This window comes from Pinus tabuliformis, chromosome X, assembly GCF_031772625.1.
Source record: "Pinus tabuliformis cultivar Carrire ecotype Pingquan chromosome X, CPIR1, whole genome shotgun sequence".
Classification (NCBI taxonomy): Eukaryota; Viridiplantae; Streptophyta; class Pinopsida; order Pinales; family Pinaceae; genus Pinus; species Pinus tabuliformis.
In genome coordinates, this window is record NC_142308.1 from 1,260,113,721 (window position 1) to 1,260,185,809 (window position 72,089).

The following is a 72,089-nucleotide window of genomic DNA, read 5'->3' on the forward strand; positions in this document are numbered from 1 at the left end:
TGAACCTTCACAAAAAAAGGGCCGAATACATCAAGCAGATGAAAAAGCAATCTGTCCCATAGGCTATCTTTAGCCTCGTGGACGTTAAAATAATTTCTTTCTTATTTCTTTCTTTCTATGTTGAAGATAAGGAACTTGAATAGAATAAGACCCTTGGCCCAGTCGACTGCCATCTTGGAATCGCCCAACACCTGCAGTCGTTTGATATTCAGGGAACGGGCAAAAAAGAGAAGGGCGCAAAGAGCGGAGAGCTCCGCTCTGGTGTTGGTGTTGTGGCCCGGGGCAAACTAGATCTCATAACGATGGGAATCAGACAAATAAAGAACCGCGCTTGTCCCCTAAGAAAGGGTTGCCCTGGCTCGCTCCATCGAAGAACCCCCAAGGATAACTTATATATTATGTGGGCATGATTAGAATTCTGAGTTTCAACGGCATGGGGCCCCTTTTATACTCCTGCGCCCAAGTCAAAATCATAACCACGGATATCTCTACAGGAATAAGCTTTTCATGGAAGATTGTCGCATTCCTTGTCCCCATATACCGTAGTAAATGAAAAGACAAGGAATGGTTGCATATGGAAGGACTATTTGATCTGACCACCAAGCTTTCAGATTCTGCTGAGGGCTTCCCCAATCTTGGCCAAAATGTAAACTATTCACAACTTCCTTCCAAGTTGCTCCTGCATAAAGACAATGGATAAACAAATGAGAGTTGTCTTCCTCTGCAACTTTAGACGGGGCATCTACTTGCGCCATGCCATCCTCTTTTCTTTAATTTTCCCAAGTCAGCTATGTAAAGCGAGCCAAAGAACTAGTTTAGCTTTCAAAGGACTTGTTTAAAATTCCTTTTGGGATATAAGATATCGAGGCCCTATTATACAGGAATACTCTGAATAATTGACTTCAAAAGGACTAGTCGGCCTCCCCTCGACATAAACTGATTTACCCATAAATCTACTCTCTTAAAGCCAATCCTTAAAGTCGTAAATAAATCTACTCTCTTAAAGCCAATCCTTAAAGTCGTAAGCATTTGGCTTGAACGAAAAACCCAGGTACTTCATGCCTTCTTCTATCGGCTGGCTTATGCAAGAAGATGATCGGAAAAAGCATTATAGTAAAAAACTGACCTTTTCTGCATTTATTTGCATACCTGTGGTAGTGTTATAGAGATACAAAATGTCCTTGTAGCCTTGAAAATTTTGCAATGTTCCTTCTCCCAGCAAGAGGACATCATCAACAAACATGGGACGAGAGATAGCCTCCTTTATCAGATACTTTTACTCCTTTAATCTTGCCCTCTTGGACAGCTTTGGCTACCAACCAACGCAGGGCCTCTGCAACCAACACGAAAAGAAAAGGTGACAGGGCAGCCTTGTCTTAGACCTCGGGGGAAGAAGGGAGACGGGGAACCATTTATAAGGACTGAAAAAGAAAAAGAGGTTGACTGGATGCAGCCCATTATCCAATTTACTGAATCTATTGAGTGATTTCCACCCAATATGAATTGGGAAAAGTCTGAGGAAAGTCCAATTTACCCTGTCATAGGCTTTGGATAGATAGGTCCAATTTGCTTTGGATAGATAGGTCCAATTTTAGGGCAAAGGTTTTGGCCCTTGCCCTAACCATAAGGCTTCTTGAGCTAGGGAGACCGCGTCATGGATTTGACGGTTAAACAGAAACCCAAGTTGTTCTTCTGAAATTATGGATTTGACGATGGGATTGAGTCTGTAGGCTAGAACCTTGGAGATCAACTTTTGAGTCTGTGGGCTAGAACCTTGGAGATCAACTTGTATATCACATTACAACAGGAAATGAGCCTGAAATCTTCAAAAACCTCAGGCTTCTGCTTCTTGGGAATAAGAGCCTGAAAGGTGGCATTTAAGGAACCCAAGACTTTACCTGGCCTTTTTGCCACAGGTCCTCCTTTAGTAGGTCGTAGAAGCCCACGAAGAATTCTGCCGAAAAACCATCCAGGCCTACGCTTTTATCTTTTTGAAAGGAAAAGAGAATCGACCTTATTTCCTCCTCCGTCAGTTCTGCCAAAAGGGAGTCATGCATTTCCTCTGTTACCAACCTCGGGAAAAGCGTCAGAACCTCCCACATCTCCGAGATTGGGGACCCTATCGGAGCCGCAAACAACGAGCAGAAAAAGGAAGTGGTTGCCTGAGCTTTCTCTTTGAAGGATTTGACAAAAACTCCCTCCTAGTTCTTAATCTGAGGATTGTAGTTCACGTTTTTGCGGCGAGAGGCAAAATGACGAAAAAACTTGTTGTTGTTGTCCCCTTCCTTCACCCAAATGGCCCTGCTTTTCATCCTCCAGAGTTGTTCCTCATTTTCCATAATGTCCTAACGCTTTTTTTCCAGGATTTCCCTGGTCTCTGCACTGAAAATTCTAGGATTTCCCTGGTCTCTGCACTGAAAATACCTTGAGAGTTTTCCTCGTACAACTTTTTAATGTCCTCTTCTACCTCCCTTAGCGAGATCCTTTCCTTAACTTGTCGGGCTTTCGTCCAGCGCTTAGATACTTCCTTGATTTTGGCCAGCTTCGAGGCAAATTGCTGCATGCAGGAAACTAAAGAGGGATCCCTTAAGGGGGCCAAGTGGAGGTTATTAAGGCCCTGTACTCCTAAGATTTTAGCCACGCGAGGTTGAACCTAAAGGGAGCAGTTGGCTTGTCCTCCTTATCCATCACTTCGAGCACTACAGAGACATGATCTGATCAGCCCCCTTTTTCCACCCAGGATCTGATTGTTCTTTGCCCTCTGACTAAAGCCTTAGCTGCCAGAAAATGGTCCAACCTTTTTGCCACTTCATCTTCTCCCCCTTCTTATTACGCCATGTTGGCGTTAATTTCCTCGGCTGAACATCCACCAATCTATGGCGCTCAAACTTTGAGGAGAATAACTCTGCTAGCTGATCTACCGCAGCCTGTGATCCCCACACTTCTCTGACCGAAAGAGAAAGATTTAAGTCTCCACCTAGGATTATATTATCTGCTTCCATCCAACCAGAGTCAAAAAGGTTTTGCCAAAAGGTCTTTCTATTCTAAAAGGGACCGTAAACATTTATAACTGTGTAGACGGCTCCATCCTTCCTGTGCTCCAGGACCTTCTTGATGGCTGAAGGTTCGAACTCTGGCTAATGCTATGTAGAGAGGACTCCACGCTAATATTTTTTAAGTCTTGATGGCTGAAGCGTTGAACTTTGTGGCTAATATTTCCTAATCTAAACTTAGGGAATATGGTTAAATAATCATAATTATATAATCAGAACTAATTAATTTAATGTTAGAATTTTTTATAAATTTACATGGATCAATCCAGAGATGATATGAGTCATCGATTAAGATTTAATCTTGCTTGTTGGAATCCCAACAAAAAGACATAAGAAGGAATCGATGTGGTGATGGAGAATGCAATAGAGACACTTGAGTAGTTCGATTTCCTTTGCAAATCGATTTCCAGAGTAGCAGTAGTCAGTGGTCAGAGAGAGCCAGAGATCGAAGCAATGAGTGAGGGGCAGAGATAGTGAGGTTGGAGGAAGTTTTCTAGATCCAGTGAGTGCATTTGCAAAGAGGCAGAAGCACCACAGAGAAACTAACGCAAGCACTGCGCAGTAGCTTCTAGAGGCAATGTGATTTGCAAATTCAGGAAGTCGTTTCAGTGTTCCGATGGTAGAAGAATTTTGCAGAGGTTGGGGAAGTGTTTCCAGAGTCAGAGGCAAGCATAAGACGCAGATCGATTTGAGATCCAAGTTGTGCGGATTAGATCTTGCACAGTGCCCATGTAAAGGGTGACGCAATGCAATTCTTAGAGGGTTTCAGAGGAAAGTCTTTAGCACTGGATTTGCTTGTGCGGTGAGGATAATTCCTCACTAAATTTTTGCTAGTATTTTTCTCTATAGGATTGCCAGATTTCAGCATCTAGTTGTACTGAGAATTTCTCACTGCTGCATAATAATAAAAACCCTTAGCATAAACAATTAGAAGAAACAATATCAATCGTTGCCATAGGATTCTAGTGTGGGAATTTTCACATGGTATCATAGCGCAGTTGATCCGCTGGAGATCTCATAAACGAAGTAAAGGAATTCCACTGCTTAGCAAGGGCAACAGGCTTAAATTCCCAGGAGCAGCGCAGTCTATTGCCAGGCAGGCCAAGTTGCTTGAGGAAGTTCGATTTTTCCTAGCAGAGTGACAGAAAAAATCGATTTTCCAAATTGAGTGATTCCAGATGCAAAGGGAATCGTTCAAGCTTTTCGTTGCGTAGATTTCTAGCTGGACGCAGAGGGTTTCTCAGCAAATTGCTAGAGTGAAGCCAACATCGGGTGGAAGAGAGAAAAGCACACGCAGAGGGAAAATTTCTCTCAGGGGATCTAGAGTTTTAGAGATCTAACTTTTCCAGTTACAGATTGGCAGTAGTTGTAAGCAGATCTTCTCACTCCAGAAGGGAGTGTGAGTAGTAGATCCAACAACCAAGCAGCGGGAAAGAGGGTGATTTTCGGGTTTATTTTTCTCCAGTTTTGAATTTCATATATTTTGCAGCTTTACATGGATGATCAGATGAGATTGCCAGAGGAGACCATGTGAGTTAGTCATAATGCAGAGCTGGGTAGAAAATCGACTTCCAGTGATCGAAGACATGTGTTGAAGGAAGTATGAGTTGCCTAGTATGAGTTGCAAAGTGAAGATAGGTCCTAGTAAGGGACAAGGATCAAAATGAGGTAGTGGGGCACCAAACCCAGGCAGAGGAGGAGTATGAGGCTCCAAGTGTGCTAGATGAGCAGGGTCCTTGAGGAGTCCACCTCATGGATCAGTACCTAGCTACAGAGGCCCACAATATTCAATAACAAGATGGATCAGTGGCAGTAGATGCATTTAGATGCCATAGTGAGTTGCAAAGGATAGTAACAGTCATATGCTAGAGAGCACAATGAAGAGTCAGCGATAACGCAGATTCTTTAGTGATAGTGCAGAGGCTAGTAGCAGTCAAAGACTTGGGAGACAGATGCATCATACTATTCATAGATGATTTGGTATTTTGGATGTTTTTCAGTTGCAAATGTTGCAATTGCAGCGTCAATAGAGTTGCAGTGTTGGTAGTAGTACAGCAGGGTCAGCTACAACACAAATGCAACGTATACCAGTGTTGCATAGAAGTTGGTGGGCAACAACAACCAGACATCAATAGCGTGATAGGAGATAATGTAGAGACAGGGTGTTATGGCAGGGTTTGTAGCACTAGAACGCATTCCTCACTAAGAGGGAGTGTTAATTTTTGTAGCACCAGATGTGTTCTAGCAACAAAATTTGGTGGAGAGACTAAAATACATGGGATTTCCAAAACCCAGAAATGGTTTCTGGAAATTTCACCTAGAAATGACTTAATTAGATTATTAACCAATTTTTTAATATTTCCTAAGTCTAAACTTAGGGAATATGGTTAATTAATCAGAATTAATTAAGTGAATGTGAGAATTCTCTAGAAACTCACATGAATCAATCGAGAGATGATCTGGGTCATTAATTAAGATTTAATCTTGGTCGTTGGAGTCCCAACAGAAAGACATAAGAAGGGATCGATGTGGTGATGGAGAATGCACCAGAGACACTTACGCAGTTCAATTTCTTTGGCAGATTGATTTCCAGAGTAGCAGTCGTCAGTGGTCGAAGAGAGCCAGAGATCGAAGCAGTGAGTGAGAGGAAGGGACAATGAGGCTGGAGGAAGTTTTCCATATTTAGCGAGTGCATTTGTAGAGAGGCAGAAGAACCACAGAGAAGCTGACGCCTGTACTGCACAGTAGCTTCTAGAGGTAGTTCGATTTGCAGAATAATTTTTCAAAGGCCAGGAGAAGCATTTCCAGAGTTAGAAGCAAGCAAAATAGGTAGATCAATTTGAGATCCAGGTTGTACATATTAGACCTTGCGTAGTGCCCACATAGAGGGTGATTCAAGGCAATTCGTAGAAGGTTACAGAGGTCAGTGTTCAAAGCCAGATTCCCCTGTTGGGTGAGGAAATCTCCTCACTAGATTTTTGCCAGTTTTTTTCTCTGTACGATTGCCAGATTTCAGCATCCAGTTGTACTCATAATTTCTCACTGGTGCATAATAACAAAAACCCTCAACTACTGCACCAGTTTTTCTAAGTTTGGTTTTTTCAAGGACTTCTGTCCAAAAATAATTGTGTTACTTTTATGTGTGTGTGCTAACATTTCTCAGCTTCCAACGTTTTATTTTTCCTCAAAATTTTATTTGTGAATGCTATAGTGTGTTTATTTTGATATTTGTCATAACAGATAAATTGATAATTAATTTATAATTAAAATAAATAATACCAATTGTTGTAATAGGGTTCCAGTGTAAGAATTTTCACAACATCCACCCTAGAAGCTACAAAACCTTCGTAGTTGGTCAGCTTCTTCAACGTGCTAATTGCATGTTGTTCTTCACCACCTTTCGCCTCTGCCTTACCATTCTTCCAAGTGTGAAGGTCCCTCTACAGGAGTCGCACAAGTTTCCTCAATTGCTTTCTCACCTAGACCTTCTTCGTCCTCCTTTTCTATGTGACTTCTTGATTGGCCAGTGAGCACTCCTGAGCTAGATGGCCCACTTCTGTGCATGTGAAACAATGGAAGGGAAACTTCCAATAATCTAGCTTTTCGAACCATTTACTCTCGTTCATCTCTATCGTGACTTCTTCAAACAATCCTTCTCTTAAATATAACTCCACCAGTGTTTTTGCACATCGTCTGTCCACTTTCTTATCCCAATTTTCCTCCAAGCCAATGAATCGGCCTAGCTTGTTTCATTAGGCTTCGAAGAAAGAGTGGTTCCATAAAAATATTGGAAGGCCTGGTAAAAGAACCCGCACTTGATGCAGATTGAGCGACTCTCTCCTAGCATCAAAATCAATTCTCCAACGCTTCAGGACTAAACCCGTTTTCCCCAGCGCCAATTAGAAGCCAACGGTTTGTCTCTATCCACATCCTGCCTCACTTCGAGGAACAACCAACCCCTCAATAAGATGTGAAAGCTAGGAATGTAGCCTAACACTGGTTCCTAGTTCTCCATGATCGACTTCTGCAACTCTGCTTCACTCACACGTCTATCGCTAAACCTTCCTATCAGACCAGTCTGGAGGAGCTCTGGTAACTCAGATAACTGAATACCTGTCCCGACGACTAACTCTACTTTGTCCTTGTTGTGGATATACTTCCTCGCCGAATCCTTAGAATTTCGAGCCTCTTCCCTTGGGAGAGGGGGGTGTTCCTGTAATGATGGACAATCCTTTGCTTCTGTAGAATGGATGGCAGAGAGTTCTGCGTTGTCCGACTGGGCATCATTACTTGGAGGGGAAGGAAGATTGTGATCATTCCCCAAACAAATCTACGTCATGCGAAAAAGCTCTCCTTTTGTACTCCATCGAGTAATTTACAACATCGTCCTCCATTCTAGCCACCTCCAGAGAATAGCATATATCTAGTTATGATTTCTTAAACAAATCATAACTTTTGTCCTTAATTATTTACAAAACAATGCCACGCCCAATAGTTGTGCGCACAAGTCAAAACAGTCCAACTGAGCCTAACCTTAATGTTGGCACACCACAAAGAAACCCCAAGACAACCTCGCCCAAATAAAAGCCAAGTCTTGGCCCCTTGTTGCAGAAGTTTTGCCCTCAACCCTTCTCTCCAAGCAAACTCTATATATATATATAATTTTCCAAATAAATTGTATATATTATATTTGCTTTTTATTATGCCAAATATATACTTGTGTGAGAACTTAAATTTATATAAAAATATACGTTTTTCTTATCTAATCACCATAAAAGTTTAAATCATAAATAAATAATATTTATCAATGATAGTTTCAATAGGTAAGATACTAGTTTTATTTCAAATTTTATACATTTATATGGTGAAATTGTTTTCCTCTCAACATTCCATAATCAAGTATTGATTAACTATATCTATTTATATAAAAGAAATCAAAAGACATTAATCATTAATGGATGTTGGATATAATTAACAAGAAAAATAAATAAATAAATAAGAACACATCAATCATTGATGATTTAGCAATAAATTAAAAACATCAATCATTGATTATTTCAACAGCATATTGTGATAAGGTTTTTTTTACTAATGTTTATTTTAGTAAAAAAAAAAAAGTTATATGTATACCATCCATCCACACACACACACACACATATATAACTTATAAAATTTTAAAAATAAATATACATATTTTTAATCTAAAAGACTATTAAACAAAATTTAAATCATAAATAAATAATCTGGTGATAATTTAAATTGAAAGATAATACTCTCATCACCGATTTGTTTGTGAAACAAGAAATCAAAATATATACAAATATATAAAAGAAATCAAAACACATAAATCATTGATGGTTTAGTAATGAATTAAAAGATACTAGTCATTGATCATTCCACTACATGCTTTGCTAAGGTTTAAATACAAGTTAATCTTATATGCAATAAACCTTTTTTTAGTGACAAATTTTTAATAAGAATGCAATAGAATTTTTGGTTATGCTAATATTTTGCCCAAATTTTAAACCAACCCATATTGAATTGTCAACTAAAGTTTTAGTCCTTGATCATTCAATTACATGCTATGTTAATGTTTAAATACAAGTTAATCTCATAGGCAATAAATCTTTTTCTAGTGACAATTTTGTAATAAAAATGCAATAGAATTTTTAGTTATGTTAATATTTTGCCCAAATTCTAAACCAACATATTAGAGTTTTGGATTAATGGGAACTTCGACTTCTTATTTCACTGGATTAGGTCAATGGAAGATATGATTGCTACAAAATTAAATGTAAGTGACCCAAACTATCACCAAGTAGGTTGGGACCACGAACCATGTATGGTTTCATCTTGCCTAGTGAATGTCAGGTAATGTGGATGGTGGTTTAGTTAAATCTTATTATGTAATGATTTGGTTTAGTTGAAGAACTGTACCCTCAAAAAAATAAATGACAACCACTTATCCAAAGCATTGAGTGGTCAAGATTTGTTAAACACTATTTATTTATTTTGTAATAGCTTGATCCAAAGAGTGAAGTAAAACAATTTTGTTCTCAAGAAGAAAGATAAAGTATACTTATCCATTTTTTTAGTTGTAACTTTTATTAATATAAATTATTTGATAAAATGTTTATTTCTTTATTGTTTTTTTACTTTAATTTAACTCTATTTAAACTAAGCCTCAAAATTAATTACTACGAGATCAGAGGAAGGTTTCATACCTGTTCAGAGACTCTCAGACCCTCGCAGACTTTTTCAGGTATCCCGATCAGAGATGTTTGGCCCTATATATGCAGGAGGCTCTTAGGTTCCGAGCACATATTCTTTAGCCTCCCATCAGACCAGACCCCACACAAAGGATCACGACATTTTTCAGGGTACTACCTTCAGACAAGGGCACAAAGAGAACAATTGATACCGTTTCATATCCAAACTGTAGACCAATGAGGATTCGTGGGACCTCACTCCGCCACACGAGACCCCAACATCTAAATCATCTCAGATCCGTCCCTGGGAGACAGACTAGGTCCTTCAGACCTCAGCAGTGCACAAACTCCCCCAGACAACGAGTTAGTGGACAATGTGTACCTCCCATTGACCATTCATCAGGCCAACAAACTTTGTGGAAACTTTTTCAGTGCTCTTGAGTTAGTCTCGGATGTTAGGAGAGATGGGTATGATCCTCTTCATCAGGGCATTCCATACATTGTATCTCTTATGTTCCTGCATTGTACCTTCTATATTCATGCATTGTATTTTTTATAGGAGACCGTTTAGTTCTCCTGCATTTTATAGACATCATCATACTCAACAGTGCCTTTGACCTACTTTGCAGTCATTAATTGGACATAAATACAATTATCTTATTTTATTTCTTATAACACTTATATAATAACAACATTTGCTTATTGGCCACACATTGAGGCTGGGATAATTTCTGCATACAGGGAGCTGTCAGATCCCCTGCCTCCTAGAGAGCGTCGACCACATCCACCTCCGTGCATTGATAAAAACTCACCCTGGGCTTTCTTTGACGGGGCCGCAAACCAACATGGATGCGGTGGAGGATTCATTTTGCATATCAATGAACAACATCTCTATAAAGTCAAGATGGGTTTGGGTGTTGGAACAAATAATTATGCTGAGCTCATTACCTTGCGCCACCTACTGCATTTCACTTTGGGACACCAGTGCACCAATATAAACATTTTCAGGGACTCAAAGATTATTGTCAATTGGTTCAATGGCATTTTTGATTGTCACATTCACACACTCAGCAACATTTTAAACGAGGTAAATATTTTCAAGGCAGAATTTAACAATCTCTCTTGCTCTCATATCTACAGGGAGCATAACAGCAATGCTGACAAATTATCCAAGGAGGCCGCGTTAATGCCCAGAGGTGAATGGGTGATTACCGAGCAGCGAGGGACAAATGAATATCAGTATTACCATCGGCCATATATAGATCCAATCTATCAGAGGGACCCTGGTCATTGACCAAGCTATTTTTGGTTTTGTAAAATCTGAACAATATACAAATTTTTGATAATCACTAAACTAAGTAAAGGGCCCTGCGTGGCTCATGTACAGGCATAAATCAAGCATACTACAGTTGATATTTTCCACAGCTGAATATAGCAGATTGCCCGGCGAGGTGTATCTGGTAACAGTTTCCATAGCATTTTCTTATGATCATAGTCCATAGTGACATACAGCGTATGCGATAGCATGTACAATATGTAATTTTTCCTACTTAATGAAAAGTTACGAATTTTTCCAGGGGAAAAAAACAACATTTCCTTTGTAATCATACTATTCCACTAAATAATAAATTAAAACAATATAAAAAAATAATGTTTACAAAACATGAAATGCTTTGAAAAAAAAAATTACTAACAAAATTCTTTATGAAATGACCAGCTTTAATTGAAAAGACCAGCTTAATGGCAATAAAGTATTCCGGAAGAGGTTACATTGCTTTTTTAAATCGGCTTTTCGTCCAGGAGAAACTAACAACCCATGAAAACAATATTGTCAGCCAAAGAATCAAGTGAAATGCAACCCATATAGTTGATAACACCATGCTATCTGATTTGTAATGGACAAAAATTTTCCGAAAGTCCAGACATTCATACTGTAATGCATCCAATGTTACATCAGGAAACAGAGATTGAGCTGCTAACTTATGTAAGAAATATTTTATCGTCAGACATAACTAAATAGAGATGTAGATTACCTAAAAATGTTTTACCGCTCCTTAGCCATGGCAACAAGGAGGTCAACACTTAAAACATAGACTATAGGATGGCAGAGAGCCTTTTGGAGTTTCTGTATGCTGCATATTTTCATTCAAAATTCTGAAAGCTCACACATATTCTTGCTCGAGTTGAAGCACTTCCATTCAGATACAATAGCTTATTCAGAAAGGTATCTGCTTCCTTCTTTACAGAAGAAGTTGTCCCAACAGCCGATTGCCTTTTGGATAAACATGGTAATTCCACTTCCATTATTTCAAGAGCAGAAGCGCTCTTAAGCAACTTATCCAATATGGTTATTTCCCCTTTATCAAATTGGTATATACGTACCTTCACTTTCCGAAGGTTACCCAGTAGAGAGATCTCACAAGGTAGTATTGGATCTCTTACTAACACCTGCATTTACATCCCATGTACAAGTTAAATTTGGTCTTCCCGTTAATAACTATCACATTATCAATATACAGGATTATGGTCAGGATATTATATCCATTATACAATAGCAACACATTAATCCATCACAATACAATAACTCATGGATACATATATTATACGATGGCAACATCGCAATACAATAATTTATGGACATAGGTTATAGGATGGAAATTCAGTCATCTAATCCAACACAATAATTTACTTTTGTTTATTCCTGTTTTTCTTTTGTTTAGATTTGAGTTCTAGCTATTTTTGTGAAAGAATTTGTTAAATCTAGTGAAATTGGTAAAAAAAAAAAATGAAAATTTGGCAGAATTATGAGTAAATTTTGATGAGGGATCTCAAGAAAGATGAGGCCTATGCTGGAATGTTGTGTGGATTTGGTTTCTCGTTGTACTCACAAGATCATTTTGTGCTCTGTTACCATGGTAAATAGTAATTAGGCAAGTTGTTTTTGATACTTTTCAGATTCTTTGTTGTGATGATATAAACGCTGCTCCTGGAATAAATGCTATACTTCCTTTTCCAATTTATCCTCCTGATTTGAAAGGCAATACCCAACTCTTGAATCTGCTTACCCTAATTTTACACTTAGACAAGGCTCTTACCCTAATGAGTAATTAGAGAATAATATTTGTTCCTACCGAATGGGGTGTTAGTTTGACAACGAATTTGGGTAAAATGTAGTTAAACAGTTTTTGTAACGAGTAATTTAGTTATGTAACGGTAGTTATTCACATGAATATATCGAATGCTCATGTAGATGTAAATTCATTCTTGAATAAAGCATATACAAATTCAGTTTCATTTTTCTTGGTCTTCTCCCATTTTCTTGCTATTCCTTCTACAATCTCTGCTGTTATTTCTACAAGTGGTATCAGAGCTCGAGAGCCGAGCGATTGGGCGTAGGCGTGAAGGATTTTTGCTGAGGAGAACGCTGAAAGCGTGAAGACCTTTGCTGAGCGTAGGCGTGAAGGATTTTTGCTGAGGAGAACGCTGAAAGCGTGAAGACCTTTGCTGAGCGTAGGCGTGAAGGATTTTTGCTGAGGAGAACGCTGAAAGCGTGAAGACTTTTGCTGAGCGTAGGTAATGACCTTTGCTGTGTAAAACGCCGGGAAAAAAAAAAAGACCTGCGCTGTTGCTATCTGATGCGTGCTCCTGCTGAGCGTAGTACCTGCGCTGTTGCTATCTGATGCGTGCTCCTGCTGAGCCCTTTGCTGTGTAAAACGCCGGAAAATGACCTGCGTTGTTGCTATCTGATGCTTGCTCCTGCTGAGCGTAGTCCAAAATAAAAAAAACTGAGAGTAAGGCTGTGTATGCATGCTGGCCGGTGGTACTGGGTGTGTGGCTGCGTTTACTTGAGACCAGTGAGACGTGAAGGGCTGTCGTCGTGTCTGCCAGTTGCTGCAAGTAGGATCTGCGTGAAATCCGGGTATTGATCGGAGTTTCCAGATTTTTTTTTCCAGCAGAAATTTTTTTCTGAAGTTTGAAATCAAGTCAAGTTGTGGTTTTTAGAAAAATATTAAAAAAAAGGGAAGGGTTTGCAGAATTTTTTTTTTTAAAGACAGCAGCAGATTGAAAAAGTTGTTCAGAAATTTTTTTTAGACATCAGAGATTGAAAAGGGTGTTGTTTTTTTTTACAAATATTGTAGAAGAACAAGTTTACAAGGGATTTGCACGAATGTTGTGAAACTAGAAAAACAAAAGGGTTTACAAGAAACAAAGGATTTGAAACTTGTCTTTCTGTTTGAATTGGGGAAGTTTTTTTTTTTTGAAAGCCTGAAATCCTAGGAAGGAGGAACAATGGCCAAGATGTCGAATGCAAGATTCGAGGTGGAGAAATTCACCGGAAAGAGCAATTTTGCTCTTTGGAAACTGAAGGTTAAGGATCTGCTTGTGCAACAAGGGTTGCACAAGGCATTGGATGGGGTTACTAAGAAACCTACAACCATGACTACTTCAGACTGGGAGGACTTGGATGCCCGAGCTCTCAGTACCATCCGGTTATGTCTAGCGGATGAAGTTCTCTTCAACATCGTTGAAGAAACTACGGCGTCAGGTTTGTGGGAAAAACTTGAAAACCTTTATATGACAAAATCATTAACCAACAGAATTTATCTGAAACGACAATTATACAGTCTTCGAATGAAAGAAGGTTCAAGCGTTGCAGAACATTTGAATGTTTTTAATACACTAATTTGTCAATTAACAGATATGGAAGTCAAAATACAGGAAGAAGATAAAGCCATAACCTTGTTGTGTTCTCTGCCTGAATCATGGGATCACTTCGTAACCTCAATCAGCTTCAGCTCTGCTGATTCTTTGAAGTTTGAATCAGTCGTGGGAGCTCTTTTGTCTGAAAAAGTACGAAGGAAATCCAGCACTGATACAACTGCATCAGAAGCCATGGTCGCTAGAGGACGCTCAAAGGAAAGAGGAGACAAACCAAGGGGGTCTTCCAGGTCGAAATCGAAGGGCAAAAAGTGTAAGGCAAAATGTTGGAATTGCGGTAAAGTTGGACACTTGAAGAAGGACTGTTGGAAACGGAAGGAATCCGAAAACCTGAAGAACGAAGCGAATCAGGCTGATTCAGGTATTGTAGACGAAGTTTTATCTGCTGAAGAATTGTGTATGATAGATGAAACTTCACCTGAATGTAATGTCTCTCAGAGTTTTGATAGCTGGCTGTTAGACTCTGGTGCTTCGCATCATATGTGCCCACATAGAAACTGGTTTACTTCGTATGAAAATGTAAACGGTAGTTCTGTGTTTATGGGTAACAATATGTCATGTCAGACTGTTGGGATGGGAGATATCAGGATTAAGATGTATGATAACACAGTTAGGACATTAACTAGTGTTAGACATGTACCTGATTTGAAGAAAAATTTAATCTCTTTGGGAGTGTTGGATTCAGATGGTTATAAGTTTACAGGTCAGGATGGCGTCTTGAAGGTCTTCAAAGGTGCTCTTATGGTTATGAAGGCAGAAAAGGTCGGAAATCTTTACAGGTTAAAAGGAAGTACTCAGGTCGGTGAAGCAGCGGTTGCGTCAGAAAAGGAAGAAGCAGGTACTCGTCTGTGGCATCAGCGTTTGGGTCATATGAGCGAGAAAGGTCTTCACATACTGATGAAACGTAAATCTCTTCCCGGTCTGAAATCCTTGAATTTAGATTTCTGTAAACATTGTGTGTATGGAAAACAGTGTAAACAGAGATTTAAAGTTGGCAATCATAATAGTAAAGATGTTTTAGACTACATTCATTCTGATCTGTGGGGGCCTTCCCCTGTTATGTCATATGGAGGTGCATTGTATTTTTTAACATTCATTGATGATTACTCTCGTAGAGTTTGGGTCTATATGCTAAAAAGGAAAGCTGATGTATTCAATGTCTTTAAACAATTTAAAGTAATGGTAGAGAAAAGAACAGGCAAATCTATTAAATGTCTAAGAACTGACAATGGTGGTGAGTTCACTTCTGTTGAGTTTGAACAATACTGTAAGGATGAGGGCATTGTTAGACACAAAACTGCTGTTTATACTCCTCAGCAAAATGGTGTTGCTGAGCGTATGAATCAGACTCTTATGGAAAGAGCCAGAAGCATGATCAGCAATGCTAACTTGCAAAAGGAGTTGTGGGCAGAAGCAGTATCTACTGCTTGTTATTTAGTTAACAGATCACCTTCAGTAGCGATTGATTGTAAAATTCCTGAAGAAGTTTGGACAGGTCAGTCTTGTGACTATTCTCATTTGAGGATATTTGGCTGTGATGCTTATTCTCTTATTCCGAAAAATCAGCGTTCAAAATTAGATCCAAAGTCGAAATGTTATGTCTTTGTTGGGTATGACTATGCAGTGAAAGGATATAGGTTGTGGGATCCTACATTGCGGAAGATAGTCATTAGTAGAGATGTAACATTTGATGAATCCTCTTTGTTAAAATCAAATGTTGAAAGAGTTGAACAGGAACAGGTATCGCCGTGTCAACGAGTTCAGTTGGAGGCTAGATCTTTCGGTGACAGTCGAAAGGAAGGAGAGACTTCTGGAGACAAAGGTGTTGAAGACACAAAGGAAGCCGTTGAAGCTTCTGAACCAGTGCAAGTTTCTGAACCAGTTCAGCAACCAGTCACTCTGAGAAGGTCAACAAGGGAAAGGAAAACTCCCAAAAGGTATGAAGATTCTGCTTCATCTTTTGCTTTGGTCACTGAAGATGGGGAACCGTCTTGTTATCAGGAAGCGATAGATGATACAGATAGCGAGAAATGGAAAAAGGCTATGGAAGAAGAAATGGACTCCTTAGCCAAGAACAATACCTGGGATCTTGTAGAGCTTCCTGAAGGGAGAAGTGTTGTTGGATGTAAATGGGTCTTCAAGCTGAAACGGAAAGTTGATGGTAGTATCGAGAGATATAAGGCGAGACTGGTAGCAAAAGGGTATTCTCAGGTTGAAGGTATAGACTTTCATGAGATTTTTTCTCCAGTTGTAAAACTTGTTTCTATACGTACTGTGTTGGCACTAACTGCGTTGCTTAATCTTGAGTTAGAACAGTTAGATGTTAAAACAACTTTTCTACATGGTGATTTGAACGAAGAGATATATATGGAACAACCAGAAGGTTTTGTACGAGGTCGCAACAGAAGATTAGTTTGCAAGCTCAGGAAATCATTGTATGGTCTGAGGCAGTCTCCCAGACAATGGTACAAGAAGTTTGATTCCTTCATGGTGAGCCAGAACTTTATAAGAAGTGAGTATGATCATTGTGTGTACTTCAAAAGTTTCAATGGCATATTTATTATCTTAGCTTTGTATGTTGACGATATGCTTATTGCAAGCAAAAGCATGGAAGAGATCAACAGGTTAAAGGCTCAACTCTCTAGGGCGTTTGATATGAAGGATCTTGGAGCAGCAAAACATATTTTGGGCATGGAGATACACAGAGACAGGAAAAATGGTAAGCTTTGGTTATCACAGCAGAAGTATGTGGAGAAGGTACTTGAAAAGTTCTCTATGAATAATGTGAAACCTGTTAATGTTCCCCTAGCTTCCCATTTTAAGCTTTCTTCGGTTTTGAGTCCTAGAGCTGATGAAGAAAAGCAGTATATGTCTCATGTACCATATGCAAATGCGGTAGGCAACTTAATGTATGCGATGGTATCTACAAGACCTGACATTTCACATGCAGTTGGAGTTGTCAGCAGGTTCATGGCAAATCCAGGTAAAGAACATTGGCTAGCAGTGAAATGGGTGCTTCGATATCTAAGAAGAACAAGAGATCATTGCATCGTCTTTAATGGTAGTGAAGGATCAGTCTGCGGATATGTAGATGCTGACTATGCAGGTGATTTGGACAAAAGAAGATCTACTACAGGTTACGTCTTTACTCTTGCAGGTGGAGCAATTAGTTGGATGTCAAAGCTTCAAGACACGGTTGCATTGTCCACTACCGAAGTTGAATATATAGCTGCTTCAGATGCCAGTAAAGAAGCACTCTGGTTAAAGGGTTTGCTCGATGAAATTGGAAGAACGCAGGAGAAAGTGAGTGTACTTTGTGACAGTCAAAGTGCTATTCACTTGGCCACAAACCCTGCCTACCACAGCAGAACCAAGCACATTGATGTGAGATATCATTTTCTGAGACATGTGATCGATGGTGGAAAAGTAGCTCTTAAAAAGGTCCATACACGAGAAAATTGTGCAGACATATTCACAAAGCCAGTTACAGTAGAGAAGTTGCGGTGGTGTTTAGCTTCTCTTGGCTTGCAGGAGAGATGATGAATGAGAAAATTGTTGTCAAGGTGGAGTTTGTTAGTTTGACAACGAATTTGGGTAAAATGTAGTTAAACAGTTTTTGTAACGAGTAATTTAGTTATGTAACGGTAGTTATTCACATGAATATATCGAATGCTCATGTAGATGTAAATTCATTCTTGAATAAAGCATATACAAATTCAGTTTCATTTTTCTTGGTCTTCTCCCATTTTCTTGCTATTCCTTCTACAATCTCTGCTGTTATTTCTACATGGGGAATAATGGTTGAAATAGGAGGGCCGAATCTGAGTCCAGCCTTACTAATTTGTCTGGCCACTCAAATAGCTAAACTGAAGTAGTTGAAATAAGAGGGCCGAATCTGAGGCCAGCCTTACTAATCTGTCTGGCCATTCAAATAGCTAGATACGAAGTAGTGATAACATAGATCGGGAAGAACTTTACCTTGAGCTATGTTAAATGCCCTCTTCTCCTTTCTCTGTTCTGGTAAGGAATAGAGTGATGTCGTAATCGAAATTTTCTTCTTTACTGTTTCATTTTCCCACTCGGTTTTGGTTCTTCCTCACCCTCATATTTTGGGAAGCAATCCTTCCAGGATAGAAATTTTCTGATATCAATGGAAATTTCTGTTAAGTTCCAGAATAATGATGGAAGGTAGTTATCAATAGATATTAGTTTCTAGATTAAACCATTTTCAAATTTGTCAAAAATGATGATCAATATGGAACATGAAAGTTTAGTTTAAAAGAATTTATATTTCAAAAATTTTTAACAGTGATGAAAAAAGATTTTGAATCTAATTGTTGCATCAGTTCTATGTAACTGTGACTTTGTGTCAAGACTGCTTGTCGTATAAATTAAACAAGCTATTTTATATTTTGAAGGTTTTGTCTAGTGTTTTATTTTGTACTAAAGTTTAAAGGGTTTGGTGACTGTTATTTTGTACACACCACAAGGGTTCCAGTCCTGTATAAATAGGGTTGGCTTCATGTAATTGGGGCCAATTACAAGTCATCCGGTATATTTGGCCTGAACATTATGCAACATGCAGAATTTTGCCTAGAATCATAAATTGGAATGTATTTGGCCAGAACATTATGCAACATGCAGAATTTTGCCTAGAATTATAAATTGGAGTGTTTTAAACTGGAATGTTTCGGCCATGATTGTGTGAACCGGCCTGAACATTATGCAACATGCAGAATCTTGCCTAGAATCATAAATTGGAATGTTTCACGATCCAGAATTCCATCTATGTTTAAACCATGCAAGAGAACCCACGAGAATATTTGAGAGAACAGTGCATGAAAATGGCGAGAAGGATCAGTTCAAATTAGGTTTCTGTGCTCTACATTTATTAGTTACTATTGCTGTTTTCGTAATCAGTCCATGCAATCTTTTTCGGAGAGTTCTTGTAAATTAACTATATTTGGACAGTGAAAGGATCGTAAATTTAACGATAGCCTAACTAATACACAATAGCCTTTTTCCCTGGTCAATTTATATATACAGAGCTACCCGGAGCCCGCCGTTCCTCCTTGAAATTTCTACCTCAACACCTTGCCTAACCAAAAAGATATCGACAATATTCAGCAGGCATTATTTTTAATTATTATTTTTTAATTTGATGATAACGTGCCAGCATCTCTCATGCTTAGCTACAGGGCGTCTCACTGAATTCATGAGCTTTATGCCAAACACTGAGCCTTCCGTGTTATGTATGGATTTAAGAGAGGTCTGTTATAGCCATAACCATAGTTTACATACATAAATGCATGACTTGTTTGAGAGAGAGAGACAGACCATGATAATGGTGTACAACACAGGATTAAGCTATACTATGTAAATTGAATGTGCTTATGCCATGATCAGATCATGAACTCTTATGGAATTATGTATATGCTATGTCAATTGAATGTGCTTATGTCATGATCAGATCATGGACTCTTATGGAATTAATACATATAGCTCTTGCTCCCAGACAAATAAAAGATATTCATGTCTATTCCTCTCAACAGCTGAAACCAAGTACACAGAATAAAGCAAATTATTAAGGAATGGTAAGCAGCATAATCCTTTGAAACTTTTAATCAATGTTGCTTGAATAATTCCAAGATATCAAAGCTAGAGCCAAATTAAATAGCTCCTGTATACATTCAATCAATGGCATTATGGCATTAGAGATGATAAACCGTTTGTACATAAACATGTATAGATATTCTCCTTAAGCTGTAGCTGAAGGGACTAAATGCAGTATTTCTATCACAAGTAAATCAGGATATTATTTACAAACAAAAAAAGGAGAGGAAGCTACTAACAGTAACGATTTCATGTGCTTGGAGACCTAATGCTACCACAAAATGCATTTCCAGGCAACTTGGCTTGCAGATTTCTCTACAAGTCCTCTTTGTTGTTAATACCCACTAGCTATTAGGCCTGAGAAACTTTAACATTCCAAACCAGGCCTAATGTATTAGCCCTAAAGACAGACCTTAAATTAAATTATAATGCAAATATATATAATTATAACCTGCTCACAGAACTTTAGCCCTGTGAATCACCAAAAACTGAGAAAATTGGGCCATGAGCTACTTTGAGATTAGACCTTGCTTCCATCCCATTGTTATATGCCATATTATCACAGGCAGCTTTGGCAAGACCTGGAGATTGCTACTGCTGTTCCTGCTGGGATAAGTAGTGTAAGTTAATCCTTGCAAACTACTCTGGAGGCATTAGCATGTTTTCCATAAGTCAAGGATTTTGGAGCAGCGGATCCTTCAGAATTTTCACCGAAGATGACTGCACTATAATCAGATCGATTGGCCCCCATTAGACCATTGATGGCTAGAGCATTGGAGATATTGGTGTAAATCCCTGGAGTGGAGCTGCTAGCATTATTACTATTATTATTGACAGCAGATCCCAAGCTGATGAGGTTGTGTAGCTCATGAGTACTACCTCTGCAGATTAACATTGTGCAATTGCATTTGGAGATCCTGATTGTATGATGGCATTTTTTGCAGCTGATGATGTACCTGCGATGGGTTTCATTTCTGCTGGAGTGATATAAGAGGCAGCCACTCAGTTCTAGCTGCATTGCCAATATAATTAGTTGTCTGTGTCTGTGAACTCAATGTACACTCCTCGTCAGCACTGAGACCATTATTCACTGGTCCATCCACAGCTGACTCAGCTTCAGATTTGAGACGCTTTGCAGCTCCTATGGGCAATGTGCAGCTTTCAATAGTTTTCAAATCATATTTACTCATGTCAAAGTTTGTCACAGCCAGAAGATTTTGATCTTGGGCCTCGCTCAGAGTACTCCAATGTGTCACTGATTCACCATGGCTCAGATTACTCCAATGCAGTGTTGTGAACATCACGATTTAATCGTGATGTTTTCAAAGAATCACGATTTTTTTTGGCTTTCCGATAAAATCGGGCGATTTTTAAGGCATTTTTTTTTTCAAAAAAATCGTGAAAACATCGCGATTTTTTCCAAAAAATCTAGATTCGATGGGAAAAATCACCTTGGTCGGAAACAACGTGTTTTAAGTGCGATTTCTTGGTTTTTATTTCTCATTTTTTGCAGACAGCGGCCTTGTTTGAGAGTTGAGGAGGAGAAGAAGGTGACTACTAGGGCAAAGGAGGAGAAAAACGGAAGATTTTGGCATCCCAAGCAAGACAAAATCGTGTTTGGACCAAATTTCTTCGGCAAACTGTGGTTTCCAGATATGGGCACCAAATTTGGCCTTTTTTTTTGTTTTTTCTTGTTTTTTATTGGGTTTCTATAACCCATTGATTATCAATGATTTTTAGTGGATTTGATTATATTTTCTTTTTCATTTTTTTTGCATAGAGTGGAGAGGATTCATTTTGATAAAAAATGCAAAAACTTGATTGTTAGATTTATTAGTTTAATTTCTTCTTGTGCTTTATTTTTTTGCATCATTTTTGTTTGGGTTTGAATGTGCATTTTTTCTATTATTGTTGGATTGAGTTGAAGGTTTTTTTTTGTCAAAAATTCAATGTGTTGTGTGATGTATGTAATTTTTTATTTTTATTTTTATTTTTTTTATTTGCAATTCTTCTTGTGCCATAGGTTCAAGTTTCAACTTCAAACTTCATCTTACATTAAAACTCAAGAATTCAACCAAGTTACAAACATGCCAAGGAAATTGGACACTCTGTGGGAATTTGGTGAACATGATGGAGGGTTTGATAGATCAAACTTGTCTTGCAAGTTGTGTGGGCATCATATGACAGGGGGGGTTTATAGATTGAAGTATCACCTTGCAAAAATCCCTGGACATGAGATAGGGCCTTGCAAAAATACAACTCCAGAAATCATCCAAAAAGCTCTCAGATCATTGGAATAATTAGAGCAAGCCAAACTGTCCAATTCAGATTTAAGAAAGCAACTAGCAGGGAGAGTGTTAAGAGGTGAATATGAAAGTGGCATTGGTTCTACTTCAGCATCAATATCTACAACCAAACCTATAGCTACCTCATCATATTTTGTTCCTAGAACCACCGCTGGTTCACAACCATCTATCTTTTCAATGCTTAAAAAAAAGGAAAAAAAAGAAGCTGACAAGTTGGGCAAGTTTCTCCTTTGGAGTGATATTCCTTTCAGCATTGCAAGGAATAATCCATTTTTCCAGCCTGTTGTTGATGCTATTGCAATTGTTGGCCCAGGGTACAAAGTCCCTTCTTATGATGACTTTAGAGGCCGCATTCTTCAAGATGAAAAGGTTTACTGCACCAAAATATTGGAGGAGTTTAGGGCATCATGGGCATACACAGGATGCACTGTGATGTCAGATGGTTGGACCGATCAAAAAGGGAGAAGCCTTATAAAATTCTTGGTTAATTGTCCCAAGGGAACAATGTTTATGAAATCTGTTGATGCGTCTGCACATATCAAAGATGCAAAATTATTATGTGATTTGTTGGATGTGTTTATTTTGAAGGTGGGTGCAAAACATGTTGTCCAAGTCATAACGGACAATGCTGCAAATTATATTGTTGCTAGAAAGATGCTTATGGAGAGACATCCTATTTTATTTTGGACACCTTGTGCTGCACATTGCATTGATTTGATATTGGAGGACATATGAAAGATTTCTTTTGTCAAAGATCTTGTTGACTCATCTAAAAGCATTACAAAATTTATATATAATCATGCATATGTGCTTTATTTGATGAAAAATTCACCAACAACAAGGAGTTGGTGCGCCCCGCCATTACACGATTTGCCACCAGTTTCATATCTCTTCAATCCCTTTTGAATTCTATGTGGGATGTGAAGAGAATGTTTCTTTCAGATGAGTGTACTGCTTTGACATTTAGCTACAAACCATAGGGAGAGGCCATATGCAGATTAGTTTCATACCAAGAAAACTTCTAGGCGGGAATGCAGGAGGTGTGCAACATCACTGAACCTTTGGTAAAGGTTCTTCAATTAGTTGCCGCAAACCAGAGGGAGAGGCCATATGCATATTAGTTTCATACCAGGAAAACTTTTGGGCAGGAGTGCAGGAGGTGTGCAACATTACTGAACCATTGGTAAAGGTTCTTCGATTAGTTGATGGTGACAAGCCCACAATGGGCTACTTGTATGAGGCCATGGACAGGGCCAAAGAATCCATTTGTGCCTACTATGATGATAAGGGTTATGAGGGGTTTCAGAAACAACTCCTCCTATGGGAAGTGATTGATGAACGATGGAACAACACACTCCATCGTCCCATTCATGCTGCAACGATCTACCTGAACCCCACATTTTCTTACCCCTATGGGTTTTTATTTGATGCTGAGATCATGGATGGATTCTTCACCTATGTTCAGAGGATGGTGCCATCTCCAGCAGAACGTGTAGAAATTTCCAAAGAAACGGAGATATACAAGATGGCAGGTGGCACATTTAACTTTGAGATCACTGTGGTTGATAGGAATACTAAAATGCCAGGTATTTTTTAGTTTGCTTCAAATTTCATTGTTTCTTCAAGTTCATAACTTCATACTTTGCTTCAACTTTCAAATTTAATTTTTTTTCTTATGTTTATCTTATTTGTAATTTTGTTGTAGATGCATGGTGGAGAAGCTATGGTGCCAAAGTACCTCATCTGTGAAACCTTGCCATTCGAATCCTCAGCCAAACATGTAACTCCTCAGGATGTGAGCGCAACTAGAGTGTATTTGAAAAAATACACAACAAGAAGCACAACAAGTTAAACTTAAAAGTTAAAATATTCCAAATTTCCAATTAATTTTTTGAATTCATTAAATAATATTTTTTTTATAATTATTATTTTATGATCTATGTACAGGTTGGAGCCCCAACGACTTAATGATATGGTCTACGTCTACTACAATCTTCGATTGTGGGTGAGGCAACTTGGGAGGACACATGATATGGAGGCCATCTCATTGGATGGGATTGACACCACTGCTACATGAAGGGTTGAGGCCGAGAGGTCTCTCATGGAGTCTACCGATGATTGGTTAGGGCAAGAGGTAGTGGAAGGCGTAGAGGGGGTGAAGGAGGAGGAGAAGGAGGAGGAGGTGACACCACCTACGCAAGCTACCCCTGCCACCAGTAGAGGACGTGGTCTACCTCCTGTAGCTCCTAGTTCTTCAGCTTCTAAAGCACAGCAGAGTCCACTGCCAACTCCACCGAGATCTACATGTAGAGGGAAAGGGAAAGCTATTGCATTTTCTCGCAAGAGGGGCAGAGGAAATCAGTAGTATTAGTTATTTGGTTCATTTCATTGTATATGACATTATGACTCATGATATGAGATACATTATTATATTTTTTGTTGATATTTTGAGGCTGAGTTGGGACTCAGGAGACAGGGCTTACTATTCAAGACATTATTCACTGTTATGTGTGATGTAGCACTAGAAATGATATTACACATCTTATATATTAGTTCTTTTATCATATTTATGTGTCAATGTATTTATTTTATGTTATAGATGCTTTAGATATTAAAAAAAATGAATATTTTTGTATTTTTTGACTTTTTCCCGATTTTTACCGATTTTTTCCCGATTTTTACGATTTTTTCCAATTTTTCCCCTCGCTGATTTAATCCCGATCGCGATGTTCACAACACTGCTCCAGTGTCACTGATTCACCACGACTAAAAAAAAATATTGGTGCACTCCACTGACTTGGTCAGGATGGTGGGTTTCCAATTGCAATTGCTCTATTAGAATTTTCTTGTGCCTTTCCAGCAGCTCACAGACATCCTTCCTCAAAGCTTGTGGAATCAGACTGGTCTGTTGGCTGCTTGTTAAGCTTTCCATTCATGTCACCAAGCTTCTGCTCAATCCCATATTAATCCCATATAAATACTGAATTTTGTGGGGGTAGATGTGGGGTAAATCTTGGTGTATAAATAAAGAGTGCAGGAAACAACTGATGGAATGTTGGGGCCATGTTTTCATTCTCCTATTCTGCTTCTAGTCCAAGTTGGCACAGTCAATGATATAGGTTGGCATAGTCAGTGATACAGGTGGTCTAGTTAATGCTCAATATCCTCATATTTGGGCCAACCCTTGTGCCGCCTTAATTATTGCACTTGTGTTTCATTTAAAAGGTGGTACTCTTTCAAGGGGGACAAGATAATATTTCATAAGCCAAGGTGATGCTAAGGTTATCAAAGCTAGTCAAACCAGAGGCAATTCCTTCTTATCTGATATGTGTTTTATTCGCATATGATTTGATTCAGATTCTCTCCTAAGATCTACAAAATTCCCTCCCAGCTTTGTTCTTTGTTCATCTCTGAATTTTTAAATACTCTCAGATCTCTATCTTCTAGCTTGAGTGCCTGATTTGCCACCCAATCTGTTATTCATATGGTAGTGCTTCTATTAGTTGTTTTAAAAGCTTCCAATTTTAGGGATAGCCTTGCCTTTCTGGTGTTTATGATTATCTTAGAGTCCCCTTCTACTCCAATATCTTGGAAACCAAGCTTTTGCAAACTCTTATCTCTACAATCAAGGAATTGACTTTGGCTTGCTTGTTTGTATAACCCCTAATCCTTTCATTGAGAATGTTTTGAGCTGACCCTCATGATCCAGTAGGAGATCTCTTCCACAACATGCTTTCTGGGGTTCTCTTTTGTTATCCGATTCAAATTGATCTTTATCTTCCCTTCCCTTGGAGGTTTCCAAGACTCCTTGGGAGTAGACAACTCTCCTTCATCAAGAACGTACAAGCATAACATGCCTTTTTTGCATCCAGGTTTGAAGTTTGAACCTTGTCATTGGCTAAGGCAAGGTGTATTTGTTAGTAAGTTGTTTTTTTCTTTTTCTTTTTTAATTTTGGGTGGGTTCCCTCTTCCTTTCACTCTAATTCGTCAACAGGGAAGTGCATTGTATTGCACCTCTGCATTGCATGAAACTGATTGGGTTCTGTTTGCAGTTGCTTGCCATTGTTAAGCAGAGCTCCTCAAAAGGTATGGCAGATGCAAAGGGCAAGTCTCATGTGGATAGGGGAGATGTGAAGATGAAGGGAAAGTCTATTGTAGGGGAACTTCCTGCAAGTTCCTGCAGGAGACAAAATGGACAGTTCTCATCAGAACTGCCTTGCGAGACTAGACATCCTTGCTGGATGTGGAGGTTTGTCACATGGATTGGAACAATCAGGTACCTATGGTTTACCCGTTATTTATGTAGGCTTTGAGCATGCATAATATGCAACAATAAATTCAAATCAGTCTACATAACGACAATAAAGATTGTAGATGATTGTTGTTGCCAATGGTTTAAGATGCTTATGCATGTTTGGCTGTAAAAATTATACAAGTGAAAAGGACATGGTGATATAAGTTATCCTTTGATGTCAAAAAGCATAGTCATGTGTGGCAGTATGTTATGAACTATTTGAATAATTTTACTATATTTCATGATCTGTCTTTTCATCACTATTACAATTCTCAAAAACTGTTCTGGACTTAATAAAATGTATATTGTAGATGGGGTCAGTAGATATCATCTTTTAGAAAAAGTCATTCATAAACAGTTCTAGACGTATTATTGACTTGCTTTTGCTTCAATACTACACAACTGAATTTTTTATGGGATTTTGTATGGGTGAGCTTCACTAAGTGGACCATTGAGTATGAAGAGCCTACTGCGGAGGCTTTCAAGTTAAACCATCCAGAAGCAGAGGTTTTCTGTGATAATTTCAATGTTATCACATTGTTATACTGAGGTAAATTATTATTGGAAGTGTTAGTCTCATGCATAACAATGACTTTAGACTTGCAAACTACATATAAATATAGTTTATAACTTGATTATTCAAACTAAAGAGCATGTTCATGATTCTTTTTTCCTACATTCATCTGACAAGAACTTAAACATGGTCATCGTGTCTCTTTCATATTAAATTCTTTACCTTGTTTGTTCTCATGGCCCAAGCTCTTTTAGTGTTTAATAGTTTGTGGATGATGTATTGGTAGGTCCATCATGGAAAAGAGAGGGAATGAAGAGGATTGCATTTCTACAACAGAGGCCGCTAAACTAGCTGCAAAGCTAACTGATGAGCAAAGGTGAAACCTGCCTATGCCAGCAGCCAAGGAAAGTGGATTTTATCGATGGTGGATGATTTTATCAATTGTGGACCACCTTATCAGGTAATCAGTTTGCCACTTCACTTTTGATTGAATTTTAGTGTGAATTTGAGTGCAGTAATGTTGATGTTTAAATTTCCTATAAGCTTCTTCAATGTCAGAATGGTCCCTCAAATACAATGTTGCACCAGAGCAGTGACATGCTCTATAGCCTAGTATGGAGGAGAAGTTGTCACAAGTAAACGAATGAATGAACATAATGTTATATTAAAAAATTAGATCAAGTTGGTCGCCCTAACGACAATGTATGCACTGGACAAAAGAGGCTTTGGATACTGATGACTGGTAAAACAATCTCTCAGGAAAGAAAACCTGATCTTATCACCAATTTTGGACTGGTAAGGGACATGATGTGCATCATTTGTTTGCTTATGTCTGGTAAAGATGTGTTTGATGTTGATTTGGGGTAGCATCGGATGTGCTCTGAGTCTCAAATTTTGCAGGGAGGTTTGGGCACATGTATTCCAAAGAACCCAGAAAGTGTTTTTGGAAATTCCACCCATAAGTGATTTTATTAAAATAACTAGTATTTTTAATAGGGTTCCTAAGTCTAAACTTAGGAAAATTAAAATATTAATGGGTATTAATCTAATCATGGGTGAAACTTCTAAAAAAAAGACACGGATCAAGCCAAAACGATTTGAGCCTTTGATTAAAATTTAATCTAGGTTGTTGGTTGTCCAACAAAAAGATATAAGAAGGGGTTTGAGATCATTTGGAAAACACACTGAGAGATCAAGGAAATCGATTTTCTAAAGTGAGGAGTTCTCAAGAGGAAAAATCGATTGAGGAGATTTCTTGCAGTAGAGGGGCAGTGAGAATCCAGAAAAAGGAATTTTCAGAGAGTACAAGGCATAGGGAGGACAGAAAGATGTCCAGAAGATGGCTGATGTTGGGCCACGCAGTGTTGATGCAGAGGCAGCGTAGTCCTTGAGGGGAAGTTGAGTTTCCTGCTAAGGGAAGTCGAGTTTCAGTTGTCGAGAGTCGGGGTGTGAGTCTGGGAGGCAAGAGATCGATTTTCTCAACCAACAGAGGATCCAGAAGAGAGGCAACATAATACCCAACAGGGGTGACACAGAAACTACTGAGAGTGACACAATTCTGCGCAGAGGCCACGTAGAGGGTGACCCAAAGCCTCCAGTTCAGCAGGATCAGTCACTGATTCTCCCAGTGACTGGGTGAGATCATTTCACCATTCTTTTTGTCTAGTATTCTCTCTGTATCGGATTGCTAGTTGAGCATCCTAGAATTGTACTCGGATTTTCTCCTGCATAATAATAAAAACCTCAAAGCTGCTGCACTGGTTTTCCCACATTGGGCTTTTCTGGGGACTATTGTCCAATAATAACGGTGTCCTATGTGTTTCTATTTTCCTTGCTCAGTTTCTATGTTTTAGAATCATATTTAATTTGGTGTAGGTTGCTTCAATAATTTACTTCAATGTTTCAAGATGAAATCTGAAATAAGTTTGTAATGTAATTTACAATCTAGGTGAAGTAGATTTAGCTGGTTGCAGTAGGATTCCAGAGATTGTTAGATCTAGGAATTTTCACATTTGACACTATGGTGTTGTTAATTTGAGTCATTATTGTAGATGGGAAAATTTTGAGTATTACTACTCCAGATACTCTTGTTTAGGCATTAACAGGTCGGATTGGAATTGGCCTGATTCTAATCAACCACGACACTTAAATATTAATATTAATGAATTGATGCACAACAGATATATAATACACGGCATAGTCCAACCATTTGATAACTACAATGAGCCTTGTTTGACTAATGGACCATAGATCTCAGGATCCTAGTGCCATAAAAGTCAACAACACTAACCTAACTTGTAGTCATGCTCCAAAATTATGACTTAAGATTTAGTTGAGAGTTCAACATGTAACTATCAAGGTAATGCACTCTGGTTTGGTTCCAAGTTGAGTTGGATCCAGACTATCTAGATCCAAAGATGGATTCGAAAGAGTGTTAGCATGGAGGTGCTTATGCTCTGTTGTTTAATTCAGGTTGCAGAGATTCTCGCACATCTTAGCTTCGGGATTGCCGAAGTGTGGATGTTATTACTACTTTCTCAAATGGAAATGGAGGAACAATTGATCTTTTATATATGCAGGTGAAATGAATTGTAGCTGAGAGTTTTTTAGCCATATAAAATTTGTCAAGTTTTCATGACTGTCTAATTTGAATGCTACTATTAATTGCAGATGTATGCACCAACTAAACTACTTTAGCTTCTGCTCGAGATTTCTGGATGGGACAATCCCATGGATCCATATTGGTAAGAGACAAGTCCATATACATCTCAGTTCTTTGCCAGAATAGAAAAATGGTTGGTAGATGTGTTCTTAGCATAGTGCACTTACTCTACTTATGGAATCATTAAAGGATGATAACATAGGTTTGAATTTCTAGGCACTTCAACTTTCATGAAATGAACAATGGAGATTGACTCCAAATATTAAGAGGCCCTCCATGATGTTTATAATTACCCTGGGCTTTAATCTCCCATTCAAAATGACCACAAATGAACAAGCCCTGCATGATGCTTAGAAGCACCTAGAATCTCCCTTTAAAATGTATTATATTGGGCATCCCAGTTCTTTTCCAGAATAGAAAATTGATTGGTAGACATGTTCTTAGCATAGTGCATTTACTCTACTTATGGAATCATTAAATGATGATAACATAGGTTTGAATTTGTAGGCACTTCAACTTTCATGAAATAAACAATGGAGATTGACTAGAAACATTAAGAGGCCCTCCATGATGTTTAGAAGTACCCTGGGCTTGAATCTCCCATTCAAAATGACCACAAATGAGCAAGCCTTGCATGATGCTTAGAAACACCTTGAATCTCCCTTTCAAAATGTATTATATTGGGTAGTTACAAAATAGATATGTGCAGCCCATGTTTCCTTTTCCATACAAAGCCAAATCCCAGGAACGCTTTCCCTAAAAAAAATTGAAGAGTCAATAACTGCTACAAGTTTGGAATGTTTTTCTAAATGAAAAATTGTAGCCTGTGTCATTTCTCCAATCAAATTATGAATAGTTACTTCATTTTTTTCTTTTTGGGGAAAGCAATGTACAATAAATTACAGCTATTCCTTTGTCTCAAGGTACAATGTTATGATGGGGAGTTTCTTGTAACCTTTTTTGCAAAATAATGTTTACTTTTACAATAGTCTACTGCTTCCTGTGCCTCAATCTTAAACCATTGTTGGATTTGCTAAGAGGATCAATGAAAGCTCTCCCCTCTTTCCTTTAGCTGGCCTCTTGCCTTTTACTAAGAGAACTGAAGCATATTTTGTTGCTTGAAAGAGCTTTACGATGGAGCTCTAACTTACGAAGTTGTCTCCGTCACTTATAACCTTCAGAGTCTTCTTTACTGGTGAGTTTTTTATTCTTCTGACATAAACAGCCTGTGACCTCCAGGAAACGTTTCAGCTTTCTCTTGTTGGAAAAGTAACTACAAAGAAGGGTATTCCATTTCTTGAAGAAAACCCCGCAAAGTCTGTGAGCTTGAAAATTTTCATGTTAGTGAACATATTGGCTTTAAACCTAGCTGTTCTTTTGGCTTGATAAGTCATGTACATGATTTATCCAATTAATGCATGGAATAGTGTCAAATGTTCTTTGTATTTCCACAATCATTACTGTAAGGCCTCCGGGCGATTGTGCAACGGGCGCCGGGCGAAGTCGCCGTGCATGAGGGCGTGGGCGGGCGCACGGGTGCGCGGGCGCACGACGGGCGCGCGACAAACGGGTGTGCGACAATGTGCGGAAGAAATGCGATGATAAGTGCGACGAAACCGTGAGCGACTTACGACACTTGGGAAATGCGTGGAACAAGTGGAGCGTTTATACTACGATTTGGAGAGGACTTGCGTGAGGGCAAGGCCGACACATGGAGGGCGTTTTAGGGGTGCGTTATGATTGTTTTGGGGGTCGGCCAAGGGGCTACCACCCACATGTAACCCACACTAAAATGCATATAAGTATATGAGCGTTGGAGCTCATAAGGCATCAACGCATTCACTCACACATCTTCGCAAGGGACAAGAACAAGTGCGCAGTTTTGGTTGGAGAATGCGCATAGCTTGGAGATTGCGTAGGTTTACTTCTTGGTTGATGGTTGGCAAGGTGTGTCGTATGTTGGGTGATGAACGTGCAGATTTGTGCAGGGCTTGAGGAGGAGTTCTAGGTGTCTCGGGTGAGCACCCTCCTACCGTGCAAGATTGGCACAAGTGTTGTAAAGGCAGTTCTATGCCTCGGTTGTAAATTTGACTAAGTATAGACTTGGAGTTTTGCCAAGTATACTTGATGATTGTATTATTGGAAAACTGATATAATATATTGTCGGGCAGACTCACATTACGGGGAGTTGCCCCTCCCCTTTATACTTGTTGCAATTGTTGATGTTCTTGTTATAATTGCATGATGATAATGAATGAGTATGGGCTTCATTAAGTATAAAGGATAATTGCATGTTTACTTGGTTGCGAAACACAAGCTAAGTAATGTTAATGTGGAAGTAGGCGTAGTCCACGAATGTTAGTATTGGTGAAAAGAAAGCGTTCGGTGGTGCCGCACCTTGCTACAAGCGGTTGGAAGACTACCGCAGGTGTAGGGGCGTGACAAGTGGTATCAGAGCAAGGTTTGCTCGTGAAGGTTTGATGAGATGGTTGGGTGACCGAGTTCACTAGACCGAAGATTGCAGCTTGGATGAGGATGACCGAATGTTGTGATGAGTCTACTTGGTTGGACTACATGGGCAACATAGTCATGGACATCAGGTTGGAGATATGGAGCATTCCTACTACATGGAGAGCTGAGGCATCTTGCAAAGACCTTTGGGCCGAGGCTTGTATGCTTGTTGGATGTTGGTTGGGGATGGTTTATGGAGCTCATGATGACATGAGGTTGTTGTGACTTTTGGGGACTTCATACATGGTGGACTTAGAGGATTTGATGCAAATGGAGGATAAGGAGAAGGTGAACAAGCGGTTGTCTACTATTGAGACAAAGCTTGTGGAGCAGTCATTGGTCATCAAGACACTTTCAGATAGCATCTTGGATTTGACAAGAAGGCTAGAGTTGGTGGATGATGATGATGATGATGATGATGAGGTATATGTGAGGCCAGATGTCCAGAGGGAAGACCGGGTTGCTTATCTACAAAGGATGGAGATTGAGGATCCTGATAAACGGATTGAGTTGATTAGTGAGGGAGAGCCTTCAAGCTCTACTCCCTCTACATCTTCTTAGATGGGTGAAGAAGATGCGGCTCATTGTTAGCTGCTCATGGCAGTGAGTCCTTAAAACATGTTTGAGCAGGTATGATTGATGGTGCAGGGATGGCTTGGCATCAAGCATCATGACATGTTGCAGATGAGATGGATGGAGTTTCCATGGACCTGAACATGGAGTATGGAGGTAGATTCTTGATGAGTCAAGGATGTGGCAGACGTTGAGGAACAGCTGATGATGGCATGAGGATGTTCACTCTCATGGATTGAGCGTGATGGTTGGATTAGCTACCCAACTAGTTCAGACATGGGGTCCGGAAGTGTACAAAGATGTGTTGGCATCGTGCTGGAGTATCATGGCAGAGGTTCACATGGGGACACATGATGAGGTCGACACAAGATGTTGCGGTGGAGATTGTGGCAAAGGGGTCGATGATCATGGATCGAGATGATATTTGATGGAGAGCATACCGTTGAGGTACATACCTTGGTATGATGAGCTTGGTGGCAGTTGGTCACTAAGTCGAGGCATGATGAAGATGAGGTTCTACATATGTTGTAGGGATGTTTGCCTTATGTGGAGGAGTCAACATCATGGATGATGATGATCTTGGTGGATGGCTACCGGGATGGTATGTTGTCGAGGACGACAACGATTTCAGGTGGAGGAGGATGTAAGGCCTCCGGGCGATTGTGCGACGGGCGCCGGGTGAAGTCGCCGTGCACGAGGGCGCGGGCGGGCGCACGGGTGCGCGGGCGCACGACGGGCGTGCGACGAACGGGCGTGCGACAATGTGCGGAAGAAATGCGACGATAAGTGCGACGAAACCGTGAGCGACTTACGACACTTGGGAAATGCGTGGAACAAGTGGAGCGTTTATACTACGATTTGGAGAGGACTTGCGTGAGGGCAAGGCCGACACATGGAGGGCGTTTTAGGGGTGCGTTATGATTGTTTTGGGGGTCGGCCAAGGGGCTACCACCCACATGTAACCCACACTAAAATGCATATAAGTATATGAGCATTGGAGCTCATAAGGCATCAACGCATTCACTCACACATCTTCGCAAGGGACAAGAACAAGTGCGCAGTTTTGGTTGGAGAATGCGCATAGCTCATGCACATAGCTTGGAGATTGCGCAGGTTTACTTCTTGGTTGATGGTTGGCAAGGTGTGCCGTATGTTGGGTGATGAACGTGCAGATTTGTGCAGGGCTTGAGGAGGAGTTCTAGGTGTCTCGGGTGAGCACCCTCCTACCGTGCAAGATTGGCACAAGTGTTGTAAAGGCAGTTCTATGCCTCGGTTGTAAATTTGACTAAGTATAGACTTGGAGTTTTGCCAAGTATACTTGATGATTGTATTATTGGAAAACTGATATAATATATTGTCAGGCAGACTCACATTACGGGGAGTTGCCCCTCCCCTTTATACTTGTTGCAATTGTTGATGTTCTTGTTATAATTGCATGATGATAATGAATGAGTATGGGCTTCATTAAGTATAAACGATAATTGCATGTTTACTTGGTTGCGAAACAAAAGCTAAGTAATGTTAATGTGAAAGTAGGCATAGTCCACGAATGTTAGTATTGGTGAAAAGAAAGCGTTCGGTGGTGCCGCACCTTGCTACAAGCGGTTGGAAGACTACCGCAGGTGTAGGGGCGTGACAATTACTGTTGAAAGCTTGATGGTTCATCTGCGTGTGTGATATGAATTGTGTGCTCTACTACATCATGGCAATGATGACTGTGCTGTAAAATGTTAAAACTTCCAAAAATAGAGAAAGGATAACAAGAAAGACACTTTGGGAGAAATAATAATAAGATTATTATAGAACAATGCCAAAGCAATAAAAGAAGATATGACAAAATGACAGGTATAGGAAGCACTTGCATTCCTAAATCATGAAGACATCCCTTGAAGAAATCCCTTTTGTTGGAGAGACCAAATAATAAATCCCCAAATCACAAGTATACTGAATAAATTAGCCTCACATGTCATCCCTCGAAACCTTCCGACAATTAGAGAAAGCCCTACTATCTATAAGGCATAGCAATAGTAAGCCCCAGAGGATACCCCTGCTTGCCAACTTGCCCCTTATAATAGGTAAATAATAAGGGAAGTGAGAATCAAAAGTGCCAGGCCCTTGCTTTCTGAATGTCACCTCTTCCCTTCCCATCCCATTGGTCCCATTCAAGGCACGCCTAGAGCAGGGAGGTCACACCTAGGAACATAATTCGTCCTGCCAAGCAAGCAGGAACACTCCAAACAAAGTAATGCTAGCATTAATTTGTTAACATTAAATATTTAGTATTTACCAGTTTATCCTGTCCATGTATATTACAATTGTTAAAATTAGCAACTAGGGCTAAACTCCATGTGGGTCATCTTAGTTATGGCAGCTGATATTTTTCTTGGATTCCTCTCATCGAGAGGCGTAGGATTGATCTAAAGATCATCCGATTCCGACATGTATTCATGGAGATATGAATTTATTTGTGTTATGTGACAATTCGTCAAGGTCGGCCAACACCCAAAGTACCCCAACTTATCCTCAACGTTTTATTATAAATAGAGGTGACTTGCAAGTCATTTTACACACAATCTCTTGTGGTCCCTCTCTCTCCACTTGTTTGGGTTTTGGTGGAAGGAGAAGTCTCTAAGAGAGTACACTGTCCTAGAGGAGATCTATCCCTAGCAGCAGTCTGGCCGCAGTCAAGGGAGGATCATCTAAACGCAGTTGAAGGGGATCTTCCATGCCCTAATCCGCAGTCACAATCTGCCCTAATCAACAATTTTGAAAGAGACTAGGACGCAGTCAAAGGAGGACTTGTATGCTCCTTATAGAAGCCCTAAATGCTTCATAAAGAAGCCCTACTTACAGTTAAGAAAGCACAATATCCGCAACATTTCAGGGTGTCCTAGCCGCAGTTAAGGAGGGTTTTATATGTAGCAAGAAGAGGTTCAATTCGTTGTCTTAATGTGCCCTAACCACAGTCAGTGGAAGCCCTAGTCGGAGTCATAGGGTTGGCTCCCATACGCAGTCTAGAAGAGAATCAATTCCGCAGAGAAAGGAGGTGTCAAACGCAGCTATTACACAGTCCTTGAAGGCCCTTAATATGTTTTTCAAAGGGAGCCATAATATGCTATTAAGAGAAGCTACCATATGCTGTAAAGTATAGCCCTTATCCGCAGCAAAAGCAAGGTCACCTAGCTGCAGACAAGAGGATTTTAGACATTGTCCAAAAGTGATCTATCCACAGCCAAGGAGGGTCTGATCCGTAGCTTGAAGGAGGCATGAATTGCTGTAGGTGAAAAAGGTTATGATTAGGCATGAGTTAAGGATTCATTTAGAATCTGAAGCTACAACTAGCTACTTTGCTAGGCTCCAAGCCATAGCAAGCAGCTAAGGTTGTCCCAAGGCAGCATTGCAGTATACATTGATCACAGGAAGCAGCGCGGATTAGGAGAGACTCTCCTAGGTGGATTGTAGCCCTTGAAGGGCTTAGTTGACAGACAACTTGAAAAGTTAAAGGGGTTTCTTCTTCTGCCCTAACCAGACTTGCAAAAGCAGCAAGAAAACAATGGTGGACAGCGGCACTTTATGAAGGAGTGTTGGGTCAATGTGTTGACCAGATTGAATAATAATGCAGCGGTCTGTTGCTGCCATCTTCCAAACAGCAAGGAAAATACATTAAGCTTTTTGTTGAAGGTCTTATCTACTGCTGTCATTAATTTTCAGTCTTGTATATTTGTACTATCTCTCTCTTTGTTGAACTATTGAAAAATATAAGAAGAATTGATCAAGGGTTTCCCCACATTAGGGTTTGTTCCTCGCTGGTGCCACATCTTGTGTCCTCTTGTCTTGGCTTGTCTTCTGTTGTTTATGTTTATGTTCTATCTGCACTTTACTATCATGCTGATGTGATTGCTAATCTGAGTATTGTTATTGAGCTAATATGAAAAATTGAAGTAAATTGCTCTAAGCATAGAACATACCAAAAATTAACATGGTATCAGAGCTGAGGTGAAGACAAAGCCCAAGAAAGAGTGAAAGAGCAATCACCGAAGACAGTTGGACAAGGTCAAAGGCTCAATGGGTTCCTCATCCCAGTTCCCAGCTGAAGATAAGCTCCGTGAAAAGTCTGACTATCACGGATGGAAGATGTCTCTGGATCTAACATTGGAAGAGCAAGAAGTGTTGGATTATGTGAAGGGTAAAATACCTAAGCCTCCATCAAATGCACTAGCTGCTACAAAGAACAAGTACACTAAGGGTGAGGTCAAAGCCAAGAAGATTATCAGAGATTGCATTGACAAGCATCTGGTGGCCTACATCTCTGATCTAAACACCTCCAAGGAGATCTACGACAGATTGGTAAGCATGTTCAAGGTTAGTGACGCAAATCAAATTTTATTTCTCAAAATAAGCTGAAAGGATATTAAGAAGGGCAAGGCCGAGGATATTCAATCCTACTTTTTAAGGATCACTGAGATCAAGAATGATCTCCTATCGATTGGAGAAATCATATCTAATAGGGAACTTACTATCACTATTCTTGGAGAACTCCCACCCCGAGTGGTATATATTTAGAACCACTATTCTCAATGATGATCAAATTCCACGGTTTGAAGAATTGATGTCAAGATGCATTCAAGAAGAAACCAGGATGGTGGAGCAAGAAATGCCTTCTAATAGAGGCAATCCTACTGCTTTCTCCACTCACGCCAAAAGGAGAAATAATGCAGGGCCTAAAGGTCATTTCAATGGAAAGCCTGAATCTAAGGGTGGAAGGAAAGGCAGATGCTTTGCTTGCAATAAGTTTGGCCACTATGCAAGGGAGTGTCCAAATAGAAAGGACACGTCACATGATGATGATCACAATCATTCCAGGGGCAACATCAATAATCGAAGGAATGATAGATACAATGGCAAAGGAAAAAGGAATGCGGGACATCAAGGAAATGGTCAACCCTCCAAGAAAGCAAGGAACTCCAAGTATGAAGAATCAAATGTTGTTTCTGATAAGCAAAAGGAGTATTATCTTATATCGGCTCTCTCCACTACCTCTCCTCCGGACACTTTAGGAAATTGGCTTATTGATAGTGGTGCTTCAAGGCACTTCACAAGTTCACCGGATACAAGGAGGCTCTCTCTAATTTGATAGAGAAGGAGACAAACTTGGAGATTATTCTTGGAGACGATGCCACCTATCCCGTAAAAGGTGTAGGGAATGTTACTCTTCAATTAGATCAGGGTAACTCGATTCATTTTCAAGAAGTTCTATATGTACCTAATATCAAGAAGAACCTGGTGTCCATTTCGGCAATGGAAGTCAAAGGTTACAAGGTGGCATTCATTGATGGAAAGGTAAGTGTTTGGAAAAAGAAATTTAAAGATGATTTTACTCTTGGGTTCAAGATTGGAAATTTGTATCAAGTTGCAGGAAGTCCATTGGGGACCATGTCGTGTGACACATCTCTTCTATGGCACCGGAGGTTTGCCCATCTTCAATATAAGGCCCTACCCGATGTAAGACAAATGGTGATAGGGATGCCTAAATTCAAAGAAGAGCATGAAGGTACATGTCCGAGATGTACCGAAGGAAACTTACAAGGGGACCATTCCCCTCATGTAATAGCAAGACCACGGAGGTGGAACAACCCTAGGGGTTTGAGATTCATGATCGGCAATCTCATGTATGCAGGTGGAAGAAAGCCCTCTATGGCTTGAAGCAAGCACCCCGGGCTTGGTATGAGAGGATTGATAGCTATCTGATGAAGCTGAGATTCACTAGGAGTGAAGCCGATCCATTTGAAGGTTGTGGATGATAGACCTCTCAGACTGGTACTTTATATGGATGACCTCTTTCTGACAGGTACAGGCCTTCTCATTTGCAAAAGTAAGAGGGAGTTGGATTCCAAATTTGGAATGGTGGACTGCAAGCCCGTGACTACTCCGATGGAGCTTAACTTTAAGAAGTTATGCGGTAGTGTTGTCGGACCTGATTTGGGAAATGCCTATGAGTTTCATAAACTCATAATAGCATTGATGTTCTTGGTGAACTCCCATTCGGATATATGCTTTGCAGTTAGCATGTTGAGCCAACATATGGTTGAGCCTCATCACTCGCATTGGATTGGTGCCAAGAATCTTCTGAGATATCTTTGGGGCACAATCACTCATGGATTGAGATACATTGTCGGAGCTGTGAGGCTGCATTGTTATTCTGATACTGATTGGGCAGGAAGAGTGATGGATCACAAGAGCACTTCTGAGTGCTACTTCTCTTTGGGTTCTGCTTCAATGAGCAGGAAGCAAAAGTCGGTTGCTTTGAGCACCACTGAGGCCGAATTCATAGCTGCCAGTATGGTCTCCTGCAAAGTTGTCTAGTTGAGGAAGATCTTCAGTGAGTTGTTTGGACATGTGATCCTCTGTGAAAACCAGAGTGGGATTCGATTGTCAGAGAATCTCGTATTTTATGATCACTCCAAGCACATAGACATCAGGTACCACTTTATCTGGGATATGTTACATCGAGGATCAATAAGACTCCTTTGCATTGGGACTGATGTGCAGGTCACCGATATTCAAATGAAACCCCTGGGAAAGATCAAATTCTTGACTTTTTGAGAACGACTAGGAGTCGTGGAGAGACCGTCTCCTGAGGGTCATGTATGATATCACAAACTCTGGGAGCTCTAGGCGGCATGGGTACTTCTTGGAGCGATGAGCAACCATAGGGTGAGTGGTTCAGCCTTCCCCTAGTGGTTTGCTATGTAGGCAGGATGAGTGGTTCATCCTTCTCCTGCTAAGACACAATCATAGGGTGAGTTGTTCAGCCTTCCCCTAGTGATTTGTTGTGTACATGGTGATTGGTTCAGCCTTCCCTTGGGATACCCCATGGTGACATGTAGGCAAGATGAGTGTCCATCCTTCTCCTGCTGAGACATCCTACCCATGCAGTCTGGGATTCATGGGAAGTACCTCACATCTGGCCAATAAGTAGGGAAATGAGGATAGGGACCATAGCACTACCGATGGACGCATCATGTACTACGATACTCCCTATGGTAGGATGATATTGATCTGGGATCAATTGGAATTGATTTCAGATCAGTAATAGTGGTATGAGATACTCTCTTTATTTGGAATTGATTTTGGATCAGTAAGAGTGGTATGAAACACTCTCTTTATATGGGATTGACTTCAGGTCAGTAGAGAATGGTATGATACATTCTCGATCACTTCTTCTTCTTCATGGTTCAGTAGAGCAGAGCAAAGCAGGGCAGTGCAGGTCACTGCATTGATGACAGAGATAGTACAGACTGGCAAATGGATTAGCAAATGGAGTTCTCCCTAGTTGAGGAGTGTTAAAATTGGCAACTAGGGCCAAACTCCATGTGGGTCATCTTATTTATGGCAGCTGATATTTTTCTTGGATTCCTCTCATCGAGAGGTGTAGGATTGATCTAAAGATCATCCGATTCCGACATGTATTCATAGAGATATGAATTTATTTGTGTTATGTGACAATTCGTCAAGGTCGGCCAGCAACCAAATTACCCCAAATTATCCGCAACGTTTTATTATAATAAAGGTGGCTTGCAAGTCATTTTACACACACATCTCTTGTAGTCTCTCTCTCTCTCTCCACTTGTTTGGGTTTTGGTGGAAGGAGAAGTCTCTAAGAGAGTACGCTGTCCTAGAGATCTATCCCTAGCCGCAGTTCGAAAAGGTAGAAGCCCTAGCAGCAGTCTGGCCGCAGTCAAGGGAGGATCATCTAGACACAGTTGAAGGGGATCTGCCATGCCCTAATCCACAGTCACAATTTGCCCTAATACGTAATTCTGAAAGAGACTAGGATGCAGTCAAAGGAGGACTTATATGCTGCCGACAGAAGCCCTAAACGTTGTCATAAAGAAGCCCTACTTACAGTTAAGAAAGCACCATATCCGCAGCATTTAAGGGTGTCCTAGCTGCAGTTTAAGGAGGGTTTTATATGCAGAAAGAAGAGGTTCAATTTGCTGTCTTAATGTGCCCTAACCGCAGTCAGTGGAAGCCATAGCCACAGTCATAGGGTTCGCTCCCATGTGCAGTCTAGAAGAGACCCAATTCCACAGAGAAGGGAGGTTTCAAACGCAGCTATTACACAGTCCTTGAAGACCCTTAATACGCTGTTCAAAGGGAGCCATAATATGCTGTTAAGAGAAGCTCCCATACACTGTAAAGTATAGCCTTTATCCGCAGCAAAAGCAAGGTCACCTAGCCGCAGACAAGAGGATTTTAGACGCTGTCCAAAAGTGGTCTATCCGCAGCCAAGGAGGGTCTGATCCGTAGCTTGAACGAGACATGAATTGATGTAGGTGACAATGGTTATGACTAGGCATGAGTTAAGGATTCATTTAGAATCTGAAGCTACAGCTAGCTGTTTTGCTAGGCTGCAAGCCATAGCAAGCAGCTAAGGCTGTCCCAAGGCAACATTGCAGTATACATCGATCACAGGAAGCAGCGTGGATTAGGAGAGACTCTCCTAGGTGGACTGCAGCCCTTGAAGGGCTTAGTTGACAGACAGCGTGAAAAGTTAAAGGGGTTTCTTCTTCTGCCCTAACCAGACTTGCAGAAGCAGCAAGCAAACAATGGTGGACAGCAGCACTTTGTGAAGGAGTGTTGGGTCAATGTGTTGACTAGATTGAATCATGATTGCAGCAGTCTGTTGCTGCCATCTTCCAAACAGCAAGGAAAATACATTGAGCTTTCTGTTGAAGGTCTTATCTGCTGCTGGCATTAATTATCAGTTTTGTATATTTGTACTATCTCTCTCTCTGCTGAATTATTGAAGAATATAAGAAGAATTGATCAAGGGTTTCCCCACATTGGGGTTTGTCCCTGGCTGGTGCCACATCTTGTGTCCTCTTGTCTTGGCTTGTCTTCTGCTGTTTATGTTTATGTTCTATCTGCACTTTACTATCATGCTGATGTGATTGCTAATCTGAATATTGTTATTGAGCTAATATGAAAAATTGAAGTAAATTGCTCTAAGCATAGAACATACCAAAAATTAACAACATTGCATAGCATACTTGCTCCTACTTGCTCTGGAACCTACACTATTCTTTTGCATACCTCACCCTGTCAGAGGTTAGTTTGTCATAGGTTACTTTCTCTCTAGGCAAAATAATGTGCAGCCTGCAGGTTAGTTACTCTCCAGGCAAAATACTGTGCAGGACTATATAGAGTTTAACGCATGTGGAGATCATATCAAGGCTAGAGCTAATCCTAGTTTAGATGATAAAACAGGGATAATATAATGATATACAACAACTTTCAGCAAAGGGTAAGCATATATGTAGTGATTCTCAAGCTTTGTGTTTTCCATGCACACTGGCTGGTTTCAAAGGCTTAAAATGAAAAGAATGAGAGATATTCCTAGGAGGATGCCACTAGAAACAGGGTAAATAAACTAAAATCGGGACAAGTCATGGACTCCAATGAGAATATGGTGCAAGAACAAGTCAAATCGACAAAGAATGTCACATTTAGACTAATAGACGGCAGGACTACAGTTTCATGCTTTCCTTCACCAGCATACCATTGAAATCAAAATCTCATCTATTAAGAATGAGAATTTGGAACAGATTCAACCTGCACCTTATGAAAGATATTCATCTCCCAACGTGCAAATCAACCCATCCTTTATGGATTGGGGGCCTCAGTCTTAATTTTCCCCTTCAGTTTCATTCTTGACAGTGATGAATAACTGCATGATACTGTTTTTCATGTCTTCAAGCCATTTAGTGCAAATTCACAATTTTATGCCTACAGTTTTGAAGAGATGGTAGTAGCCCTCAGAAGATGGTTTCAATTACATTTGTTTCCTTACCAAGGATGTCGGATTTGGCTACAGGGCATCTCATTTTGCAAACCAGCATGGGTGGATTTTTGTTTAAAGTCCAAGGTGAAGGTGTAGAGTCTCCTTACAGAGTTCATCCTTTTACAGGTACAAATGCCTTCTCTGGGACTAGACTACGTAAAAATATGACATTGTAAAATCCTTTTGATGGATTACTCTTTGTTGAGGAAATATCTCTGTGGATAGCAAATTCAGAAGATACTTCAACATAATCAACAGGTGATGTCTGTAAGACAGGTTGCATAGCTGAACCTGGAATATTTCACTATTTGAGTAGATTAAGGCTAAATATCTCAAGTATTTTAATATTTGATATGTTTTCATGTAATCTCCAAACACACTTTGTATAACTATGTAAGCTGGAGGAGATTCATCTTATACCTGGGTTTTGCCAGTGCCCATTATGCAGAATGTACTGTTTAGATTCAACATACAATTCTGTACACAGACATGTAAACACTAAAAATTGACGAACCATTCTAGTGCCTACCCTTTCTAAGGTGCAATTGCTCTTTCTTTTTTGTGATCATTAGCTGAGGTAACATGAAAAATGCTGCAGCATTGATAGTGATGATGATATCAGGAGTGTCCCTGAAATGGGAGGAATGCAAGCAGGTCCATCTACTTGTGTGTCTATGATGTCAGACAATCCCCAACCCACCACAGGCTTTGTTGCCCACAGGCATAGAGGGAGAGCCCCTGCACACAAGGAACACAGGTGTCTCAAAAGTTACTACCTCAAAACCTTGGTCTGGTTTATTGACTAAGGATCTATATCTAGGTAAAAGAGGTCTCAAGTTCCATAACCCCTAGGGTATTCTTATGCCACTGAATAAGGTATCAAAGTCACAGAATTAGTAATAGTGGATTCTTTGTTGGATACCCCAGTTTGGTCTTTGGTTAACATGCCTTTAGCCTTGTATACACTAGTAAGACCACATGTTAATCATAGCTCTTCTTCTAGTCATCCAGGTCTCTCTTCTTCTTCTGTTCAGCCTACTCAGCCTTCAGGTACATACACTTTACTACCATCACTTCACCTTACTTGCACAGAAGCGGTTTCTCTCATTTTCATTTTAGGTAGAGACTACAGGATCCTTCTGTTCATGAAGGACAGGAATCTGAATATATGTTAGTTGCAGAGCCTTTTACAAGATCTGTTTCAAAGTGGATAGTGAGCCCAGAGTTCCTTCTCGCATGGAACCATAGATTGTATTTCTTATTCGCATAAACCACATATGCTGGCCCGGTACAAGATTGGATATGGACTAAATTCCCAATTCTAACAAATTCAGGTGGAATGCAGAAAATTCTTCTACTGTTATGCCTGATCATTTGCTCTTTGTGTGTAGACTGTTTATCAATAGCTTGCCACCTTTCTCGATTCAATTTCATACATCAGTGCCAATTCTTCAAGTCTAAGAATTGAAGACCATCACAAATTATCTCTTCATCTAAACAACTTGATGGGCTATCCTTACACACCCTAAATGTAATTCTACATGGGGATTTTCAACAGTTTCAGCTAAAATCTTCTTAAGAAAACAAAAAAAACATCATTAGTGTCATTTTCCATCTCTAAAAGGCTTATCCCACCACTTTTTGGCATTGTAAGTAGAAACTCAAGAGTGTGGGACCCAAAATTCTTATTGGTATGACAGACCTCTTAATGTACTGTCAATATATCCCATTGAATGCCAGTTAGAGAGTTGTGAGAAAGTGAATAGACTACTCAATCTACCATCCATTCCCTCATCAAAGCATGCCATCAGGCCTCATCAAAGGATGTCATCAGATGGCTACTAGCTTCTCTACTTACATCTTGGATGCAAACCTCTCTCTCCCGCAGGGTAGTAATCAGTGAAATGTTACTATTAGTTTTTGCACAGCACTCTTTATGTGAATTTGAAAAAGACTCATATAGGACACCAACATTCATATGTGGCTTTGACTGCATTTGTGATGTGCCAGAGCAGGAAAAAGAATGGCTTTGAGATGCATTACTTGACCAATGCCCCAATGGTAACATTTGGCTAGATAAAGAAGATAAATTTTGGACATAATGAGCCTAAATCAAAGTTGTGTTCTGCCCACTTTCACTTGACAGTTCTGTGTTTGCACAATAGAATAGGGATTTCCATTATATAGGTTCACCAAGTCCTCCATTGAGAACTATGTAAACAGGAAGTTTTTTTTGGAAGGAAACAATTTCTAAGGACTTCAGAGAGCTCTTCCTGAGTATAAAGCTCGCACATTAGTCCACGATCATTAACATACATCCATCCTCTTGAAAGTGTTGGTTGTTCATATTTCTAGAAGTGTTCTTTTGGTTTTGATTATTGGTAGTTGCGCAAATTTTTGAAACCATGCTAGCAGCCATAGAATGGATATTCTGTGTATCCCGCAAAAGGTTTGAACTTATCTTAGCCATCATAAATTTTGTTGCAGGTACATACATCCTTCCTTTTGAATTTCTGACACCATACTACCAGCATTAGCATGTTTTTTGTTTGTATCCTGATAAAAACCTTAATTTTCTGTGGTAGGCATCATATATTCACACAAGTAACTACTAATAGTTGTTGACTACTGCTTGGGAATCTTGCTTTCAGTATAATTTGTTGCACATATAACAGCACCTCCCATGTTAGATGTGTTAGTAAATGCTTGGATGGAAGACCGGGCCTAACCATTTGACATTTTATGCTTCTTTCCTGGCTTTAAAAAAACCCCACAATGTTTCATACCAAAAACTTTGTTGTTTCTTGAAGCATTTGGCTGAACACTACCACGAGGACAAGTTGATTCAATTATTTTTGGTATGCATCTGCTCATATGTTCTTTTGGTTTTATTTTTTGGTAGTTGCCCAAATTTTTGAAACCACGCTAGCAGCCCTAGAATGGATATTCTCTGTATCCTGCAAAAAGTTTGAACTTTCTATCTTAGCCATCATAAATTTAGGGAATAATACTTGTTGAGTACTTCTTGTGAAACTTGTCCTCATCATAATTTGTTGCAGGTACATACATCCTTCCTTTTGAAGCCATTGACTGGTTATATTTTCTAGAACCCTTTTCTTGGTATTCATTATTTCTGGTGCCATGAATTTCTGACACCATACTACCAGCATTGGCATGTTTTTTGTTTGTATCCTGATAAAAACCTTAATTTTCTGTGGTAGGCATCATATATTCACACAAGTAACTACTAATAGTTGTTGACTACTGCTTGGGAATCTTGCTTTCAGTATAATTTGTTGCACATATAACAGCACCTCCCATGTTAGATGTGTTAGTAAATGCTTGGATGGAAGACCGGGCCTAACCATTTGACATTTTATGCTTCTTTCCTGGCTTTAAAAAACCCCACAATGTTTCATACCAAAAACTTTGTTGTTTCTTGAAGCATTTGGCTGAACACTACCACGAGGACAAGTTGATTCAATTATTTTTGGTATGCATCTGCTCATATGTTCTTTTGGTTTTATTTTTTGGTAGTTGCCCAAATTTTTGAAACCACGCTAGCAGCCCTAGAATGGATATTCTCTGTATCCTGCAAAAAGTTTGAACTTTCTATCTTAGCCATCATAAATTTAGGGAATAATACTTGTTGAGTACTTCTTGTGAAACTTGTCCTCATCATAATTTGTTGCAGGTACATACATCCTTCCTTTTGAAGCCATTGACTGGTTATATTTTCTAGAACCCTTTTCTTGGTATTCATTATTTCTGGTGCCATGAATTTCTGACACCATACTACCAGCATTAGCATGTTTTTTTTTTGTATCCTGAAAAAAACCTCGATTTTCTACAGTAGGCATCATCTATTCACACAAGTAACTACTAGTAATTGCTGAGTACTGCTTGGTAATCTTGCTTTCATTATAATTTGTTCCACATACAACAACACCTCCCATGTTAGATCTGTTAGTAAATGCTTGGATGGAAGACCGGGCCTAACCATTTGACATTTTATGCTTCTTTCTTGCCCTTTAAAAAAACCCACAATGTTTCATACCAAAAACTTTGTTGTTTCCTGGAGCATTTCGCTAAATAGTAAATACTACTGCGAGGACAAGTTGATTCAATTCTTTTTGGTATGCATCTGCTCATATGTTCTTTTGGTTTTGATTTTTGGCAGTTGCGCAAATTTTTGAAGCCATGCTAGCAGCCCTAGAATGGTTATTTTCTGTATCCTGCAAAAAGTTTGAACTTTCTATCTTACCATCATAAATTTAGAGAATAAACTTGTTGAGCACTTCTTGTGAAACTTGTTCTCATCATAATTTGTTGTAGGTACATACATCCTTCCTTTTAAAGCCATTGACTAGTCATATTTTCTAGAACCATTTTCTTGGTATTCATTATTTGCGGTTCCATGGATTTCTGACACCATACTACCAGCATTAGCATGTTATTTATTGTATCCTGAAAAAAGCCTTGATTTTCTACAGTAGGCATCATATATTCACACAAGTAACTACTAGTAGTTGCTGAGTACTGCCGGGGAATCTTGCTTTCATTATAATTTGTTGCACATATAACAACACCTCCCATGTTAGATGTGTTAGTAAATGCTTGGATGGTAGACCAGGCCTAACCATTTGACATTTTATGCTTCTTTCTCGGCTTTAAAAAAATCCCACAATGTTTCATACCAAAAACTTTGTTGTTTTGTTTGGAGCATTTGGCTGAATACTACCACGAGGACAAGTTGATTCAATTCTTTTTGGTATGCGTCTGCTCATAGTCTGATAGGTGCGGCTCATAGTCTAATAGATGCGCACGAGGACAAGTTGATTCAATTCTTTTTGGTATGCGTTGCTCATAGTCTGATAATAGGTGCGGCTCATAGTCTAATAGATGCGCACTCTCTATAGGCTACTTGTTTAGCCCCTTGATATTGTTAACCATAATTTTTTAAAGGGTTACTTTAATGGAAAAGCATCTATCTTATAACTGCTTTATAAGCAAGAAGTCGGTGATTTAATTTTATTGTATCCTAAGATAAATTAATCAATGATATTGTTTTAAAGAATGTTAGCTCAATGGAAAAGCACTTGTCTAATATTTGCCTGCTTTATAAGCAAGCGGTTGGTGATTTGATTCCACTGTGTCTTAGGATGAATTAATCAATGATATTGTTTATTTTTTTTATGGAATACTTTTTATATTTATTTATTTTATTTATTTCAATAGTGATATTTATTTGTCTCCAGAAACAAAATGATATTGTACTGTCTTTAGCTACAATTTTTTATTGTCTAGAGAAAATAGTTCTCTATAAATATATTTGATTATTGCCTAGAGAGAATAGTTAGGATTAAAACATTCTTTATGAATATGTCTTTAATCCCAATTATTATGTTTAAGAATGTCTTTATCCCAACTATTGTCTCTCAAAATATGTCGTTAATCTCAACTATTGTAAGAAAAGCAAACGACAATAATATTTGTGTTATATATTCTTTATTAGGTTATATATTATCTTTACAAAAACAATAATTAAAACAATTTTTAAAAATAATAATTTAAGACAATACACCATTCATTTTTGTCTTTTTTCCCTATTGCCTGAAACATTTATTAAATATTACCCTATAATAGCAGATTACCATGTTAGAAATTACCATGCAAACTATCACCGAGAAAATTAATATTAATCCAAAAATCATATCGCAGCTATATAAATACACCCATATAAAGCAATTCTCAGATTTTCCCACAATTATATTTGTCCGTAAACACAGCACAAGCCACGACGTTGCGGTTAGGCCAGTCAAATAGTAGCAGAAGCGAAAGAGCATAACCATTGAAACATCCATGGCAAATAGTCAGGAGCGTAAAACTGCAAGTGCAATAACATTTGTTTTGACCTTACCAGATAAAACATGCTGCTCACTCGTAGTCGCTCAAGTCCGGGAAGCCTTTCGAGCATATTATCAACGAGAACAACCATCTGGTTTTGGCGTCCCCACCTGTCATTGATGTCGACCTTCTTCAATGTTTTGAAATCGCCCATTATCTCAAGAACTCTCTCTACTGAAACTTGACCAAAATCAAAATCCAACCACAATTCAGCAACGTTGCTCCCACACTGCATTTTAATTTCAGAGACTATATACGAAACTTCGTGAAACAACACTCCATTTAATCTCAGACAACGTATGCCACCTAACTTCATCTCCAGTGTTCTAAGTTTCGGACAGTTCACTGTTAAAACCTCCAACACGCTATCTATAGATAAATGTGTAAGGTTGGGAGCAGAGATAACAGGCTTCCTTAGGCCATCGTCTTCGAATATGCTAAGATGCTCAAGGAACGGGGTATGAGAGATAAAGTGGGCTAGAGACTCATCTGTGAACTTCATGCCTTCGAAGGAGCAAGTAATGAGACGGTTGAATCCAGAGAAATGGGACGGAAGTCGCTCAAGATAGTAGTTGAAGAGCCTGAGTGTAATGAGACGAGTGCATGAAAAAAGGGCAGGCGGGATTGAATCATAGGAAACGTAAGGGTCACCACAGAGAGTCAAGTGTTGGACATTCCTAGAGGCTGCGTATCTCACCCATTGCCATACGCTTTCACGAGTAAACTGCAGATAGTAACGAGGGTTAATGTCGTTGAACAAATGAAAAGCCTCAATATCTAGCGAATGCAACAGCAGAAGGTTGGAGATTATTTTCTCCACCCTTGCAGCAGAGAGTGGGTCTGGATCTGGAAATGGATCTGAATTTGGGTTAATATTGGGCAGAAGAAGAATGGGAGAGAGAGTGAGTTGGGGAATTTGGGTGTAGAGGAATCTCCATCTCTTCGACAGAACGGAGCATCTGACGGCTTCCCTGATTGGGATTTTAGAAAGTATGAGGCCAAGCAATGGGTCTGGAAGAGTAGAAAGTATATCTGCAGTAGGCGACATGATTGCAATTGACAAGCCCTAAGAGGAAGTAGAAATGAAGGGGACTTGAACAGGTTAGAGAAAGTAGAAATGAAGTTGCAGTTGCAGCAGGACAGAAGGAAACATCAGAGTCGTTTACTGATAATACATGCATTCGATTTTCTCAAAAAGGAAGATGGATTACCAAATCAATTTCCAAATACTCACACAGGATGAAGATATCAACTCCCACATGTTGCAAGCCAGCGCTATCAAGCTGGATGTTCATTTCAACTCAACTTCTGAATTTTTCGGTAAAACCCTCTAGGTCATGTTTTGTTTCGGAGAACCTCATAGTATTTATGGTGAAGTTTCACAAAAAAAACGCGGAATACATCAAGCAAATGAAGAAGCAATCTGTCCGATAGGTTATTTTTAGCCAATATGTCCCATAGGCTATTGTAAACAATCTATCTCATAGTCTATTTTTAGCCTCGTGGACATTAAAATAATTTCTTTCTTTCGGATAACATTTGAATTTTGGTAAAATCGCCTAGTTCATGTTTTGTTTTCACAACCTAAATTACAATTCCGCTAGACTTAGGGGATGCAATTTGAGCTTTTGTTGTGTCTATGTTTTATTCTTATTTTTATGTTTTTTTGTTTATTAAAAAATAGATTTCTTTTTTAGTTGGTTGGAAGAGAGGTTATTTATGGAGACGAGCCCTCAGTTAGGGCCTATTGCGGAAGATAGAGACATAATTTGTCTCATAGAAACACATGAGCATGAAGGGTGCAAAACACCTTTGTTTGAAGGCTACTTGAAGATGACAATGTGGAGTAAGGCAACAAGGAATGGCAAAGCACATAGGGTATCATAGTATTAGTGAAGGAAAAAGAAGGTCGTTTAATTTAAGTGGAAAAAGAAGACTCAAATAAACAATTCATTTGGTTTAAAATATCAGAAAACGGAAATCACGTTAAAATTGCAGCATGTTATTTTGCGCCACAAGTTTCAAAAATCTACAAAACTATAGGGTTTGACACAAAGATCCATTTGCAGCGTTAGACGTAGATATTGCAACATATTCTCAGCTACGTGAAGTCCTTATAGTGGGTGATCTCAATGCTAGGACTGCCAGTGAGCAAACTAGCATTCTTTGTTGTAAAGAAGATTGTGACCTTATCTGGCTTATAGGAGAGAGTAATCATCAGTGGGAAAGAATTTCAGAGGACAAGGGTTGCAATCTCTTTGGTGAACAATCGCTTACTCTATGTGGGGCTTTCGATTTAGTCATTTGTAATGGTTTGACTAGATAAGAAAAGTCTGTTAATTTCACTTGCAATACTTACAATGAAGCAAGTGTAGTAGATTATGTAATTTGTTTACATGGTTTGTGTGAGAAAATGGAGAAAGTTTAGATCGGAGATCAACTTTGGGACTTAAAATGATATCACAAGTGAGTTTATTTAAGTTTCTCTTGGACTAGAAAGAAGCAGTTAGGGTCAAAAATTCAATGTTCAAGAAAATCTCCCAAAGGGCAAAATTATTTTAACTCCAGAAAATTGTACTACCTTCAAAATAATGCTAGAGAGGCTCTTCGAGAAGGAGAAAATCCCAGTCCATGCCCTTCATAGTTGCGAATTAACACATTTAATTCAAAGTGCACTTGCAAAGTGCAAAAGAGCAAAAAGTAAGAAGTCTAAAACAAATTGCTTTATGGGCAACGCTTGGTTTGACAAGGAATGCAAAAATGCAAGGAGAATGTGGAAAGAGTCAAGCAAAGATGACATAAAGCTCAAAGCTTACAAGCATATATTAAGAAAGAAAAAGGTTGATTTCATTGTTTCAAGGAGGGAAGAACTAATCTTCCTTGGGAAAAATAACCCCAAATTGTTTTGGAAGGAGCTCCAACTGATAAAGATGCAAACTAAAAATAGTATCACAGCTTCTAAGCGGTTTGACTATGCAATACAACTTTATGAGCATGATCCCAAGGTTGACCCTCCCCCCTTGGTCAACACTGATATTGAACTCTTTATAGTGCAGGAGGTAGAGATGGGTATCAAGAAGTTGGGTGTTGAAAAAGCAAAAGACTTAGTTAAATTCCAAGTAGAGTATCTAAAGTGGGGCTTAAAAATTATTGCACCTCACATTACAAAAAATTCAACAACATCATACAAGAGGGGTTCCCCACATATTGGACAGCTTTTCTGGCAATACCTTTTTTCAAGAGTGGTGTCATCAATAATCCCTCCAATTATAGGACCATAATGATAAACCCCTTGTTTGCAAAGTTATTTGGAAGCATGCTAGAAAATAAAATCAACAAGTGGGCAAAAGAAAGAGATAAACGTGCTAAAGGGAAAGCAGTTTTTAGACCTAAGCATTCCACAAATGATTATGGTATAACTTTAAGGCACGTCATTGAAAATGTTTGGGAGAAAAATGAAGAATTATTTTGTTACTTTGTTGATTGTAGAAAAGCATTTGACACGGTTCCTAGGCATAAGCTTTGGCACATAATGGAGTAACTTGGGGTTCGTAGGCATCTGAGAGCAGTGGTGCATAAGCTGTATGAAGAGGTGAAAGTCAAAATTAGAACTTTAACACGCATTTCTGAAAGTTTTAGAAGCAATATCAGGGTCAAGCAAGGTTGCCCATTGTCTCCTACCCATTTTGATTTATATATCGACAAGTTTGAAGAGTGGTTGAATTTGCAAGGGGGTGATGGTATCCATTTGGGGAAGTTTGTTATAAGGTTTCTTTTGTATGCAGATGACCTTATTCTGGTTGCTAAATTTTCTGTTGGTTTGCAAGAGAACTTACTTTCCCTTGAGCATTTTTGTAGAAGGGTGGGGATGCAATTCAATATTAGCAAAACGAAAGTAGTGGTTTTTTCTAACAAAAGAAAACATAACCAACATAAGTCCTACTTTGAAGGCAAAATTCTAGAAGAAGTTGCGGATTACAAATACCTTAGAATTGAATTCAACAGATATCTAAGTTGGGATGGTTGTAGAAAGAAAAGAACTTTGGGGGGTTGGAAAGCATTTTATGCTTTTCAAAATAGGTGTAGAGAGACAGAGTTATGGGACTGGAAAACCATTCTAACTCTTTTTAGGCTTTTAGTGATTCCGGTGATTCTCTACAGTTGTGAACTGTGTGCCAACATTACATCTGACATGCAATGGAAACAAATTGAAAAAATTTATAAACATTTGATTACAAACAAATTCAAAATTAAAAGTGCAGTTCCTTATGCTATCTTGTTAAGTGAAACACGAGTTGCTCATATTGAAGTGATTGTTATGGTGCGAGTCATAAGGTATTTAAAAAGAATTGAGCAAATGGAAGAGGGCAAATGGCCTAAGGTTGTCTTTAATGACATATTGTGCAAAAGAAAGAAGACTTGGATGCGGCAAAATAACAAATGGCTTAGTGATTGGGGCATTTGCTTGAACATGTGTCCCATAAACAGTAAATAGATAAAAGCTTTTGTTATGGATAAGTTCCACAAGCGTATTTGAGATAAGGAGCTAGGGAGTAAGAAAAGGTATTATATTGAAGAGTTTAATCTCACTCATAATTATTAGCAAAAAGCATACATAGGGGCCAATATTTCTTTGAGAGCCAAAATTCTTATTGTTCAATTAAGGACTAATTCTCATCAACTCCGTTGTGAAACATGACGCTGGAAAAGGCCAAAAGAAGTGTGGGAGGAAAGACTATGTATTTTTTTCTCTTCCATAAAAGTGGAAACAGAAAAGTATTTCATTCTAGATTGTGAGGCCTTCGAAGACAATAGGGAAAGTTATGCAGGTATTCTAGCAACTAGCTCTTGGGATAATCTATTCAGCGAGGGTTTGTCGAGAAGTTAGGAGCGTTTATTGTGAGGCTTCAAAGGAAAAGGGCCGCATACAAGAAACAAATGGGGAAGCAATTTGCCCCATAATCTATCTTTAGCCTCGTATACATTAAAATAATTTCTTTCTTTCTTTCTTTCTTTCCTTAATTCAAGGATATATATGCTTTTTAGGTAGATTTGTCTTTTCATGCTTAATTCAAGGAAGAGGTACATATTATATCATATTTTAGGATAACCATATACAGTCATGTTAATGAGACTTGAACCTAGGTGGAGAGTGTTGAAAATGTAATTAAGTTCAGTTTTCATAATTATCTTTGTACTTGTATCAATATGTATTTCATGTAAAAACAAAAGAAGAAAAAAAGTTATTGTTATTATTATTATTATTAGTCGAAGAAGGTTCTTCATGCATTTAGGGTTATTTGAGTCAAACAAAAAAGTTGTCATGAGTCAAGCAAATGTATGTGAGTCAAAGTCTCATTTGGACTACTTGTATGAAAAATAAAAATATTTATTTTTGAGTTAAAAATGTCACCACAAGGCTAATTCAACCCTCCTTCGGAAACGAATCGGCTTGGGCTCCAAGAGCCACCTATTCAACCTTTTTTATTTGTATATATAGAGGGAAACTAGACCACTTTTGAGACAATTCATTCACTCACTCATTTACATCGATTTATGTGCTGAGATAAGAGGGAAAACTAGCGAAGTCAAAGGAGAAAGAAGAGGGTCAAAGGACAAAGAAGATGAAGAATTTTTCTAAAGTATTGTAGGCCTAAAATTTCAAGAGGCCGAAAAAGCAAGAGCCGAAATTTCATGAGTTGACCAAATTTCAGATGTTTGACTAGCATTGACTTTGTTGACTTTGACTTGATGAAGAAGACTTGGAGGAGGGTTGACTTGGGTTCTTTGTGGTAGTCTTGGTCTTGGTCTTGGGTCTTGGATATCTTGCTTTGATCTAATTCTATAAGAAGAAGATTGTTTGGGTTTTCCCCTTGTGGGGTTTTTCCCTGGCTTGGAGCCTACATCTTTGTGTTCTTTCTCTCTTGTGATCTTCATGTTTTTTACTTTTGGTAATTGCTTGATGAAGAAGAAGAACATAAAAATTTAATAAAGCCAACAAAAATTCACAAGTAATTATCATCACAGAGAAATTAATCCTAATCTACCAACATTTTCATTTCTCAACATGGTATTAGAGCTAAGGCGAAAGAAAGGTAGTTTGGAGATCACGATTGTTGGCAACTTAAAGGTACTATGCAAAGTTTATGTCACGTACTTTCTTTTTGAGGCAAATGTACAAATCAGTATGTGGCATAAATACAAGCAACAACCATTACTCTCTTGAAAAACGTCATTGAAGGCTCTTGAAATCATCTCATTCAAGTCACTTCATCCAAGCTACTTTAGGAAGATCTAAAGCCTACAACATCTAATCTTTGTGGTCTGAATTATTATCATCTATTCTCTGTGTGAAATTTGAGCTCAAGAAAAAGAGTGCAACATGCCTTTTATAACTTTGTGGTAGACTAGAAATGATGGGCTCTGCTAGGGTTCCTTAAACTTGCCATAACACGAATGCCATCCTGATCACCCTGCCATTGATATGACAGAGCCTGAATCCAGCAGGGGCGATGAGGGCCCCGAGCGGGGGGGAGAGATCCCCTCCTACAATAGTGTAGCTGTTGGAGAGTCAAGCGGTAAACCACACCATCAGCCTAGTTCCCCTGAGAGCGTTGGCCCTAACGTTGGCCCTGTTCTTGGAGCCCAATGGCAGCCATGAATCTAAGGGAAATGCCTTCCCACACAACTGAGAAGTCTTGATTTTTGATACCAACGAATAAAATAGAGAAGTATCGTAGCTATATGAAAGACCATGTAATGATATGCAAGTTTATTGGCATTTGGCCAACGGAAAAAGACCTGATCAAATGGATCCAACAACAAATGGCAGCCAAAAGGCCATATAGAACTCAAGCAAGGAGCGAGAGGTTTTTTTACTGTAATTTTCTCGAATCTACAAGATAAGGAAAGGGTTTTAGAAAATATTCCTTATTTCTACCATAACGCAGGTCTCTTCATGAGATACTGGGAGGAATGCTACAACTTGTACAAAGAGCAATTCCTTGCGGCTCCTGTCTGGGTTCACCTCTTTGCCCTACCAATCAATTTCTGGGATTTGGAAATTTTGGAAGGTATAGGTAACTCAATCTGTAGATTTGTGAAAATAACAAATTCTACTCGAAGGGGAATATATACCTCCTATGTTTGCATCTGTGTTTATATGAATATCTTGAAATCCCTCCCAGAGTCAGTGAAGTTGGAATATTAGGAAGAGGTTTGGCAACAACCCCTGGACTACGAGCACATACCGTTTTGTTGCCACTGTTGCCATGAGTATGATCATCCATACAAATCATGCTCACTGAACCAACCTAGCATGGAAGAGTTAAAGTTGTCGCAGGAACAAATCACACCACAAGATAAGAATGAGGGGTTTAAGGAGGTTCCATACAAAAAGAAGAACGCAAAGGGGCAGTAGAATCAAGGATCCAACCATCAAAAGAAAAGGTTAATCCAAAATAGGTTTGAAGTGTTGCAAGAGGAAGGGGAAACCTAAAGAGAGGTAGAACTATGAGAGGACCAGGATCATGGCTGAGAGCCCACCAAATCAACAACCGCACTAAAGAGGAAAGCCCAAACGGAACTGACAGACAAAGAGGAACCACAACAATCAATTGATCTCACCGCAATGGAGGTCAATACATCCAAGGAGGAGTTGAGTATGGAGGAAGCATTTCTGAAAAGGCTTCTAAATAAGTGGCAGCACCTAGATGATAGATTTATTCCAGAAGACCAAAAGAAACTATATAGAGAAATGTTATAGCAATACATGGCTAATCAAGGCCAAAGACAAGCAGATCCAGTGGAGCAATCTAGGACGCAATTGGGAAGTTTGCAGGAGCAGCAAAGCCAAAGAAAAGGAGGGAAGAAAAGGGGAAGGAAAAACCTTCAAGAATCAATCCAAATGGTGGGCGAGATGTTAGTTAAATCTGGAAGGGTAATACCGTTATCATCTGTATTCCACCAACTACAAAAAGTTTCTTAATGATAGTAATCTCCTGGAATGTGAGAGCCCTCAATAGCAAAGGTAAGAAGAGATGCTTACAAGATTGTTTGAAAAAGGAGAAGTCTCAAATAGTGCTCATCCAGGAAACAAAGGTATCAGGAGAAAAAAATAGAAGAAATACTTAGACGATTCCGACCTAAGTATGAAGTAATAGCAATAGATGCAAAAGGGAGTACGGGAGGTATTGCCATAATCTGGAACCCTACAAAGGTAATGGTGGATTCTTAGATGGGCATGCCACGTATCTTGTCAGGGAAATTTCAGCACACTGGAACCAGGGAATGGGTTTTAATCTCGGCAATCTATGGGCCTCACACTCCAGGAGAGAAGGAAGTTTTCCTCCAGAGTATAGGGAAGCTAAGTCAACTACATAATGAAAAACTCTGGCTGATAGGGGGAGACTTCAACCTGATAACCTCGCTAGCTGAGAAAAAAGGGGGAATAAGAAGACATGAACCAGAAATGGAATGGTTCAGGACTATGCAAGCGGACCTGCATTTGGTAGACATTCCAACTATTAATGGAATACACACTTGGAATAATAGGGGGGGAGGGGTTCACCAGGTGGCCTCTCAACTGGATCGGTTCTTGGCATCTGAATATCTGATCAGTAGAGACATTTACTATGAAGCTTCGATTCTACCATGTATGGGCTCTGACCTCTAGCCCATTCGCCTAGAAGTAGACTTGAAGCAGGGGCATCACAACCGTCCTTTCAGTTTTGGATCCTTTTGGTTGTGTGACCCATCCTTCCTTGATAAAGTAAAGGATTGGTGGAACTCAAGTTCGGAACAGGGAAGAAATGTCATGCACAAATTCCATCTTCGCTTGAAAGAGATAAAGCAAAAGACTAAGAGATGGAACAAACAGGAATTTGGCCATATCCAACAAGACTAGGAACGGCTCCAAACCCACATGCAACAAGTACAACAACAAATGATAACGAATGGATGCTTGGCCTCCTTAGTTATGGAAGAAGGTATGCTCCTAACCAAGCTTGAGGAAAGGAGGAAGCAGGAAGATATTTTGTGGAAGCAAAAATCGCGAGTACAATGGCTCCAGGAAGGAGAAAGGAACACACACTTCTTTCATAATGCTATGATACAACATAGACATCATAATTGAATATTCTCGTTGTTAGACTGAGGAGGGAACAGATTGGTACAACACGAAGAAATGGAAAACTTGTTGGTCAACCATTTCCAAAACCTCTTGTCAGAGTTGATCCCTGACAGATTAGAAGTTATTGATAGGATAACCAAGCATATACCCCAGTTGGTCATCAGAGATCAGAACTTAGCACTCATGCGAGTTGTTACGTTAGAAGAAGTGGAGGAGGTGGTAAAAGGTCTGGCTAAAAACAACACGTCGGGGCTTGACAGATTCACAATAGAATTTTTCCAGGTAACCTAGCCAGTCCTGGGTAAAGACATCCTGTAGGTGGTAGAAGAATCTAGGTGGTCAAGGAAGGTACATCTTGCTCTCAACCCTACTTTTATAGCTCTAATCCATAAATCTCAGCATTCTGAATAGCCTCAGGGCTTCATGCCTATATCCTTGTGTAATGTCATCTATAAAATACTCTCTACTATCATGGTAAATCGGCTTAACCATATTCTTTTGGCTTTACTATCCCCAGAGCAAATCGACTTTGTCTAGGGTCGCCAAATACTAGACGGTATAGTCACGGCTCAATAAGCTATTCATTCCCTTAAAAGTCTTTGATCAAAGGGCATGATGATCAAGCCAGACCTATCTAAATCCTATGACCGTCTAAGTTGGACTTACCTTCTATGGATATACAAGCCTTTGGCTTTGTTCCTAGTGATGAGCCCCAAAAATGTACAATTATTTGGGCTCATTCAACCTCCTAATTTGGCTTGGTCCACCATTCTCATTTGTTTATTGCATGTTTTTGATTATTTTTATGTTAATAGAGTGAATTTGGTTAGTCATTATGCCAACAAGTCTAATGGGTGCTTTGTGTAGCCTTTTTGGTCAACTTGGAGACAAATTTGAAGGTCTTAATGAGCACTTGGCAGCCAAATTCGTGGGAGAACAAGCTAGAGGATTTGTAGGAAGGTGTCCCCCTCATTTATGGGCCCTTACCTCGAATTCTCCACCATCAGCTCGGAGTTCAAGGGCCACCGAATCAATCAGCACAAGGGCAGCCAAGAAAGTCAAGTAGGACTGCTGTTAACTACAAGTCTTGGGCAGCCAAGTCCCTAACTTTTAGGAGGACTGTTGGGTCCTCAAATTGTAGAAATGAGAAGGCTTGGGGCCTCATTTTGGTTAGCTAGTTGGTAGTCATTTTGTGTAGCTAGTTAGTCAATTTGGGGTTAGCTAGTTAGTCAATTTGGTTAGTCATGTTGTAGCTCGGTTTTTGCTCCTTGTAAGCCAGTTTTGGCATGTCATTGGACTCATGATTATTCAATAAAGATAGGCAGCTTTTGATCCAATTCTGAGTTTTTAAGAGAGCAATAGACCTCTTCCTCCTTGTAATGTTATTCCTTTTTCCTTGCAACACTTTATTTCCTCTGTTTTGTCATGCATTTAGAATTTCCAGCCTGCTGATTTGATTTGTTTTATGTGATTGAAGTAGGATTAGTTTATGGTTTAAGTGCTTCTAGTTGTTTTGAATTAGAGTAGGAGGATTAGTGTTCCTTTGAGCTCCAAGAAAAGGTTGAGAGAGCCTTCACTGCCATCTCTGTTTAGAGGTTGGGGGTGCAGTCTATACCAACCACCAAAAAGAAACGCAGTCTTTTACTTCCATGCAAGCTGCAATAGTTACTTTAGTCGTAGATCCATCCATGCACTTTGGTCTTGATCATTACTTCTTCATTCCACTTCCATGCACGAGTTTCTTTCACAAATTGCACTGCTGTTCATTGGTTCAAAATAGCACAGTTAACATAGGTTAAAGAGTTCTCGTTTTTGGTGACATTCATAGACAATTTGTTTCATCTACACTGCTCCACACCATTCCATTACCTTCCTCTTCTTGTCAACCACACCTAAAGCCACTCAACCGACCTCTGTTCAGCTCGTTTACCTTCCAGCTCTTCCATTACTCACGAAGCTCCATTTACTTAACCTTTCGTTGATCCCATCCTTCCAGCCATCAACCCACTGCATGCACTCTTTCTCCATCTGACTTCTCTGCTCCTGAGCCATCACCAGTTCCCTCTCCATCTCACCTATCCTCCCATACCATTCCATCACTTCACCATCACCCAAAACACCCACGGTAGGACATCCTGTAGAAATTAATAGACTTCCTGTAGAAATTCCTGAGTTTCCTGTAGGATCCCCTGCAGACATCCTGTAGGAGCCCACACACTCGGTTGCTGAGCATCTGAACGTGAGGAACCTCTATGGACGGATGCTAAGGATCCCTGGGGACCTCTCCTAGCCTCCCCAACCTTTCCCAAGCTTTCCTTCCTTCTGCACCACCTCTGCACAACCAAACCCTAATAAGAACAAAATCACAATCACTCCAACCATTCAAGCAAAAACATAAAAACAATGTCCTTTTTCATGAAAGTAATTTGAGTTCATGCATTTCACATAACTAGAGGTAATGGCATCATTCTTAGACATCTGCACTCTCACGATTGCATCATAGAGGTTAAACTAGTCAGATTAGGGTTTCCTAGGGTTTCCATGCTTTGGTTTGCTTTCAGTTCATTTTTGCCAAGTGGATTAGTTTTCTTTGAGCTAGCTTTCGTCCATCATTTAACAAGCTTCTTCTGAGAGCCTATAGAAGTTGGCTTGAGCCCTAGCGGACTTGTGCCAGCTGACCAAGTGACAGCTGCGACAAGAGCTAGTACTTGTGCATACAGCACCGTCGCTTCCAAGTTTGTTACGAACTACCGGGTTGATAAAATTAAAGAAGGGAGTTCCAGGAGTTGTAGCATTATTGCTATAATACTGGGGCTCACCATCTTTTTGGCGCCGTTGCCGGGGAAGCGGCAGAGTATTGGTGATTGTGGCTATTCTTCTATTTTCTACTACAACCTTCTGCTAAGTAGTTTATTTCATTTCCATTCTGCAAAAGTAGCATAGACATTTCCTGCTTTCATAGATTAGCATTTCCTGCTTTCATAGATTAGCATTTCCTGCTTCATAGATTAGCATTTCCTGCTTTCATAGATTAGCATTTCAATTCCGCAATTTCATTTCTGCAAGCGTAGATTAGCCTTTCAATTTCGCAAGCGTAGCCTAGCATTTCATTCTTGCAATTTCATTTGAGCAAAATAGATTAGTCCTTTCCTGCTTTCATTTCAATTCTGCATTGTCATTTTCGCAAGATAGTTAGTTGCAGTTCAATCTATTTCAGTTTTGCAGGTAGAAGTAGAAAAAAACAAAAATCAACCAAAAAGATTTCATTTCATGCCTTGTAGGAGTAGAGATAAGTTAGAAAAATGATTGCACAACACCCCCCATTGCTTCACACAGCCAACGTTCTTCTTCGATGGCTGTGATGAAAGAACCCCTGGGTGGACATCAAGACATATCTGAAGAACCTCTAGGGGAGAAGAAGAAGAAACATTCCTCTGAAGCAAATGGCTACAAGCAGAGATGTTGGGAGCAGTCCCTTGTCCAAAGATGAATTTGCAAATCAGATCGAAGATTTCAAGAGTGATATGAGGCAGTTTCTTGCCATGCAACTGGATACCTTGCGGATCCAAAAGAAGCAAGAAGAAGCCAAGAGGGCTTTGGCCATTTTTTGTCCTAGGTGCACTAGAAAGCATCCTAGGAATGAATGTCCAATGCACTCTCTAGAAGTGTGTTTCATCTGTGAAGAATACCATCCTACAGATCAGTGCCCTTCCTTGCCTAGAATCAAAGCTACATATCTAAGAGCCAAGGGAGCCACTAAATCACTCTGTTATATGAACCAAAGGAGGCCACATGAACCTAGATCTTATCAACAGGAACTGCAAGGGATATCCGAGACCTATTATGACCCTTATCAAGCCACTTTCATGCCTTCTTGGGGTCCCCCTGCTCATCCTTCCTGGTTCACACCTCCTCCTTATTCCTTCACAGATCCATATTATGCCCAACCAACTGCTCATTCGTTTCACTCTTATGCTCAGCCACAGCCTCAGTGGAATGCACCTTATCAGGAGTGGAGGCCCCAGTACAACTCTCATCCCGCTCATTTCCCTCCACCACTTGCTCATCCACAACCATCGCCTCATCCTCCACCAAGGCAACCCCAAATGCCTACCCAACCACAATGCCATCCATCTCCATCTCAATTTCACACCTCCACTCAGCTACCCGTACCTCCATTTCCAAAACCATGCAATGGAGTAGCTCAACCCAATTGCAAAGCTGAGGCACAACATGTGCAAATGACTCCTTTTGAGCTCAATGATGTTCACCAAAGCTCAGGAAGAGTGTTGCAAAAGAGGGAATCTATTGACAACATTGAAGGACCAAAAGCAAAAGAAGATTCCAAAGAGGAGATCAAAGAACCATGGGCTGCACTTAATGAAGAGAAGAGATCAGAATCAGAGATTGAGAGAGTTCCTTCATGGTTACCATCAGATCTTCCATGTATTCAAGAGAAAGATCAGCAAAAAGAGGAAGATGAGAAAGTCATGTTAGAAGGTGACATGAAGAATGATCCAGATCAGCAAAAGAACCAAGGATATCAAAGCTATATTGAGATATGGTTTCAGAAGGTCACTAAGTTACAGCAGTACTTTCTTCCTCAGTTTTGTTTGATCCCTTCAACGCCAGATCATTTGGTCTCTGAGATTTGGATACCTGTCAAAGCATGCATCTCGAGCCTTCACATCATTTTGTCTCTAATCTCGATGTGCACATGGCTCCATTGGAAGTATTCTTATACTTGAAAATGATTTTGTTTTTCAAGTAGGGTAGGGTAGAAAAAAATAAAAAAAAAAGAAAGAAAAAAGTAAAGAAATGAAAAAATGAAAATAAGAGAAAAATAAAAAATCTAAGGTGAAAACCCCCTCGGAGGCGCCTTAGATTGGCTCATTGATTGAAAACCTCCATGAGGCGGTCAATGGGTTGGAAAGAAAAGAAAATAAAAGGGAATAAGATCCCTGGGTGAAAACCTTCCTTGGAGGCGCCCAGGGCAGGCAATTAGGGTGAAAACCTCCATGAGGCGCCCTAGTTGTTTTTCAAAAAAAAAAAAGAGAAAAAGAAAAAAAAAACAAATAAAACTAATTTCCATTGGCTAATTGCAGGTTGCAAGAAGGACATTGTAGGTCAGGTGGATCACTCAAAACAAAGACAAAGAAGTTTTTGTGCCTTCTACAGGAAGTTTCGTATCTTCTACAGGAAGCTTACAAAAAAGCCAAATTGATCTCCTAGGAGGACCTGAAGGCTTGGAATATGTCCATGAGGCCTACCCACATCCATGTTTCCATTCCTCACCCCTTTTCCATCATTTTTTCATGTCATTATGCTTCTTTCCTCAAAACTGTGTCTTCTACAGGAAGCTCTGTATTTCTACAGGAAACATCCTGTAGAACCTTTGGACGAGCCAAATCCAATTTCAAAAGTGAATCTAATGGTGGGAATCTGTTGATTAGGCCTACAAGCACTTGTGTGTCCATCCCTTGCCTTCATCCATCATTTTTTTCACCTCCTTGTGCTTCTCATTGTGCTTCTACAGGAACTTCCTGTAGAAATTGTGGGAAATTAGGCATGCATTTCAAAAAGTGGTTTGGCGAGCATGGTAGCTTCCTCAAGGGTTCAGAAGCCCTCATGCCATCTTCCAACTCCTCCTCCATCATCTCCATACCTGCATCACAACCAAAATTCATTTTGTCATCCCATGCAAGCACATGCAAAAAGCCTTGAGGCAAAAATCCATAGAACCAAATTTGTTTTTGCCATAACTTGAAAACCATGCATCCTTTTGACAAACCGTTTTATGGGGAATTGTACAAGGTTGATGACAACATGCCTGAGCAGTTTCATGCAATTCCGGTGCACGGTTTCTAAGAAATCAGCCTCCATCACCATCAGCCATTTTTGCATTTTCTCCATAACCGTGCATCCGTTTCAAAACCTGTTTCATGGGGAGATGCACATGGGTGATAGTAGCCTACCCAAGCAGTTTCAGCCGATTCCGATGCACGGTTTCCAAGAAATCGACCTCTGAAATCTTCAGCCATTTTCCAATTTCCTCGAAATCCGTGCATCCATTGATCACGAATGTGCTATGGGAGATGCATAATGATGGTAGGAACATGCTCACCGAGTTTCAGATCAATCCGATCTACCGTTTGGGAGAAATGGCAAAAAGAAGTTCTGGTTTTGTGACCATGCAGCAGCAGCAGCTTGAACGGGCAGAGTTGAACGAGGAAACGATTGCATGCAGCTCAGATCTGGCCAGAGGACACCTGCACAAGGAAAAACAATAAAAAATCATCAGCCAAGCCCTCATGCAATCAAAGGATCCAGGCATGCAGCAGCAAAATCAGAGCATGCAGCAGCAACACGCTTCACAATCAGTCGTTTAACTTGCAAGTACGTGACTAAACTCGTTCCTCTGTTTGTATGAATCTAATCTGAGCATTGCATGAATGAATGAGATGGTTAGGATTAAAAAAATTGGTGGCCAGCTAACTGGCCACCCACATCTAGTTCAACAGCGCTTGGTGGGTGAATGAGACACGTGCGCTCAGCCATCGCAGGAAGGAAATTGAAAACGGGTAGTGATGGACAGTTAGACTTCAGCGTGCTTGATGGATGAGATTAACAGCAGAGAACAACTAGTTAAACACTGCAGTGGAGACAACAGTTGCATGGGGCCAACGTGCACTTGGCCACTTCACTCCCTCACCAAAAATCACGTTGAAATTAAATGATGCTTGGCTGACTCTCACCACCCTCTGTTTAACTGCAGTCAACTGAAGCGCATGACTACCACTTCCAGATCAATTAACCAATGATGCTCTACAAGATTTCTACCTGATTCCTTAGATTTCTGTCGTTTCATAAAAAAAATTCTCACCTGTCACGCTCTACAGGTGTTTCTACAGGATGTCGTCTACAGGAAAGGCAGAGAACAGCTCTGCGGAAGGAAAACGCTGAAAGATTCAGTTGGCTTTGTGCAACACCTTCTTGATAAGTATGACAACATTATTAGCATGGCATTTAGCAATGATAAAACTTTCCAAAATGCTTTGAATTCATCATTTGAATTCTCTATGAATTTGAATACAATGTCACCAGAATATATTTCTTTGTTTGTTGATGATAACCGTCGGAAGGATCCAATGAAATCAACGAAGAGCCTACTTTGGCCGTGCAAGTTCTCACAACAGGTTCATGGCCAACACAGCTAGGTGCATGTTGTAACCTGCCCACAGAAATCTGGGCTGTGTGTGAACTTAATGTTTCCACTTATCAGATGTGTATTCTAATGCTGTTTGAACAGACAACAGATATCCTAGCTGCAGATCTGAAAAGGTAAATTGATATCTCTCAATGGGTATTTGAATTCCACGGTTGCAATCACAGTTTAGACACACATGGAGATCTAACCTTTAGGTAGACCTCATGGATATGATAAAGAAGCAACAGTGAGGGTCTCAATGATGATGTAATAATGGTGCAATAATGAGGACAACCTCAGTCTCAGCGCTGGAAGTATGGGCATAACTACATTCATGGCAAGATCAAGATCTCAATGAAGCAGTGATGAATGATGATGAAAAATGTGACACTGTCACCCGGGTATTCTCACCATGCCTAGTAGCACAGTTCAAGAAGAAGGCACCCTCAGCCGCACAGACCCAAACAGTGAAGACTGTTTCTACAGGAAGACAGAGACTGTTTCTACAGGAAGACAGAGGACTGTTTCTACAGGAAGCCAGCGAACTGTTTCTACAGGAAAGTTTGAAAAGAGGGAAGCCAAAGGAGAAATCGGCCAAGATGCTAGCCAAGGAAGCCACCAGGGCCATCAAAGACGAGGGGAGAGACTTGGTTGCTCAGAGGATGAGCAACACTTTCAGTAGGGGGGTGATGATGAGCCCCAAAAATGTACAATTATTTGGGCTCATTCAACCTCCTAATTTGGCTTGGTCCACCATTCTCATTTGTTTATTGCATGTTTTTGATTATTTTTATGTTAATAGAGTGTATTTGGTTAGTCATTATGCCAACAAGTCTAATGGGTGCTTTGTGTAGCCTTTTTGGTCAACTTGGAGACAAATTTGAAGGTCTTAATGAGCACTTGGCAGCCAAATTCGTGGGAGAACAAGCTAGAGGATTTGTAGGAAGGTGTCCCCCTCATTTATGGGCCCTTACCTCGAATTCTCCACCATCAGCTCGGAGTTCAAGGGCCACCGAATCAATCAGCACAAGGGCAGCCAAGCAAGTCAAGTAGGACTGCTGTTAACTACAACTCTTGGGCAGCCAAGTCCCTAACTTTTAGGAGGACTGTTGGGTCCTCAAATTGTATAAATGAGAAGGCTTGGGGCCTCATTTTGGTTAGCTAGTTGGTAGTCATTTTGTGTAGCTAGTTAGTCAATTTGGGGTTAACTAGTTAGTCAATTTGGTTAGTCATGTTGTAGCTCGGTTTTTGCTCCTTGTAAGCCAGTTTTGGCATGTCATTGGACTCATGATTATTCAATAAAGACAGGCAGCTTTTGATCCAATTCTGAGTTTTTAAGAGAGCAATAGACCTCTTCCTCCTTGTAATGTTATTCCTTTTTCCTTGCAGCATTTTATTTCCTCTTTTTTGTCATGCATTTAGAATTTCCAGCCTGCTGATTTGATTTGTTTTATGTGATTGAAGTAGGATTAGTTTATGGTTTAAGTGCTTCTAGTTGTTTTGAATTAGAGTAGGAGGATTAGTGTTCCTTTGAGCTCCAAGAAAAGGTTGAGAGAGCCTTCACTGCCATCTCTGTTTAGAGGTTGGGGGTGCAGTCTATACCAACCACCAAAAAGAAACGCAATCTTTTACTTCCATGCAAGCTGCAACAGTTACTTTAGTCGTAGATCCATCCATGCACTTTGGTCTTGATCATTACTTCTTCATTCCACTTCCATGCACGAGTTTCTTTCACAAATTGCACTGCTGTTCATTGGTTCAAAATAGCACAGTTAACATAGGTTAAAGAGTTCTCGTTTTTGGTGACATTCATAGACAATTTGTTTCATCTACACTGCTCCACACCATTCCATTACCTTCCTCTTCTTGTCAACCACACCTAAAGCCACTCAACCGACCTCTGTTCAGCTCGTTTACCTTCCAGCTCTTCCATTACTCACGAAGCTCCATTTACTTAACCTTTCGTTGATCCCATCCTTCCAGCCATCAACCCACTGCATGCACTCTTTCTCCATCTGACTTCTCTGCTCCTGAGCCATCACCAGTTCCCTCTCCATCTCACCTATCCTCCCATACCATTCCATCACTTCACCATCACCCAAAACACCCACGGTAGGACATCCTGTAGAAATTAATAGACTTCCTGTAGAAATTCCTGAGTTTCCTGTAGGATCCCCTGCAGACATCCTGTAGGAGCCCACACACTCGGTTGCTGAGCATATGAACGTGAGGAACCTCTATGGACGGATGCTAAGGATCCCTGGGGACCTCTCCTAGCCTCCCCAACCTTTCCCAAGCTTTCCTTCCTTCTGCACCACCTCTGCACAACCAAACCCTAATAAGAACAAAATCACAATCACTCCAACCATTCAAGCAAAAACATAAAAACAATGTCCTTTTTCATGAAAGTAGTTTGAGTTCATGCATTTTACATAACTAGAGGTAATGGCATCATTCTTAGACATCTACACTCTCACGATTGCATCATAGAGGTTAAACTAGTCAGATTAGGGTTTCCTAGGGTTTCCATGCTTTGGTTTGCTTTCAGTTCATTTTTGCCAAGTAGATTAGTTTTCTTTGAGCTAGCTTTCGTCCATCATTTAACAAGCTTCTTCTGAGAGCCTATAGAAGTTGGCTTGAGCCCTAGCGGACTTGTGCCAGCTGACCAAGTGACAGCTGCGACAAGAGCTAGTACTTGTGCATACAGCACCGTCGCTTCCAAGTTTGTTACGAACTACCGGGTTGATAAAATTAAAGAAGGGAGTTCCAGGAGTTGTAGCATTATTGCTACAATACTGGGGCTAACCACCTAGATGGATTTAGTGTATATCCTACCTAATATCCTCCCCAGTGTTCTCAATCCTCCTTAATGGTTCCCCCACCCAATCCTTCAATGCATCCCGGGGGCTGAGATAGAGAGACCTGATCTCCCCTTTCCTGTTTATCCTCACAACAGAAGGTCTGGGGAGATATATAAAACTGAAGGTACAAGAAGGCCAATTCAAAGGGTTGCGCATGTGGGGGAATGACATCCCTTTAACACATCAATAGTTTGTTGATGACATAATGATGTTTTGCCAAGCCACCCTCAAGGAGGCAAGAGCCCTCTTGCTTATCCTTCAAGACTTCATGCAAGCCTCCGAAACACAAATTAACAAAGAAAAGTCAAATATTTTTTTCTTTAACACCACGGTTTAGTCTCAATCCTTTCTAGCCAGAATATTGGGTTTTCGTATTGTCTCCCTTCCCTCAAAGTACTTGGGTATTCCTCTTAGCTTCAACTTCCTTAGAGTTTCAAGATGGAATGCCCTTCTTGACTATTTGCAAAGTTGCCTTCAAAATTGGTCCTTTCGGGCCCTCAACATGGTTAGTGGTGTAATTCTATTGAAGGCGGTCCTGCAATCGATCCCCGTCTATCAACTCTCAAGCCTTGTTGCACCCAAAACAACTTGTACTAAAATGACAAACATTTTCAAGAAATTCCTTTGGTAAGGGGCACAAAAAGTCAAGAAATGGGCCCTCCTATCTTGGAATTGTTTAACCAAGCCTAGACTAGCAGGGGGTTTGGGTCTCAGAGATCCCCACACTCTTAATCAGATCATTGGAGCAAAGCTCTGGTGGAGATGGATTAAGGGAGGAAACAACCTATGGAAGCAGACGTGGGAAAGGAAATACAGAATGCCATCATCCACGGAAGGGAGACTGAGAATTCAGGGGACACAAAGAGGATCTACAATTTGGAACCTAGCAGCAAAAAATAGGGTCTGATAAGAAATCACAACTTATGGGAGATTGCGGGGGAGACAAAGCACTATTTTGGTAGGACGCGTGGCAACAGAGGGAAAATTTATTTAGTCGATAAGACCTTGCCGATATATTCCTATTCACAAACAAGTCTGCAAACTTGAGAGTGAATAAGTTTTGGGATTAAGATGCCAAATCTACCTAGCATGAGTGGAGAAGGAAATAACATTGGCCCAATGCTCCAGATTCTCCCTAATGGAGAACATATGATAAAGAGGTCAACTCCAAAAGAATAACAATTTCGGAAGGAACGGATATCTTTTGACGGGGATATAAAAATAAGGGAATGTTTAGAATACAAGAAGGATATCAACTGAAAGTAGAACACCAACACCAGCATTCTCCACCCATATGGGGTACAATATGATTGGGGAAATTATGGCCAAAGGTAGCATTCTTCCTCTAGCTGGTTAGTCATGGACGAGCCCTCACTTGGGGCCAACTACAAAAACGAGGTGTTCAGGGCCCTTCTGCATGTAGCATGTGTGGGTCATGGGTGGAAACAATGGAGCACCTCTTAAATTCATGTCCCTTCATCAATCAGATCTAGCTTAATCATGAAAACCTCTTCTACCATTCAGACCATGACTGTGAAGCATTAAGGCTTCAGTCGAAAAATGGAGGAAAAGAGCATACAAAAGCCATATTCTCAATACAGCCTAGGGCATCTCTATTGGATTTATCCTTTGGGCGGTGCCGAAAGATAGGAATCAGAGAGTATTCAAAGACCAAAAACAAGCAAAGAGGGATGTTTGGCAGGTAATCATCAAAAACATCCGAGAAACCATACTAGCAGAGAAATGGTACCCAAACGATTGGAAAGTACCTCCTCAGGAAGGTCGTATCCTAGCAATGCTTAACTTGTCCTTACATATGCTAATGCCTTTTTCATGGAAACTTAAAACTCCCCCCATCCAATCTCCCTCTAGATATATATGTCCCCTAGAGGAGTTCATAAAAATGAACTTCGATGGCACCTCTAAAGGCAACCCTGGTGAGGCGGGATTTGGAAGCATTTTAAGAGACCACCACGGGTAGGTAGTTTGATTGTTTGCATCAGAATGTGGCATCACAAGTAACAATGAGGTAGAATTCAATGTTGTTAAACATGGATTGTTAATCACAAGGAGGGAATGAATACAAAAAATGGTTGTTGAAGGAGACTCCAGCTTGGTGATAGAAACCATAAAAAAGCTACATCAAGCCACACATGGGAAAAGATAAGTAAGAGTTGGAGAATAGCAAGGTTAGTCCAGGAAATAGGAGACCTTATCCCAGACATTGCATACCTTATTCCGTTTCATGTACGTCGTTCAGGTAATGTTGCTACAAATTTCCTGGCTAATTGGGGGTGCAATAACCCTGGAAAGAACTTGGATGTCTTCAGGGACAGGGCGACTCAAGATGAAGGGGTGGCGGCCCTAGGGGAGATTTTGAAAAGAGATATGAGTGATAACTTGGGCCCTTGATCGGGATGTGGCGAGACTTGAGACCCCCACATGGATCGTCGTAATGCTTAAGAAAGTGTGGAGCAGGGCAAGTGGGCAGCCCACCCAATGCGACCACATGCTCCAGGCAATTAGGGGTCTGACGACTAGTAAAACAGGATTTACAAGTGGTAAGTATGGTGGTTAACTTGGTATTTTGCATGCAAATGTTGTGGTTTCACCCCAGGGATTGTGGTAAGGTGGTGAAGGCAGCTCGAGGGACTGGAGACCTGCACCACTGGCAGAGAACCTACGACGATAGCATAGGTGCGACGACACGACTGGGTAACTTGTATGTCTCTCTGGCCTTCCTAGTTCATGAAATGGTGATATTGCAGCAAGGATCGAAGCCAGAATGGCAGGGTCTGGTAGGGATTGTGCATGGATTAATTGGGATTGGGTTAAGTCTGTCTCTATTAGCGTCTGGAATGTCGATTTCAGTTTTTTGTGGAAATCTTCTGGCCCAGATGGGAATGTATGGGGAGTCAGGGTCTGCATCTAGGAAATTGTTTGTAAATTTTGTCAAGGAATCCTGTAGTTCTAGGCATCTAAGGCCCAGATGGGCTTGGGGTTGGTTAGGGAGCCGAACATCTTATGAAAGTCTCTCAGACTGAAGGGGCATGTATGGGGAATTGCAGTCATTATTGAGCGTCTGGTCTGTAAGTTTTGTGAAATCCTCGTTTAATTCATGGATTCAATTGGGGTCATCATCAAGTGTCTGGTCTTTAAGTTTCGAGAAGGAGTCGTTTAATTCATGGAGTCAGAGGCATGGTTAGGCCTGGAGTCAGTTAGAAAGTTTGAGAGGAGAAGGCATCCATGTTATTTGAAAGAAATGGAGATGGTCGGGTCTTCTGTCTGCCCAAAGGCAAAGGTCAAGGGAGTCGGGCTTCTTTGTGTTCTCTTTCTCTAGAATGGGAAATTGGGAACCATAATGGTCTCCCACAGGAAAGGGACGAAAGACAAAACATGTATATGGAATTTGGAAGGCAAAGAGTTTAATGAACCCTCTGTGTACACTACCATTTCAAGTTTGCCTAAATTGCATATTCCTTCGGCTCTAGCACAGCTAGTTCTCGCTTTGATGAGGAATTAGGTGGTACCGCAGTCGCTGGGCGACCCAGTCTACGACAGAATGGTGAAGGCAGAGGATAACACGGCGAAGTGAGGTCGTCATCGCGGCAGTAGCCAAAACAGGGGGAAAGGGAAAACCCTAATGGCTTCATCCAGCAAGCCCCAACGTAAAAAAGGAATGAAAACAGAGGAGGAAAACATGCAAAATCTCATGCATTCTTACAGTGTTGGATCCCCGGCCAAGTGAAGTATGTCATCTCGGCATGGAAGGGAGAATTGAACCCCAAGGCGGCTACAGAACCAATTCCAGCAAAGGACTAGGAACCTTTGGTAATGGACCCTGGACATACCCGCGGAAGGCTGCCTCTGTTCAAACAATCATTCCATTTTTATTGGGTAATGAAGAGTCTACTAACAAGAGCTATGTCAGAAAACCAAAACACAGATGACCCCCAACAAACCCAACAATCTGAACTGAGCCTCAAGGACATTCAACAGGAAATACATGTTGTACAAGTGCAATAGTACCATCAAAATGTTCACCTTGGCCGCATGGAAAAAAATCTACAAAGTTTGCAGCAAAACGAAATGCCAAGGTCAAGTGCAAAGGACCCAATCCCAGTAGAATCGTTTGATGATTGACCGAGAAGTCATGAAATTTCTAAAAGTTTATGATATTTTTGTTGTTTTTAATGATCTAGTCGAATAGCATTTGCATTGTCAATAATACATATAGACGGGTGATAGATATGGAAGCCTATAAAGCTTGGATATACATGCTCAAACTATTTATGTTTTGGACGGCTTGTGATGTTGATCAGGGGCCAACAAACCTGGTTTCCTTTGGGTAGGTTGAGGCCACCAGACATATTTTTTATAACCTGCCTTAAATATGATTAATAGAAAGTTACTGCCAAGCTTACACACACAAACAAAAAAAAACTTTATGGTAGACCAGATCTCGGGAACAATTTTCTATGGTATGCAAGGTTCTGTGATTTGTAAAGTCTCTATAGCATTATATCAAGAGAAGACACCATAATAACCTAGATAGAGGACACGATTTGAGACTTGAAAAAGTGAAAGTTCTTATGAAAAATTATGTACCTATGGAGATACTCCAAATGAGATGCAACATTGTGAAGCAATCCATAGCAATTCAAAATGACAACATATCTATGTAAC

The 72,089-nt window shown here is 40.0% G+C and overlaps 1 protein-coding gene across 3 annotated transcripts; it reads right to left on the reverse strand.

Annotated features, from left to right (window-relative positions):
- Window positions 1-10,984: 10,984 nt before the first annotated feature.
- LOC149144569 (F-box protein At1g60400-like) lies at window positions 10,985-49,564 on the reverse strand. 3 transcript variants are annotated; one of them, XM_089448490.1, is made up of 3 exons: window positions 49,440-49,564; window positions 48,219-48,385; window positions 10,985-11,710 (listed from the first exon to the last, which is right to left on the reverse strand). In XM_089448490.1, the coding sequence occupies exons 1-3, from the start codon at window positions 49,498-49,500 to the stop codon at window positions 11,405-11,407; spliced, it is 534 nt and encodes a 177-aa protein (XP_089304616.1). In that variant the 5' UTR covers window positions 49,501-49,564; the 3' UTR covers window positions 10,985-11,404. The 3 variants fall into 3 exon arrangements, with proteins under 3 accessions (XP_089304616.1, XP_089304617.1, XP_089304615.1); XM_089448491.1 differs by having other exon boundaries at window positions 48,219-48,379; window positions 49,440-49,561; XM_089448489.1 differs by having other exon boundaries at window positions 48,219-49,549.
- Between the last annotated feature and the right edge of the window lie 22,525 nt (window positions 49,565-72,089).

Bases quoted from the DNA above. Each gene is read 5' to 3' on its own strand.
- LOC149144569 (XM_089448489.1), bottom strand. From the start codon at position 49,253: ATGTCGCCTACTGCAGATATACTTTCTACTCTTCCAGACCCATTGCTT. The intron at 11,711-48,218 runs GTAAGGTCAAAA...ATGTAAATGCAG, and splicing joins TGAGCAGCATGTTTTATCTG to GTGTTAGTAAGAGATCCAAT.